This window comes from Puma concolor, chromosome E4, assembly GCF_028749965.1.
Source record: "Puma concolor isolate L17-30 chromosome E4, mPumCon1.1.hap2, whole genome shotgun sequence".
Taxonomy (NCBI): Eukaryota; Metazoa; Chordata; class Mammalia; order Carnivora; family Felidae; genus Puma; species Puma concolor.
Genome location: NC_141683.1, coordinates 6,139,728 through 6,200,675, shown reverse-complemented (window position 1 = coordinate 6,200,675; position 60,948 = coordinate 6,139,728). Strand labels below are relative to the sequence as shown.

Here is a 60,948-nt window from a genome sequence, read left to right as displayed (position 1 = left end):
ACAAGACTTTCACGTTCTGGTGCCCTTTTACTTCTTTATGTTCGTCTCCTGCCACCTTGCCCCTAAAATTCACCTCCCCGCACGGAAACACACACAATTCTCCAACCACTCTCAATGATTTGCAGTTCTACAAACACACTCGGGCCTTTCAAATCTCCATGCCTTTCCTTCCCCAGCCTACACGCCCACTCTCACTCTTTTTCCCATCTCCACTTGCATTCTCACTCTTCTTAAAGATTCAGCTTCCTTCTCTGGATTTCCATTGTGTTTCAGAGAGCACTTACCACATTGCATTGGAATGTGAGCCTGCCTGCCTCTCTCCCTGTATAATTTCAGTGACTTTGTAATAATACGGTGAAGAATAATACCAAGAAGAATATGAGGAAGCATGTTGGTTAATCACTCAAAAAGAAAGGAGAAATTGGGCTGTGGCAAGGTCAAGCAGAAGTAAGAGATGGGAGGGTAGAGTTGTTACCGGTCCTTAACCTTTGTCGGTGCCCCTTAAGTGTTGTGAGGTATGAACTCAATGACCTTCTGGGAAGAAGTCACATCAGCCCTGCAGAGAACGAATGACTCTAGCAGACAGGTGAAGGACTCAGGAAATGAGACTTATAGTGAACATATCCCTGAGATGATCATATGGTCTCTTGCTTTCTTCCTTCAAGTAACATAAAATCACCGTGCAGGGCGGGATCTAGATCTGGTCATGTGTGTCTAGATGTGTTAGGGTTGGAGCGGCTCTTAGGGGAGTTAAAAAAAAATGCTAAAAACTAAAATTCTGAGGGGCGCCTGGGTGGCGCAGTCGGTTAAGCGTCCGACTTCAGCCAGGTCACGATCTCGCGGTCCGTGAGTTCGAGCCCCGCGTCAGGCTCTGGGCTGATGGCTCAGAGCCTGGAGCCTGTTTCCGATTCTGTGTCTCCCTCTCTCTCTGCCCCTCCCCCGTTCATGCTCTGTCTCTCTCTGTCCCAAAAATAAATAAAAACGTTGAAAAAAAATTAAAAAAAAAAAACTAAAATTCTGCATTTTTAAGGATTTGTCTTAAACTTCCTCCAAAGAAATTTCTGGATGGTAGATTTACCATCTGGATGGTAAATAGTATCACTTGTTTAAGTTATGGCTAAAGCGAGCATGGCCTGCCTGCTGCTACCAAAGTCCATCAGTCTGTCCAGCTATACTGGGGCAGGGGGAGCATCTGGGTGAGTCTGCTAGAACTCTGACCCTTATAGCCTGGAATGAGGGCCACACAAGTACCATTCCCTGTAAAACCAAATAGAATTGGAGCACCTGGGTGGCTCACTCAGTTAAGCATCTGACTTCCGCCCAAGTCATGATCTCATGGTTGGTGAGTTCGAGCCTTGCCTCTGCGCTGTGCTGACAGCTCAGAGCCTGGAGCCTGCTTTGGATTCTGTGTCTGCCACTTTCTCTGTTCTTCCCTTCCTCATGTTCTAGCTCTCTGTCTCTCAAAAATAAGTAAACATTAAAACTAAATAGGTTCTGGGACTTTGGGGTGTACACTCGTCAGAAATGGGACTGAAAGCCTTTTTAAAAATCAACCTTAAAAATTCATTATGAATAATTACAACTTGACCCTAGAAGGTTCCAAAGGGCTCATTACCTCAATGACCTTAAGTACCAAAATAATATTGCTTGTGCTGAAATACGCACCGGGTGGGCATGTATGAAAAGCTGAGGGTGGGGCACCTGGATGGCTCAGTCGGTTAAGCGTCAGACTTCGGCTCAGGTCATGATCTCTGTCTGTGAGTTCAAGCCCCGCGTCGGGCTCTGTGCTGACAACTCAGAGCCTGGAGGCTGCTTCAGATTCTGTGTCTCCTTCTCTTTTCTGCCCCTACCCTGCTTGCACTCTGTCTCTCTATGTCTCTCAAAAAATAAATAAATGTAAAAAAAAAAAAAAAAGACTTTTTTTTAAAGAAAAGCTAAGTGTGACCTAATTCACTTCCAAACATCAACTCCGGGGTAGAGAGTAACAGGAGGGAGGTCTTGAGAGGGGAAGGAAGAGTTCAGAGGACTGGAGTGTGATGAGAAGGGCTCAGACATGCTGCGCGACACGGAAATGGTCAGCCACCACACTTTATGGCGCTTCTTGGAAACCACCGCCAAAGGACCGCAGGCAAGCAGAGGTGGTTTCGCCAGGTCTCTGCGGGTGACAAGCGGGAGAGGCTGCAGGTGAAGGAGCCCGGGGAGGGGACAGTGGCGCCCCGGCCCCCTCAGCTCTCCACGACAGCGGTGGCCTGCGTTGCCGGGCTCACAGCCAAGTGGGAAGTGGGGGGCCCGGGGGTGTCCCCGTGCTCTGGGAAGGCCTGTGGCTCCTTCAGTTCCAGCACCACCCGGCTCAGGAGGCCTTTGAGCAGCTGCATTTCCCGCAGCAGAAGGTCCACGTCGGGTTTCAGGGCTGCGGCGGCCGATGGCTCCCAGGGCGTCGGCGGGGCGCAGGCCGGGGGCCCAGCAGTGGGGGCTCTGCCCGCGGGGAACCGCAGCCCCGGAGAGGTGATGTTCGGGACGGAGGTGACCGGAGCGGCCGATCGGGACACAGGGGGCTTTCTGAAGGAAAGCGGCTGGTTGCCGGGCGCCAAGGCTGCGGCCTGTGGGACTGGGGCGGTGGTGGACGCCGAGTCCGGGGCGGCACCTGCGAACGCAACACACGAGAACCGCGCGGCTGCTCTCACCCTCCCGCGGCCTGGGCGCTCGCGTGGGCACGCGGGGTACGCGGGCCGGAGGGGAGTAAGGCGGGACGGCGTGGAGTGGAGGGAAGGGAGGAGGGGTGGGGAGGACGCAGAGGGTAGGGTGGAGAGAAGGGAGGGGAGGAGTGAGGAAGACGGGGTAGGGATGGGGAGGAGAGGAGGGGGAAGGGGAAGGGTTAGGAGGGCCGGGGGGAGGGGGGGACTGGGGTGGGAAGTGCGTTAGAGAGGGGAGCAGTGAAGAGGAGGGGTGAGGTGGAGAGGAGGGAGGGAGGGCGAGAACGGCGAGCTGGAGGGGTGGGGTGGCTCGAGGGAGACTCGGGGCGCGGAGGCGGCGGCGGGGCTGCGCGCCCGGGGTCGGGGGGCGTCCCCGGGGGTGCGGTCACTCACCGCGCCCGGGGAGCTGCAGCCAAGGGCTGCGTTTCCGGACGCTCCGCGTGGCGGTGGCGGCCTCGCACCAGTACGATTCGAGCTCCTCGACCTCGGGCTCGGGGACCGTGTACTCGGCGCCCCAGTCGAAGCGGCGCACGGGGCGGCTGTACTTGTAGAAGGCGAACTGCAGCGGCGTGTGGCGCTTCTGCGGGTGCAGGCGGGTGTCGCAGCGCACCGCCACCCCGCCGCGGGCCTCCGCCCGGCCGGTCACCCTGAGCACCGGCGCCGGGAACAGCTCTGCAGAGAGGGGTTCCAGGGGCTGAGCGTGCACGGCGGGCCGGCGCAGGGGCCCCAGGGGACGAGGTCCCCGCGTCCGCGGCCCCGCGGCCCCTCTGTGCTTCGCGTTTCCCGCGAGCGCTCCTCGCGGACGCGGAGAAGGGGTGGGAGGAGGCTGGGTGCGCGCCGAGGAGGGAGGAAGCCTCCCGAAGGGCGGGGCAGGGGGCTCGAGGGACGGGGAAAGCTTGCAAGGGGGCAGGACCCGGCCAGACGCTTCCTGTCACATCCCGATGACATCCAGTTGGGGTCCCGCGGCCTAGAGGGGTGGCTGCGCCTTCTGCCGGGGCTGTGGACTGAGCCGCCGCCTATTGGAGTCCCCACCCCGAGTGAGAAGCCAGAGCGTGCTGGAGGGAAGTGACACCCGCCCCCGCGCAGGCTGTGCCTCGATGTCGCCTTCACTGCGCAGGGGAGGAGAGGCCGAGAGCGTGCGTGGCCGGGGGGAGAAATCCGCTGCGTGGCAGCTACCTGACCCCCGCCCTCCCTGCCCGCCCGGTGCCCGTCCCCGAATTTCCCGGGACTCGCTCGCCTCCCTCCTGGGCCCCAGGTGTCCCCCACCTTGCACGGTCACGGCCACCTTGGCGGAGAACATGGGCGCGCTCTCCACCGGGATGCGCATGGTGCCCGAGCACTGGTAGCGGCCGCTGTCGCTGGCGCGCGCCTGTGGCACCGTGTAGTTGGCGCTGGAGTGGAAGTAGCGCACCGCCTTGCCGTCGTGGTAGTAGTGAAGCTTATACACCACCTTGTCGTACCAGCCGCGGCAGCGCACGACCAGCGGCTCGCCCTCGAACACCGCGGCGTAGGGCACTTGCAGGATCAGCCAGTCTACGACAGTCCGCACAGACAGGCCTGACTCCGAGAGAAATCCAACCCTGGGAGTCTCCCTTCTTCTCCGCCTCCCCGCCGCCCTCCCCGCACGGTTGCTCTCCTCGTTCTCGCCAGCTCCCTCCCTGCTCCAGAAGCAGCCGGCGCCCAAGAGGACTCCCCCACCCCCGCCCCCACCCCCAGACACACCCGTTTTAGTTGAAACCTACTTGTCCCCTAGATCTGGGTTTAGAGGTTTCCCCAACCCCCGCAGGACAGTTTTAGGTACCTCCCACCCTACCCTGTATTTATGGGTCACCGTCACCATCATCACCATCACAGCTAATGCTTATGCAGCCCTAACATGTTCTGGATGCCATTTTAGGAGTTTTACGTTGAGAAAGAATTCTGGAGTAACAGCCACAGTCCCTATGCTCCTCTGTTCCACAAGCAGTAATCACCTTCTCTCGTGGCCAGTATTTTGTCTGTATCACCAACTTCCAAAACACAGGGTATGGACACGAAATGTATGTAAATGGTAAATAATGATATTTGACTTCTGAATACAAGTTGTGGCCCGTCGAGCTAAGGGGACGTAATACTCCCTACAAAATATCCAATCCCGTGCCCTAAAGAAGGGGTTATTGCAATTTCTCATCCTGCTTCGGAAACCCTTTACTGTATCCCCAGGAAGTCAGCCTCCGAATTGGCCCCTTTGCGCACACGGGCACGTCCACAATAAGCTTTCAAGCGCTTTGTTCAACTGCTGCTTCTGCCGCCCCCTTAACAACAAGTCATCTTTCGTTTCTCGTCCGCGCAACAGCCAAAGGCACAGATACAATTATTTGACTGCTGGGAAGCACAGAGAAGCACCGAGTTGCTCAGCCGGGAGTGATTCTCCCAGCTGCTCGCAGCCAGCACAGGACTCTCACTTTCCGGGCTTGGCTCTGCCCTTTCCCTGGATGACCCCTCCCCCGAAGCTCCCCATCCAGTCCTCAGAGCCTCTCCCCTTCTGAGCTAGTCCCAGAAACAAACACAAATGTTTATTTGCCTCCCACTGCGGCAGAGGGGTGCGGGGACCTTTGGGGCCAGGCAAGCCCTACCACACGTCTCACGTCTTAGTGCCAGGCAGGGCCCTGCCTGCTCCAAAGACTCCAGACAGCCCCCATTTCCTGCCCCAATGGGAGTGGCCCAGTGTCCCCTCCCATAGGAGGGCCAGTACGGCCAGAGGAGATGTGCGCAGCCCCTGCCCTCGTGTTCAAACACTCACCATTGGAAACAGACAGGTGGATGGGGTCACTGACGGGCGCCCCCCGGGTCTGGCATCGATACACGCCTGGTGTCTGCACCTCGATGCTCTTCTTGTGAGAGGGCAGAAGCAGGTGGCCCAAATACCAGAGAGTGCTGATGGGCCGAAGCTCCAGGAGCGGAGGGTGGTACCCATCACATCGCAGGGTCACCCTCTCCCCCTTGAAGATTGTGGTCCAGGGCGGGTGTAGAGACAATACGGGCTTCTCCAGAGTAGCTGGGGAGGGATGCGGGAGGGGGCAAGGTGGAAAAGAGAATCAAGATGAGGTGCCCAAAATGTGGTCTGGGGTTGGCAAATCTGAGAAAACTCCAGCTCCCAGGACCCAACCCGCGTTACTAAACCAGTCCGATTGTGGAGACACCACACTGGGTTACAAACTACCAGTCCCTCGATCTGTAGCCGTTTCTCGGTGCTTGGAGGCAAACTGAGTCACAGGGACTGAGGAGGCGCGGGAAGCGACACTGTCCCACAGCCGCCAGGAAGTGGAGAGTACCCAGGGAGCTCCCTTAGGGGGAGTGGTGTGGCGGGTGTAGAAAATTGGGCTCAGGGATGTGGAGGACTCACCAGCTTGCCCGCCGCTTGGAACTGCGACACAGGAATTGAAGAAGAAGAAAAAGAACGTTGGAGGTGAGAGGAAAGCAAGGGCCCTCTTGACCGTAGGAAACCCCCCCCCCATGGGTCTCAAGACCTGTTTTGCTTCTGCTTTTAGTTTCCCCAGCCTCGAGAAAGCCCCCTCCTCTTTATCCTCCCGAAATAGACAATGAACTGCTGTTTGGAATAGAGGAATATTCCCCAACACACACACACACACACACACACACACACACACACACACGCACACACACACACACACGCACACACACACACACACACACACACCTTGGCCCATACCCTCCCCCACAGCCAAAGTGCTTGGGTCTCTGCTGACTCACTGAGGACTCACCGAGGAGCAGAAGGGCCGTCAGAGACCACATGACGGACCTGCCTCCAGAACGGTGCAGGTGCCCCGGCGTAGGGTGGGGGAGGAGGGAGAGAAGGTGGCCAGTGCTGCCGCCTGAGTCCTGGGAGGCATTGCGGCTTCGCTCACCCATTCCTGATTCCTGAAGATGGCGGACTGGAGACAGAGGGACGTGGGCTGGGTAAGCGCAGCCCTCCGGTGTCCCAGGCACCAGGCGCTGTCCCACCTGCCAGCCCTACAGCCACGGCACATCTCAGGCCAGCGCCAGCCTCTGTAGAGAAGGCGTGCTGAGCAGAACCCATGCCGTCTGTGGCCCGAGGAAGCCACAGAGAACCCCAGGCGGTGGCAGGCGACCCTGCCACCTTCGGGTTCCTGTTGACGTCCCCCTCCCATTCTCTCTCCTCCCCACCTTCCAGCTGGCCCTGTAAGCCTCAGTTGAGGAAATACCTCTTCATGTCCTCAGGGTCTACCCAGGGCCTTTATAATGCTGGCTCCCTGGTGACAGACATCGGTGTGAGGCCTAGTGAGGCTGACACTGGGTTCCCTGCACCCGGAGCTCACCGCTGCCCACAGATGAGTGGATGGAAAGGTCTGATTCGCCAACCACCTTCTATGTCGCTGTCTTCCAAAGTTCCAGTTAAGAATAGAAATGGGGGGGGGGTGGCGCCTGGGTGGCTCAGTCAGGGAAGCATCCGACTTCCTCTCAGGTCACGATCTCACAGTTCATGGGTTCGAGCCCCGCGTGGGGCTCTGTGCTGACAGCTCAGAGCCTGGAGCCTGCTTCGGATTCTGTGTCTCCCTCTCCCTCTGTCCCTCCTCCACCCCACTCTGTCTCTCTCTCAAAAATAAATACACATTAAAAACAGGTTTTTTTTTTTTTAATTAAAAAAAAAAAGAAATATGGGGCACCTAGGTGGCTCAATCAGTTAAGCAGCCAACTCTGGATCTTGGCTCAGGTTATGATCTCACGATTTGTGAGTTCGAGCCCTGTGTCAGGCTCTGCACTGAGTGTGGGGTTACTTGGGATTCTCTCTCTCCCTCTCTCTCTCTGTCCCTACCCCACTCATGCTCTCTCACTCTCTCAAAATGAGTAAATAAACTTAAAAAAAAAAAGAATAGAAATGCAATGTGTTTCCCCTTCTTCCTCCCTTCTGGAAAACTTAAACCCTCAGAAATGCGAATCTGGAAAACTTAAACCCTCAGAAATGAGAAAATTCTTTACTACCCACCCCAGTGATCTCGCCCTATGGCATCTCCACTCACTTGTGCCTTCCTTCCTTCTAACCATGCCTACATGCCTCCCCCAACCATTCCCCTGTTCCGGGACTCCTTACCTGTGTCCCCTGTTCCGGGACTCCTTACCTGTGGCAGAGAAGTCACCACATCAGCCCCTCGGAAGCTTCTCAGGTCCAACCTCCCAGCTCTACTTCTCGAGCTTTCCGAGCTATGTGATCATACCCTGAGCAAATGGGCACCTGAATTCTCATGTAAATACTTAATGAAGTTTCCAACCTGATTGTATGTCTCTTTGGACTGTCTCCTGTCCTCACCTGTAGTGCACTGGGGCACCTCCTTCTTCTGGAACCCTGGCAGGAAGGAAAAGGATTGTCAGATGCTGTCACCTCTTAAACACAGTGTCTCCCCTCTTGCTGGCTGACGGCCGGTCTGAGAATTCCCTCAAGTTTCTCTTAAGGTGTCAGTTTTTGTTAAAAATGCAAATGCCTCTTAGGGAAATGTGATTGGCCATTTAAGTTTTGATGGCCACTTTAGATCCTGTATGAGAGCAGGTTTTGATAAGACAGGTAGTCATATGGGTCTGAAAAAGAGGGAGGAACCTGATAAGGGCTCAGGGGTGAGGGAGGGAGAGAAGAATTCGATACTGGGAACAGAGATTATAAACTGCCTGCTTTAGGGGTGCCCCGGCTAGACAAGTCTCCCAAACACCCTGCCTGACTCCTCCTCTAGGGCCAGTGTGGGCCTCACCACATCCTGACTCAGGGGTCTGACTTCTGCACCAGGCCACCGCCCCCGTGGTCAGGATGTAATGCACCTGTCAGCTGTCTTTGCTCTATGCAAGCAGCCTCTCTTGGGGCTTCTTATCACTCAGAACACAGATCTCAGCCTTTTTACCAGATTCCACAAGAAACCTGATCACCCCACATATTCATGAGCTGTATCTTCTCCCTGAAAATCTCTAGACCTATCCATATGGTCCCCATCACACACTGCTCAGAATTGGACTTGAAGAATCTCCCACCCAACATTTCGTTTTTGTTGTGGTTCATTTATTTATTTATTTTGAGAGAGAGAAAGAGAGAGACAGTGCATGCGGGAGAGGGGCAGAGAGAGAGGGAGAGAGAAAGAATCCCAAGGAGCCTCCCCACTGTCAGTGCAGAGCCCGATGCAGGGCTCAAACTCATGAACCTAACCATGAGATCGTGACCAGAGCCGAAGTCAAGAGTCGGAAATCAAGAGTCAGATGCTTAACCGACTGAGCCACTTGGGGGCCCCCAACATTTCTTTACAGGAGGCTTTTTTTTTTTTTTTTGCATTTTCCCCAACTTGGATCTTTTTCTCCATGCCAGACTTTCCCCTGCAGAATTTCCAATTCTTCACCCCTTTGCTATATGGAGATATGTAGCAATTATCATTTTGTTACCTGAGCAATTCTTTGGAGCTTATCATGACCTAATTTCTGGGCAAGATATGCCACCTTCTGATAAGAATTCTGATGACTAAAATGCTTTCAATGACGATAATGACAAGGCTGCTGTTGCTGACAGTAAGGGCACCAGCCCGCTCTCAGGAAGCACTGAAGGGTGAGCATCCTGTCTGCGGCCGACACCGTATTACTGACACATTTCATTCAGAAAGGATCATTATTACCTCTATCCACACGACCCTTCTCTCCTCCCCACACGCATCCATTCATGCATATGTTTACCTGTGAGAAATATCTCGTTATTGATTTACATAAATGGTATTGTGTTTTAGGTATTATTTTCTCTTATTTTTAAACGGTTTATTATTTATTTTTGAGAAAGAGAGAGTGCGAGCAGGGGGAGGGGCAGAGAGAGGAGGGAGAATCTCCAACAGGATCTGCACTGTCAGTGCAGAACCCAACGTGGGGTTCGAAGTCACAAAACCGGGAGATCGTGACCTGAGTCGAAATCAAGGGTCCGCAGCTTATCCGTCTGAGGCACCCGGGTGCCCCATTCGAAGCAGGATCTGCACTGACAGCAGACGGGGCTGAACTCAGGAACCAGGAGATCGTGTCGGGTGCTTAACTCACTGAGCCACCCAGCCACCCCCCACCCCCATTTTCTCTTCTAGAACAAAAGTCAGAGTTAAGAGAAATTTGCCCCAACCACCATTTCCACCCCGCCCCCCGCCCCCTGCATCTATGATTGAGCTGGGAAATCTCATCCTCTCGTCTCTGGCCCTTGGACTGGGATTTACATCATCAGCTCTCTTGGTTCTCAGGCCTTCGGATTAGGACTGAATTATACTTTCCTGCGTCTCCAGCTTGCAGATGCCAGGTCATGGGACTTCTCAGCCTCCATGATCTCGCGAACTGATTCCTCATCCTCATTCCCTCTCTCTCTCTCTCTCTCCCTCCCTCTCTCTTTCCTAGCCTCTGACAGCCACCATTCTACTCGCTGCTTCTACGAGTTTGACGATTTCAGATTCCACACATAATGAGATCACACACGATTTGTCTTTCTGTCTCTGGCTTATTTCACTTAGCCTAACGTCTTCCAAGTTCATCCATGTTGTCGGGAATGGCAGGACTTTTTTTAAGGCTGGATACTATTCCATTGTGGGCGTGTGTATGTGTGTGTGTGAGTGTGTGTGAGTATGTACACATACACACATAAATCTCACACTTTCTTCATCCGTTCATCTTTCGATACACGTTGAGCACTATTTAGGTTGTTTCCATGCTTTGGCTATTGTGAGAAGGGCTGCAGTGAACACAGAAGAGCAGATATCTCTTTGACATACGGATTCTACTTCCTTTACACATATACCCGGAAGTGGGGTTCCTGTTCATAAGGAATATTTTTAATTTTTTTTTAATTTTTAAAAATTTAAAATTTTTTAATTTTTTTTTTTGAAGAACCCCACTGTTTTCCATAGTGGCTGCACCAGTTTACATTCCCACCAGCAGTGCACAGGGCTCTCTTTCCTCTACGTGCTCATCAATACTTGTCACTTGTCGTTTTTGTTGTTGTCTTGAGAGAGAGAGAGAGCAAGAGAGTGAGCGCATGGGCGCAAGCAGGAGAGAGGGGAAGAGAGAGAATCTTTTTTTTTTAATTTTTAAAAAATGTTTGTGCATTTATTTTGAGAGAGAGAGAGAGAGAGAGAGAAGGGAGGGGCAGAGAGGGAGGGAGAGAGAGAATTCCGAGCAGGCTCTGTGACATTAGCACAGAGCCCCACATGGAGCTCGAACCCATGAATCATGAGATCATGACCTCAGCTGAAGTCGGACACTCAACCGACTGAGCCACTCAGGCGCCTCTTAACTTCTTTTTTTTTAATGTCCATTTAGTTTTGAGAGAGAGAGACAGAGACAGAGCATGAGTGGGGGAGGGGCAGAGAGAGAGGGAGACACAGAATCCAAAGCGGGCTCCAGGCTCCGAGCTGTCAGCACAGAGCCCGACATGGGGCTCGAACCCACGAACCGTGAGATCATGACCTGAGCCTAAGTCGGACGCTCAACCAAGTAGCCTTTCAGGTGCTCCGAGAGAGAATCTTAAGCAGGCTCCATGCTCATCACAGAGCCCAACAGACTGATCCCACGACATTGGGATCATGAGCCCAAATCAAGAGTCAGTAGCTCAACCAACTGAAACACCCAGACAGACACCCCACTTCTTGTCTTTTTGATAGTGGCCATTCTAACAGGTGCGAGGGGATATCTCCTAGTGGGTTAGATTTGCATTTCTCTGGTGACCGGTGATGTTGAGCACCTCTTCAGATACCTGATGGCCATTTGTAGGTTTTATTTCGAGAAGTGTCTATTCAAGTCCTTTGCCCATTTTTAAATCAAGTTATTTGGTTTTTTGCTATTTAGTTGTATGAGTTCCTTATATATTTTGGATGTGAATGCCTTACGAGATACGTGGTTTGCAAATATTTTCTCCCACTTCAGAGGTTCCCCTTTCACTCTGTTTACTGTTTCCTGTGCAGAGGCTGTTGTTTTTTTCCCCACAGATGTATAAAGGAATAAAGTAACATATAGTGTGATCAACTTAGACTTTACAGACTTCAAGGGAACTCTTTTTTTTTAAGTTTATTTATTTATTTTGAGAAAGAGAGAGAGAGAGAGAGAGAGAGAGAGAGAAACCCAACGTGGGGCTCAACATGGAGTGCGAGATTATGACCGGAGCCCAAATCAAGAGTCGGTCACTTAACCAACTGAGCCATCCAGGTGCCCCAAGTAAATTCTTCTTTGAGAGCAGAGATCATGTTAAATTTATATTCTTTTCCCCTATATAGTGGCTTCTTTTTTTTTCTAAGAGCACAATACTCTGTACATAAATGTTAGATTAAGTGAAGTTTCTTCAGTACTGCAAAAAAAAAAAAAAAAAAAAAAAAAAGAGCTAGTTTGTCTGACTTGACTGAGGCTGGGGAAAATGTATGAAACATATATAGTCATGACTTTAAGGTCAACAAACAAACAAAGGTTCACCAAATCCAGCAATACGAGGGTACGTGGGACAGTCTTTAATAGGGTGGTATGGTTCCTTGAGGAGCGATAAAGGAAGGAACAACTCCACATTGTAAGAGGTAAACTTGGCTTCTTATCACCTCTAAGAAAAGCTAAAGGCAGAAAACACATAGGAATTTGAAGATGATGTGCGGAGAGATATAGATTTAAAGGAGACTTAAATTTCTACTCAGAGAAGATTTTTTTAAATCACTAATAATTTGTATTTACCTATGCATTTCTCCCTCATGATCTCCCCAGTCAACCCCTCAAAGGTAACTATTCTGATCTTGGTATTTTCATTTTCATGCCTTTTTAAAAGGTTTATCCTACGTATGTGTGAATGCCTAAACAATATATTCTTTTGTTTTACTTGTTCTTAAGCTTTGTATAAAGGGCATCACACTGTGTGGTATCTTCTGGGACTTGTTTTTTTCACTCAAAGTTATAGCCCCGATATTTTTTATGTTGCTTCATTTTAACTATGGTTTGTTAATTTTTACTGTCGTACTGTATTCCATTCTGTGAAAGTTGCATAATTTGTCCATTTTTCTATTGGTGGACAACTGAATTGATGCCAAAATTTTGCTTTTACTATCTGTAAGAATTATGAACATTATTATACCTGTCTTCTGATACACATATGCTGAAATCTATTTGGGGCATATACACCCGGGCATTGGATTCTGGGTTATAGTATATGCAAGTATTCAATTTTCCAGGATAATGGAGGTGCTTGTTACCTAATGTTGATTCCAGAGGCAGCTTCTAGCATAGCCGCATTGGGACCTCTGTGGGTTACAGAACCCTAAACTGCACATGCCGTAACCCAGACCCAGTGTAACAATTCCTCTTTTCCACCCCCTCCCAAACTCCCCAGGCTAGAAGGGCAGATGGAGACAGGTAAGAGCCCCTCGCCCCCATCCCTTTAGCTCTTGTCTTGCCTTCCTCATCCCTGATGATAGGAGATCCTCTCCCCGAGGCTTCCAACTTCCAAGTAGGCTGGGTCCCATGGGCAGAGTCTGGAGATTTTTCTGATGCCAGACAAACCACTCATTCCCATCTTCTTCAAGATATATTCCCTTGTGCTGGTTCAACTCAATTCAACTAAACAGAATTTTAGAGCTTAACTATGCCTCATTAAACTAGACAGCAAAGAGTCAATGAAGAACAAAGAGCTCCAGGAGCTCTCAAAGAGCTCACCCTCCAACGAATAGAAATAATAAGGATAATAACAAATTCAAATGCAGCGTGATGACAGAGGTGCACATAGACCCACGGTTGAGGAGCGTGACACCCATCTCAGCCAGCTGTATCCATTTCTTCCTTCTCCAATCTCTGATAGCTCTTATTATCTGTACATGAATCCCTTGTTTAGCATGAGAGCTTGCAGGATGCATTCATGAAAATGATACCATTAGCTGAGATAAACTCCAAGTAGGATGGTTATAACATAGTATCTTTGGAGGTACATCCAGCACCGTCCTTTGGCAATTGAACTTCCCTGTTTTCAAAGCCACCAAAGTCATGGAATATCTCTGGTCATCATTTCTTGCAACTCCCATTCACAGTTGTGAGTTGATCCTCCCACTGCAGAGATGTTTACGGGCTTTTACCAATTCCCAATTGCCTCCTGATCCTTCACCCTGAAGGTGTTAAGAACCACCAGAGAACATGAATTTTAGAGTACGAAGAACCACCATAAAACACGTATTTAAGAACCACCACAAAACTCAAGTTTTAATATCCAGCACGATTCTATTCCTTTGTTTCTTTGTGGCATGTCTGGAGAGATCACAAATCATTGTGGGTCAAAACTGCACAGAGTAAATGGCACAAAGAAAGAATAGAGCAGATAACATCATACCACATGATTTAGGATAACATGGGAAAATGCGTGCTGGCTGAGGTCGTTGTTAAATGGTGTGCTAACCCACCGACCAAAGGTTATCGTAAAAGCTGTCAAGCTATCTTTCATTGGCTGTGAATGCACAGTAGCAGTCCAAATGTAGAAAAAAAAAAGTCTTATTATGGTACCAAAATAGACATATGTATTTTTTTAAAGAAAAACATTTCAGACACAAGTGTATTAAAACCCACAATTACTGTTCTGGCAATGTTATGCTCAATGACATATTTCTGAGTCCAGTAAGATCCTGCAGGAAATTTTCCAATACCCTGCATTAATTGTTTGATGGGAAAGGGTATTACTGCTTCTCTATCCCAAAGTCTAAACCCTCTACAGGCAGGGACACTATCTTATGAGTATACTTAACAGAGAACAAACTTTGGTATGTGGTGGAGGCCAACATAATACCAGCATGTAATCAATATTTGCTGAACGATGCTGGAGGGGGGCAGCCAGCAAAGAGGTAAAGTCCCACCCCAGAGCCTAACACCTAGCTTCCACTAGGTTGAAGTTTCTCAATCTCAGCACTACTGACATTTTGAGCCAGATAATCCTTTGCTGTGGGGGCTTGTCCAGTGTGTGTTACCTGATGTGTAGCAGTATCCTTGGCTTCTACTCACTAGATGCCAGTAGCAACCCCCCCCCCCCCCCCCCGCAATGTGAAGACCAAAAATGTCTCCAGACATTGCCAAACATCCCCTTGGTTGGGGGTCGGGTTTGCCTCCGACTGAGACCGCTGCACTAAATCCATACCATTGATTTTCTTTCAATCACCAGATTCTGGTCTGGGCAGCAGAAGGCAACTCCTGGTTTAGAGACAACAGGATTATGTTGTCACATTGTGAGAGGATACACAATTCTAGTTAGACTCCAATGATCGCCTTGTGCAAATTTATGCCTACTCATCTGTCTCTGTTACTCTACCGTAACACTGGGCAATTTGTGAAGTTATTTGTGGGTATTCTGTGCATGTATAGGACAGAAAGAGGAAAGGAAAGGCAGAAAAAGTTGAGTTTGTCGGGAGTAGTTGGGCAAAAGTGGGAGGGGGTTGTTTACTCCTATTTGGCATGACCCTTTGTGGTCTCAAGCTTCAGGTGGCCAGATAAGTCCCTCAGCTCCATGACCAGGTGACCAAGGAGAGCTCTCATATCCTGCATTTGTTTGAGAAGAATGCCCATCTGGTGATTCAGATGGGGGTCTGGCACCCGCAGAGGAGAGGAGAAGCCTGGATTCTTAGAAGGAGTGGACAGTGGAGGGTGAGGTCCAGGCGACTCGGTTGTAGTAGATTCTGGAACAGTCGATTTCTGAGGAGCTGGACTCAAGGTGGGGGCTGCAGTAGAGCTGGAGGGTCCTGCATTATGGGGTAGGAGGCACATGTAAGAGTGAAGTCTGGCTGTGTCCCTAGACTCATATTCATGGTCAATCTTTCTTGTTTTCTGAAAGTGGCTTTCTTGTTTTGTGTGTGTGGGCGGGGGGGGGGAGGTCTAATGACAACAGAGGTTTGAGGACCCCCTCATGGTCAAAGTTTGAATCTGACACTTGGCTACCTCAGTTTGAAACTCTTCAGTGATGAGGCATCAACATTACGGGCACACGCATATCAGCCTACTCTCAGAACCTAATTCCCTACAGCATGGATGTGGTACCTGGTCCTAGGTCAACCTCTTCACTATATGTGACCTTAGTGCAACTCCTCATCTTTGTGCCAGCCTTCAGTGTTTTGAGGACACCTCTGCTGGCCACTTGGATCACATCCTCTTCAAGATGAACATCTTCCACCCCTCCCCATTATTTTTCTTATGACGTGGCTTTAAGCCCAGTCATTGCCCTTGCTACCTCCTCTGGGTATATTATATCAGGCCAAATGCAACCTTCTTAATTGGGGGTCCCAGAACTGAACACAAACCCCAGACGACCTCATCTTCATTCTAGATACTATGTTCCTGCTGATGCCCAGAGTTCAGGTAGGGAGCACAAGGCCTCTGAGGCAGCAGCTGTGGAGCTGGCTCAGGTCTTGGTTTGGTGAAGTGTGCACCATGGTCTGAGGGAGAGGTTCCCTGTCTGTGCTCTCTTCCATCTCTGTAAGACTCTGGATTATTGCTCCTGCCTCCTCTGTGTCCTTTCTTAACCTGCTCACACCAAACGCCGGCTCATGGGTCCAGTCTTCCTTTCCCTCACTTTTCACAAAGGCCAGACAAATACCTACTAACTTACCCTGCACCCGGATCTCCAGCTTGGAGCTCTGTTTCCAAACTTGGTTGTCCTCAGTGGCTGCTTCACACCAGTAGGACCCAGAGTGTGCCTCTGAAGCTCTGGGGATCTGGAATTCTGAGGAGAGACCCCTGCCGCGCACTGTCCTGCCGTCCTTGTAGAAGGAGAAGAAGAGGCGGGCAGTTGACCTATGCAGGGGCAGCTTTGTCTGACAGCTCAGGGTCACTGGACCCCCCTCTTGGGGCTCAGCTGAGGGGGTGGCTCTGAGAAGTGGGGTTGGAAACAGTTCTGGAGGAGAGATGGGGGGAAAGAAGCACTCAGCCATCTTGCATTCATGCTAGACAAAGAAAGAATACAGCAGATAACATTGTACCACATGATTTAGGATACCATGGTAGAATGCATGCTGGCTGAGGTCATTATTAAATGCTGTGCTAACCTACTAGCCAAAGGTTATTGTACACAAAGAACCCAGTCACATGTTCCTCTCCCTATTTCCATCAGCAATGAGCACTCTTAGAAAAGTTCCATTTGAACATTTGGAATCTTCTCTCTCTTCAAGTAGATGAGATTAGAAAAGACCCAGAGGTGGGCAAATCTGACAATGGTCCAGATGCCCAAACAGTGAACACTGGGGAACATGGATCTGTAGGATAGAGCTGCAGGAAGTGGGTGGAGCTTGGAGAGTGCTGGATGACTTGCGAACACAATGCTGAGATGATGCCCCTCCTGACGCCTAACAGGTTGCATTTGCCAGCAACCTGTTCCTTAGCCTCCAGTAATCTCGCCACATCCAATGAAAGACAGTCTTGGTCCCTCTGTGTCTCCCTACCTGCCTCTGCTACAATATTATTCCCTCCAGGTCTCACCTTGGACCTTGATAGCCACGGAAGATGCTGTTTCTGGGCTCCCGGGACCAGGACTCCTGAAGATCCCACTGCAGTGATAGTGCCCGCTGTCAGTCTGTTGTACCACGGCGATGGAGAATTCCTTATTAGGTCCAGGGGGTCCCAGAGCTGAGCCATCTCGGTAGAAGGTGATCTGGGTCAGTGGCCAGTCTTGCCAGGCCTGGCAGCGTAGAATTAGTGGGTCTCCTTCAAATATAGGGCTGACTGGACCTTGGAGAATCAGCCAGTCTGCGACCCAAAGCAAGAGCTGAGTGTGACCCCCTGCCTTCCTTGGGATTTCCCCCAGTGCTGCCCACACAGACCGCCCCCCGACCCCGTCTAAAGTTTCTCAGGGACCCAACCCCTGGTTGGGATTGTGGAACAACTTCTCTAGGAGCTAAGACTGAGGAAACCCTCACTTTTGTGGGCTGAATATGGGGAAGAAGGTAGAGTAGTCTCCCCTTAACCACAGTTTGGCTTTCCATAGTCAACTGCAGTCCAGAAGCAAATGATTGTCCTTCTGACATGTCATCAGAAGGTCAATAGTAGCCTAACGCTATATCACAATGCTCATGTCATTCACTCTCTTCATCTCATCACATAGGCGCTTTATCATCTCACATCATCATGAGAAGGATGAGTATTAGTACTATAAGATATTTTGAGAGAGGGAGAAGCCACATTCACATAACTCTTATCACAGTATATTGTTATAACTATTCTATATTATTAGCTATTGTCATTAATCTCTTATTGGTCCCTTACTGTGCCTAGTTTACACTTTATCACAGATATGTATGTATAGAGAAAACATAGTGTGTTTAGGTACTATCCCCAGTTCCAGGCACCCACTGGGGGTTTTGGGACATATCTCCCATGGATAAGGGCGAGGGGTACTCTATCCCATCCCATGGCCAATTTCCTGGGGGCACCCTCCTGAGCGGGCCGTCAGGCTGAAAGGACAGGGTTGGAAAATGGGAGAAAGAACAGGTCTGCACTGGTCAGTCCCTCCCAAGACCTCACCGTAGGACACAATCAGATGGAAGGGTTTACTGAAAGTGTAGCCTTTGAACTGGAAGTCAACTTCCCTTGGGCTCCTCAAGTCCTCCTCAGTATCGCAGCTGCTGTCCTGGGTGCTGACAGGTCCTTCACACTGCAGTGTCTCAAAACTGGCAGCTGGGGAGAGCATGGTTTGAGACCAGAAAACAATGCTGTGACTTGGAAGAAGAAGACAGAAAACTGCCCTCCACAAGGAGCCCTCCCTCTCTGGGGGAATCGTCCTCTTCACAGTGAGAAGGGGGAGACGCCAAAACCCATATGTGTCTCTTGACCCATACTTCTGACTTGATTCACTGGCTTCCAGGTGCTCTTAGTGAACGGACTGTGGTTTGGGGAAGAGGGTGGGGAGGGGATGGAGGCATGTGAACTCACCAGCAGGACATCCAGCCGCTGGTGCATGAAACCAGAAGCCAAAGACAACTATGACCCCAGAGCAGGCAGATGCAAGACAAAAGGGAAAGGGAGATGGTCAGATTCTGACACTTACTGGGTGCCGGACACTGCTGGGCACTTTTACACATTATTTTACTTAATCTTCACAAGATTTGTAGGTATGTGATTTCACTCTCATTTTATAACTCAAAAAGAAATAGGCTTAGAATAGTTAACTAACTTATTCAAAATTTCGAAAAAGAGAATGGAGCAAGAAAGTAAGGTATACCTGAGTCCAAAATCAGTGTTCTTTTTACTTCACTGTTTAGACTTGATCTACTGCAATCCTCGGACCTTCCTTGGGGGGGTGGGGGTTCTTCCATATTTTCATTTTCTTAACATTCCCTTGGCTCTTCATCCTTGAATATATCATCTACCCAAGAGCTTTCAGTACCTAGCTGTGTCTCCTTCTTCCTTGCTCTTCCTTTTGGGAGAGCTCTCCCATCTCTACCTTGATGTCCTCTGGACTTGAACTTTCCATGGCAACTCTAGAGCCCTCCCTATGTCCTTCTCTCTATCCCAAGCCTCTCCTCCCAGGCTGTACTGGTGACTATGGAACAATTCTTTCTTTACTTTCAGGTTAACACAGTTAAGGATTTCTCACTGCATCTCTTCAACCATGGTTGACTCAGGCAAAGTAAATTCCATTTTCCCCATGTTCATGACTGCTTCTTGTCCCTTAATCCCTCTCCCTTTCTTCTGCCTCCACGACCGTTCACATATATCCAAGTCTTCAATCTGTTCTTTCCTGACCCACTTGCCTTTGCTCCCTTCCACTCCCAGAGTCCCAGTACTCTTCTTTGACCCTGTAACTTCTCCTAGCAAGGCCCTCTCCACTTCCTAATTCTCATTACATCGGTACCAGGTGTTTTCTTTAGCTCCGCTCTCAGGTCCCTTCACCACCCTGATGCTACCTTTTTCAGTTCCTCTGCTGTCACTCAACTGGACTCCACCGCCATTCCTTTTTGAAAATGAACTTGTGGGCTGCCAGTCACTTTCACTCAAAAAACTGTGGTAGGTATTCGTCTCATTTTATGCATAAGAAAATGGAATTCAGAGATACAAAAAGTGAATTTTCCAAGGCGACATAGAGCTAGTAAGAACAGCTTGAAACCAGAATGTCTGGAGTTCTCGCCATAAGGCCGGCGTTGTATCGTCATATGGTCACCCAGTCCTGTTTCTATGAATTTAATAAAATGATTCAGGGGAGCCTGGGTGGCGCAGTCGGTTAAGCGTCCGACTTCAGCCAGGTCACGATCTCGCGGTCCGTGAGTTCGAGCCCCGCGTCAGGCTCTGGGCTGATGGCTCAGAGCCTGGAGCCTGTTTCCGATTCTGTGTCTCCCTCTCTCTCTGCCCCTCCCCCGTTCATGCTCTGTCTCTCTCTATCCCAAAAATAAATAAACGTTGAAAAAAAAAATAAAATGATTCAACAAAATTGTTGTGCAGGGACAGTGTAGATGTTAAAAATTCAAGCATGAACACAACAAGGTTAAAAAACAAAACCAATAAAGCATTGTCCCTATGTACAAATAACTCAGTTTGGTGGACGGCACAGGCACATGAAGAGATTCTTTCAGCATGAGGAGGAAATTAATGACAAAGAGGTATGACAGGCAGCAACTGGGGCAGAAAGGAGGGTTCAAAGAAGGTTCCCTGGTGAAGATGTCACCTAGGCTGAATCTTTAGGGATACCAGGAAGTTTGTGAGTGAAGGGAAGAGACCATTTCAGGCAGTATAAGTAAAGCTTGGAGATAGGTAAGAGTCCAGTGTGTGAATGAATTAATATAAGCAGGTTGGGGTTTATTACAGCATAATTTACAGGGCTCACAGGTAAGGGTAGAGGCTGAAGAGGTGAAATGGGGGCCGGCTATGGTGGGCCTTGTGTGCATTGGTTGCAGAGTGCAAAATCCATTTTAAGGACACAAGGCTGAGACACAGGGATTACTTAGGAAGTTATTGGACTATCCAAAGTCAGAAATGATGACGGCTTGTCCTAGGATACTATTAGTTCTGTTTCAAGGAAGGCACTGGCCCTAAGAACAGTTTAGAAGGTTCATTTTGCCAAACTTGCTGATGGATCCTATGCAGAGGACGGAGAGGAAGGTGTCTAGGTTGTCTCCCCAATTTTTGGCCTGGATGTCTGGACGGATGCCATGAGCCAAGGTCAGAAATAACGAAAGACGCAATCAGGAGAGGTGGGAGCCAAGAAAACAGGTGAGTTTGGCTCTGGTCATATTGTGCTGAGATGCCTGTGCAACATGCAGGTAGATATGTCTCGTGCAAAATTTGATCTTGGACTGTGCAACTCAGAAGCACAATTAGGGGTGGAGATCGGGCTGTGGACTCTTAAATAGATAGTTGTAGTGGTAAAAACTATAGAGATAAATGAGCTCACTAGGGGGATTGTGAGAAGAGAGAGGAGTAGGGTGGCAGGAATGCAACCGTAGAAAACACCAGTCTATAAGGGGAAGAGAGGAGAAGACACCAAAGGGACAAAGACAGGTACATGGAGTACAAGGAGAAAATGGTGAGTAGAACCCAGCTGAGTAGAGAATGCCAAGAAAGAATAAGTGACCAACACTGCCCAATGCGGCAGAGAAGTCCAGCAGGATAAGAGCTAAAAAATGGAAAATGGTGCAGTCAACACAGAAGTCACTGCACCCTGGGCAAAGCTGATTCCAGTGGAAGCCAGACTGGGAGCACTGAGGCATGAGTGAATGAAAAGTGAGGAAGTGGAGAAAGCAAGTGCAAACTACTCTTTCAAGAAATCTTTGAGAAAAAGAAGGAAAAGAATTGAGATGATAGCTAAATAGAGAGCATCATAGTCAAGGGGACTTTTGGAATGGGAAAGGCTTGCAGATTTTTATATTCAGAAAGAGCCATTCAAGCCAGCACACCGGACTTTGTAACGTCTATCCTTCACGTCCCACCTGAACATTGCTTCTTTGGGCCAAAGTCAGTCCATGTTTCTTTCCCTTGATCAAACTCAGGCATATCTCTGTTCCCACACCAGCATTCAAACATTTCACTTACCCAGCAGCATCGGGCCTGCCCAGAGCATAGTAGGAGAAAAGTGGAAGGCCCCAGCCGTGCAGACACAGCCCAGCTTCATGGTGACTGTGTTTAGGTCTCCTGCAGCCTCTAACGCACTGATTTTCTTCAACATGAAACCTCTCAAATTAGAAAAGAGGAAGTTAATCTAACTGTCTCATCGCCTTGCATCTGGGGTCTATTTTCAACTTTGTGATTGGCTTTCATCATTCAGATTCGGCTAGGTTGGCTCCAGCATCATTTACAACCAAAGGGTTATGGATGAAATAGTAACACTCTCAGTTGTTCAAGAATTCCCCCATAGAGCTCAGAGACCTTCCAAAGCACCTGTCTGATCTCCTTTTGGCCTTCGTGGCACTCTGGCAAGGGTCAGTGCACTAACCCTTCATCTCACTAGTGAAACAACAGGCAAGAAGCAGGAAATTGCTTGAAGGCAACACAGACATTCACTGGGAGAGCAATGATGAGAATTCACATGTCCTGCCCTATCCTGCCGCAAGCCTTACGTGTTTCTAGTGACCAGAGTGACAGAGCGGGAAGATCAGTAATGGCACCCAATCAGATATCAGGTTAGTCCCTTGTAGGCTCCAACCATCCAAAGCCCACACAGATTTGTGCACAAATTTCTCTAGTCTCATGTCTCTGCTGGCTTTTTCTGTGGCACGATTAAAGCTGGATATTCAGGGGCACTTGGGTGGCTGAGTCGGTTGAGCGTCTGACTTCAGCTCAGGTCGCGATCTCACAGCTTGTGAGTTCGAGCCCCGCGTCGGGCTCTGTGCTGACAGCTCGGAGGTTGGAGTTGCTTCGGATTCTGTGTCCCCCTCTCTCTCTGCCCCTCCCCTGCTCATGCTCTGTCTCTCTCTCTCTGTGTGTCAAAAATAAATAAACATTAAAAAAAATTTTTTTAACTGAATATCCAGTCTCAGAGGAAATCTGAGTATGCAGCAGAGAGAACCCCCTGGGAAAGAGGAGAGGAAAGAAGGACATTGACTTCTAGAAGACACAGCAGTAAGCCCAGGGCGCAGGCCCAGGGCCAAAGCTTGAGCCACTGATCCTGAGGAAATCAGAGATAGGAGGCATCTGATAGCTTGAGAAACCTAAGGAGACGCAGGAATAAGGGCAATAGGGAGGCCCTAGCATCTCTCTTCAGCTCCAGGTGGCCTTATGGGAACCATTGTCCTTGCCTCCGAATGTTTGCTGTTTGTTCAAGGCCTACTTAATGGCAGGGCCCAGGCCTCTGGTCACAGGGACCACATTCCTCACCCCTCCCCAGCATAACACCCACGTTGAGATGAAACAAATCATCAGAAATGGGAGAATGCAGTCCTGCTTGAAGTCAGAGGGAGGGCCAGCGTGCCCCTTCAGCTGTGCAAAAACCACAGATCAGAGCAGACCTGTTGGCAACATGGCCATGAGAGAACGGATACTTCTCAATCTAAAATAAGCATTTAGAATAGATTTTCCATTATCTGAGAGACATGTATTTTTGTGCAGGTGGCCCCAGGGACTCCAGTGGGGGTTGAAAATATGGGCGTGGGGAGAGTCAGTGAGGCAGTGAGCCCTGCAGCTGAGGTGATGTGAAAGACTCTGAAGCCTCAGAAGAGGAAGAAAATTCTTGGCCGGATCTAATAAAAATTAAGAAAATGAAATGTGTTTAGATGGACCTCCACTCCTAACACTCCCTAAAACAGAGTCCCGGGGTTAGATAGGTCTTTAAGGGGCTTCTAAACCAACCACAAAGATCTTTCCCTCTCTTTGGCATCCTTTCAACTTAACTGCCCTTGCCACAGTGCCCTTGCCACTGCCATGACTGGATAGAGACCCTCCTCTGTACCGTCTGCAACAACTCACGAGATCTCAATATGTGAGACGAAATGGCCTCTGAAGATGTGGGGCGAAGCTATCGTATTCTCCGCACTTAAATTCCTACGACGGTCTCTGGGAAATTTTACTCCCTTGAAGCCTAATCAATGAACTAGTTAGTGGGGAAAAGCCACCTCGGGCCTTGCGATGTGCTTATGAAGACTGAAATCCAGTTCACGGAGGGAGCCCTGCCACCAAGATCATCCCAGAACCCTCATGGGGAACTGGGACAAGTCCCTGCCTTCACCCCATCCCAACACCAGTTGGGATGCCATTCCCAGCTGCACCTGGCTTGTCACTAGTGGGCTGGTGCTTCTTTTTTCTTTCTTTTTTTTTTTTTTTTATTGAGTAGATAAAAATATTTATAAAGATGTGAAGGTCTAAAGACTAATGATGCAATATGCAGTTTTGTGCCCTCACCCAGTGGAAGAAATAGAATATTGCCATTATCCATGAAGTACGGTGTGGGTCCCTTCTGATGACACTTCCTGCCCCATGATCATCACCCACAATCCTGATGGTGTATCTGTCACTCCCTTTATTTTATAGTTGCAATAACTTTGTACTTTTGAACCTTTAATAAATAGAATCACATTATGTTGATTGTTCTGAGACTTGCTTTCTTCTTTTTTTTTTTTCTTGTGTATTTCTTTTATTAGCCTTTTGCTGGGCTTGGACAAGAGGTCCTTAATTCCTTATCTGCCATCCTTCAGGTCAGGTGTGTGTGTGTGTGTGTGTGTGTGTGTGTGTGTGTGAGTGAGTGTATGTGTATAGCATGTTAAACAGGATTTTTAAAGAGTAGTTTTAGATTCACAACAAAATTGAGGGGAAGGTGCAGAGGGTACCCCTGTGTCCCCGGCCCATGCACAGACTCCCTCATTAGCAACATTCTCCCAAGAGTGGTACATTAGTTACAGTTGATGAACCTACATTGATATATTACCATCACTCAAAATCCATAGTTGACATTAGGGTTTACTCTTGGGGTTATCCATTCTATGGGTTTGGACATGACTTATATCCATTATTATAGTATCATACAGAGTATTTTCACTGCTCTAACCACCTTCTGTGTTCTGTCTATTCATCCTAAACCCTGGTAACCACTGGTCTTTTTATACTGTCTCCATAATTTTGCCTTTTCCAGAATGTCAGAGTTGGACTTCTACAGTGTGTAACCTTTCAGATTGGCTTCTTTCACTTAGCATTGTGCTTTTGGGTCTCCTCCATATCTCTTTCTGGCTGGATAGTGCAAATATTTTTAGCCCCAAATAAAATAAATAAAACTGTTATGGACATTCATGTACAGGTTGTCACATGCACACTGGCTTTCTTAATTACTTAATTAATCAATTATTTATAGTGAGATATCATTGACATATAGCATATTAGTTTCAGGTGTACAACACAATAATTAAATATTTGCATATATCACAGAATAATCACCACCTTAAGTCTCATTAACATCCATCACCACACATAGTTACAAATTTTTTCTTCTGGTGACGAGAACTTTTAAGATCTACTCTCTTAGCCACTTTCAAATATACAATCCAGCATTATTAGCTCTAGTCACCATGCTGTAGTTCTTTTTTTTTAATTTTTTTTTATTTTTGAGAGAGAGAGAGAGACAAACAGAGCGTGAGTGGGGGAGGGGCAGAGAGAGACGGAGACACAGAATCCAAAACAGGCTCCAGGCTCTGAGTTGTCAGCACAGAGCCACAGAGCCCGACGCGGGGCTCAAACTCACAAACTGTGAGATCATGACCTGAGCCCAAATCAGACATTTAACCAACTGAGCCACCCAGGCGCCCCCACCATGCTGTCGTTCTATCCCCAGGATTTAGTAGCTTTCGTTTGTATTGAGTAATTAGGAGTAGACTGGCTGGCTCATGAGGTGTAGGTGTATGTTTAACATTTTTATTTCTAAATTTTTACTCTTTTATGTAAGTAAAAGGTAAAAAAGCGTGTATTTGTATAATTTGCATAATTTTTTTATTGTCGTAAAATACGCCATCTTGATAAAATCGACCAACTTAACTATTTTTAAGTACACAGTTCAGTGGTATTAAATACGTTCATCCATCCCCGTAAGACTTTCATCTTGTGAAGCTGAAACTGTCCCCATTAAACAAGAACTCTTCATCTTCCCAGTAGAAGGGCAATCACCTTTCGACCTTCTGTCTCTGTAATCCTGACTACTCTAAGTGCCTCACATCAGTAGAATCACTTATTTTCTGTTGGTTTTTCTGAGAGTAGCCATCCTAATGGGTGGGAGGCAGTATCTTATTATAGTTTTGATTTGCATTTCCCTAATGATTAGTGATATTGAGCATCTTTTTATGTGCTTATTGCCCATTTGTTTATCTTCTTTAGAAAAATGTCTATTCAGGGGCTCTTGTGGGGGGGGGGGGGTTGAGCATCCAACTTCAGCTCAGGCTATCATCTCACAGTTTGAGAGTTCCAGCCCTGCATTGGGCTCGCTGCTGTCAGCTCAAAGCCCAATTCGGATCCTTTGTCCCCCACCCCCACCCCCTGCCCCTGCCCCTCCCCACTTACACGAGCTCTCTCTCTCTCAAAAATAAATAAGCATAAAAAAATAAAAAGAAATGTCTATTCAAATTCTGTGCCTATTTTAAAATCTGATTTTTCTTTGTTGAGTTTTAGGAGTTCTCTGTATGTTCTGGACACTAACCCCTCATCAGATTTATGACTTGCAAATGTTTTCACTCACTCTGGGGGTTGTCTTTTCATCATGTGGATATTTTTTGATGCACAAAATTTTTAACTTTTAGAAAGTCCAATTTGTCTATTTTTCTTTTGTTGCTGGTAACTTTGGTGTCACACCCAAGAAATCAATGCTAAATTCAATGCCATAAAACTTCTGCCCTATGTTTTTTTCTAAGCGTTTTATAATTTCAAGTCCATATGTTTAACTATTTGAGAAACCGTCAAACTGTTTTCTCAAAGTCACCGAGCCATTTTACAATCCTACCAGCAGTGTAGGAGAATTCATTTCTTATAAAAGAAAGACAGAAGAAATAAAGGGAGGGAGGGAGAGGAGGAGGGGGAAAGGGAAGGAAGGAGGAAAAAGAGGAGGAAGGGAGAAAAGGAGGGAGGCAGGGGGAGGGGAGAAAAAGAATACTCTCAGGTCTATTTCAGGTTGTGCAGGTAGAAGCTGGAAGTGTCCGGATAAGCCAGACATCAACTGACATGCCCCAGATGCGTGTTTTTTTGTTTGTGTTTTTTTAATGTTTCTTTATTTATTTTAAGAGAGTGAGAGGCAGGGGGGGGGGAGGGAGAGAGAATCCCAAGCAGGGTCCATGCTCAGCCCCACAAGGGACTCGATCTCACAACCGTGAGATCATGACCTGAGCCGAAATCAAGAGTCAGACGCTCAACCGACTGAGCCACCCATGCACCCCACAGGCATAGAGTTTAGAACATACATTCAGAAACCAAGCCCAAGGATGCTCTGAGTCTCCCATGCACCAAGCCTCTCGCTCGATTGTTTCCCTCTCAGGGAGTGGTTCCAGTTCCTCAAGCAAGCCGATCCCTTGTCCCCAGGACACTAGAAGTATGAGAAATTCATTCTGCTGCCAGGTGGGCCTCAGTTTCATGAGGAAAACACACATCTTCCTGGAAGATCGTGTCCTGAGCTTTTCCTTTAACTTGACTGCCGGCAGCAAATGAAAGAATTAAGGCTATTTCATGGAGGATAGTGCCCTGAGCTTTTTTCTCCTGGAGAAATTAATACTGGTTGAGGTTCTTGGGCCACAGAGGATTAAAAATACGTATGCGTGTATTTTTTTCTTACTCCTTTTGTGATGGGTCTGCGGGCTGATCCAGCAAGACAGAGGAATTCTGAGCTGACTCCTTTCATGATGGGTCTGAAGACTCATCCAACAAAACAGAGGAAATCTGAGCTGCCTAGAGGTGCATCACAGAGGCAGGCAGGCTTCTGCTGGGGCCCAAGATGACAGTCTGCCTCCCTTCTCTTGGATGCTTTATTTGGGCCTGTCTTCAGTTCTCAGTTGCCTTGTGTATTGGTTAATGAAATTTGTTAGTTGAAATACATCTCTCAATTTCTTTGTTGAAGTAATAGTTCTAGCAGAACCACAGGCTTTCCCCCCACAACACACACACACATGAAAAAAACTCAAGGGTCAATAGAGCAATTTTACAAGTATTTATTCTGTGCAGGAATACAGAGATGTCAATTACCACATTACTGCCCAGGCAACAAAGTAAAAAATAAGATAACCAGATAGAATTATGGGTTTCCTTTTGAAGGGTCATTTTTGCCGAACGTGGCCATCTTTCAAGAAGTTCTTCCACAAGCCCCCCCTTAGTCACATTTTACTTCCATAACTAGAATTTAAATACAAATTTGCAAAAGAAAAAAAAATTAAAGGGGCGCCTGGGTGGCGCAGTCGGTTAAGGGTCCGACTTCAGCCAGGTCACGATCTCGCGGTCCGGGAGTTTGAGCCCCACGTCAGGCTCTGGGCTGATGGCTCAGAGCCTGGAGCCTGTTTCCGATTCTGTGTCTCCCTCTCTCTCTGCCCCTGCCCCGTTCATGCTCTGTCTCTCTCTGTCCCAAAAATAAATAAACGTTGAAAAAAAAAAATTTTTTAAAAAATAAAAAAAAAAAAAATTAAAAACTTGATTAAAAGAAAAAGCAAAAAAAAAAAAAGTTTTACTTCCAAAGACAGGTTGATATTAACAGAAGAAGTTAGTAAACAATTAGGAGTATTCACACAAGTCTCTTTTCCCGCTCAAGATAACGGGATTGATATTCCCATAAGAAGTCTCTACTTCGACACCTTCTCGAGTTGGATTCTTTGGGCCAGGTTTATGATACAGAAGGATCATGCTCCCTCTATTGATTCAGAAGAGAAGGGACATTTATTTCATTTCTTTTAAGGCTCCTTTTAATAGTTATGAAACCTTGCATTTTTTTTTTTAAGGTTAAAGCCTGCAATTTTTTTGGTTATCACTGTAAGCAAAAAGAAGGCTTACAAAACTCTGTTTTACTGGCAGAAATGATGTAGAAATGATTAAGATTTTTCTTCACCCAGCTAGTAATCTTATTATTGTGACTCTAAATTCTGGTTCAGACATCTCACTTGTATCTGTGTTGACCAAATCTCTGGCTGTCATTCCTTCCTGTTCTTACTTTTGGGGTGAATTGTTTCGTTTCATCATTTTGAAGGAGGAAAAGGAATGAATAAAGTAAAAAAAATTTTTTTAAGAATTAAAAGCAACACAAAAAATCAAATAAAAGATGCTAGATCCTAGATGTCTTTTGGTCTGGTTGTTGAAAGAAGCTTGATAGAGAAAAAAGGGAAAGAAAAGAAAAGGGGGAAATAAAGGGGAAAAAAAGGAAAATGATTGAAAATTGGAAAAAAATGAATACAATCAAATGAAATGGAAATAAAATTGAATTTTAAAAAATCACAATAAAGTAAAAAATATAGTTGAAAAAATTAAAGGAAGTTTTTTTATAAAGACGGAAAATAAAAATAAAATTTTTCCCTTTCTGCTAAGTTCTGTAGTACAAGTTGTGCAGATTGCTGTGTTAATCCCCAGATCAGTTTTCTAGGTGTGCAAGATGGTTTGGTGTTGATCTGGCCACATTTCAGGGATGAGAGATTAAAAAAAAAAAAAAAAAAAAAAACCCCTTCCATGCTAGTCAAGATCTTTCTTAATCATATAACAGCATAAGGCACATAGGACATCAAGCTTCCAAATGTTATTTGCAATGATACATGCTAATTGTAGAAAGTGAAGAAAATACAGAAAAATAAAATAAAGAAATAAAAATCATCAGTATTTCTTTTACCTAGAGACTTTTCCTATTGATAGTTTGGTTAATTTTCTTCTTAGGTGTTCCCCCCACCCAACAAGCTCAGGAATATAGACCATGATTAATCTTATGTACTGGTAAAAAACATAAGATTAAAAATGTATATTAAAAATATAAAGCTCTAATATATATATGTATGTGTGTGTGTGTGTATATATATATATATATATATGCACACACACACACACACACACATATATAGCTCTAGATGTCTAAAGTAGGGAATATAGAATACAGGCACTCTTCCTTATTCTCCTACTAAATACAACTAAAACTTGTGCACATTACATATAAAAATAAGATCTTTAAAACCTTTAAAAAGAAGGGGAGCCTGGGCGGCTCAGTCTGTGAAGTGTCTGACTCTTGATTTCAGCTCAGGTCATGATCCCAGGATGGTGGCATCGAGCCCTGTGTCAGGCTTCATGTTCTGTGAGCTCTGTGGGATTCTCTCTCTCTCTCCTTTCTGCCCCTCCCTCCCCCTTCTCTCTCTAAAATAAATACATAAATAAATAAATAAATAAATAAGTAGAAGAAAGCAAACCAGCTAGGGATCTTGGAACCCAAGGAACAGACGAAGGTAAGTTCCCTGGATTTTTTTTTTTTTTTTTGCTTAAATTTTTTTTTTACATTTATTTATTTCTGAGAGAGAGTGGTAGAGTGCAAGCAGGGGAGGGGCAGAGAGGGAGACACAGAATCCCAAGCAGGCTCCAGGCTCTGAGCTGTCAGCACAGAGCCTGACGTGGGACTTGAACTCACCAACTACAGGATCATGATCTGAGCCGAAGTTGGGCGCTTTTAACTGAGACACCCAGGCCCCCTTCTTTTTGCTTTATATATGCCAGACTTGGAGCTGAAAAAGCCAGCAACCCAGAAATGTAATGGCACAGTGTGGGGGGGAGGCGGGAGCCCCAGCAAAAGTCTGCTCTCTTTAGCCAAAGGACTGGGAGAGAAACAGTTTAACATGACAGAAAACATTTAGACAATAAATGTTCCACTTCAGCAACATCACAGGAAAAAACTATGGCCCCACCACTACCCACAAAAGCATTAGAAAACTGGGACCCCTGGCCGGTTCAGCCGGAAGAGCATGTGACTCTTCCTCTCAGGGTCGTGAGCTTGAACCCCAGGTTAGGTGTAGAGATTACAAAACACAAACTTAAAGAACAAAAGCAAAAGCGTTGGAGAAAGCATCAGTAGACTTCGGAGCAGAGGAAATTACCACAGACCGAGAGGGACATTATGTATTAATAAAATGATTGATCCATAAAAGACATCTCACATGTATATGGACCAAACAACAGAGCTGCAAAACCCGTGGAACAAAAACGATAGACTAGAAAAGTTGACAGATCCACAGTTACAGGTGGAGTCTTCACCAGTCCTCTCAACAACTGTAAAAGCAACTGGATAGAAAATCAACAAAGATATGAAAGAAGGTACCACACCATCAACCAACAAGACCTAACCGATGCTTGTAGAATACTCCACTCAGTAAGAGGAGAACACACATTCTCTGTAAGTGTCCACAGAGTATATACTAAAATAGACCATAGCCTGGGCCAAAAAAACTACTCAACAAATTTTCAAATTTAAAACCATACAGGGGCACCTGGGTGGCTCAGCTCGTTGATCGTCTGACTCAGGTCATGATCCCAAGGTCGTGGGATCAAGCTCCGCATCGGGTTCTGCGGTGAGCATAGAGCCTGCTCGGGATTCTCTCTCTTTCCCTCTGTCCGTCTCCACTGCTCGTGTGATCTCTCTCTCTCTTTAAAATAAAATTAACAACAAAGTTAAAAACATACAGAATGTGTTTTCCAGCCACAATGGAATCAAACTAGAAATCAATAACAGAAAGAGAACAGAAAAATCTCTACACAGTTGGAAACGAAGCAACATACTTCCAAATAGTCCATGAGTCGACAAAATTTTAAAAAAGATACACTGAACTGAATGAAAATGAAGATAGAATATATCAAAATTTGTGGGACATGGCTAAAGCAGAGTTGAGAGGGAAATGTAAAATTTTATTAACATTTATTTATTTTTTGAGAGAGAGAAACAGAGCATGAGCAGAGGAGGGGCAGAGAGAGAGAGGGAGTCACAGAATCCGAAGCAGGCTCCAGGCTCTGAGCTGTCAGCACAGAGCCCAATGTGGGGCTCAAACCCACAAACCACAAGACCATGACCTGAGCCAAAGTCAGAAGCTTAACTGACTGAGCCCCCCAGGCACCCCTGACAAGGAAATATATAGCGATAACTGCATGTATTAGAAAACAGAAAAATCTTTTTTTTTTAATTTTTTTTTCAACGTTTATTTTTATTTTTGGGACAGAGAGAGACAGAGCATGAATGGGGGAGGGGCAGAGAGAGAGGGAGACACAGAATCGGAAACAGGCTCCAGGCTCTGAGCCATCAGCCCAGGGCCTGACGCGGGGCTCGAACTCACAGACCGCGAGATCGTGACCTGGTTGAAGTCGGACGCTTAACCGACTGCGCCACCCAGGCGCCCAGAAAACAGAAAAATCTTAAACCAATAGTCTAAGCTCCCTAAAAAAAGAATAGTAAAATAGTAAAATAAATCCAAACAAGAAGAAAAAAGGAAGCACAAAGATAAGAGCAGAAAAACAATAAAACTGAAAATGGAAAAGCAATAGAGAAAATCAATGAAGTTAAGAAATGAGAAAATCAATCTTTCTTGAAAAGATTAGTACAATTGACAAACCTCTAGCAAGACTGGAAAAGAAAAACCAGAGAAAGAAGACATACATTACCAATATCTAGGTGCAACTGAGGATATCACTACAGAAACTGCAGATATCAAGAAGACAATAAGGAAAAACTATAAATAATTTAATACATATAAATGTGACAACTTAGGTAAAATGGGCCAATTCCTTGAAAAGTCCGCCCTATAATTATAAAGGAAATTGAATTCATAATTTTAAAACTTCCCCAAAAGAAATCTCTAGGCCCAGATAGTTTTCTTGGAGACTTCTACCAAAAATTTAAAAAATTAACCTCAGGGGCACCTGGGTGGCTCAGTTGGTTGAGCGTCCAACTTTGGCTCAGGTCATGATCTGACTTTCATTGGGTATGTGGAAATCATAAATTGATGGGTTTAATTTATTTGACTCACATAGTTACAGAAATGTATGTAACAAGGTGTTTGATGAAGTCCTAAGCCATCTCGTTGTATAAACCATAGTATAAACATAATTTATAGCATAAGTTATATGTATATTATGTATAGTATAAACTATAAACTCTGTCAAAATTATGCTTTTTGCAAAAATAAAAGATGAGAAATAAGGAATTTTTAATTCAAGTGGACACAGGAGTACAGTAAACAGAGACTACATTAGTGGGGTAAATATCTTAGATGATTTCAAAAATATATATATTCCTTGGTATTTAAAAATATAAAAGTATTAGAAATAAGAAAGGGGATATTATTAAGACTAAAAATTCAGACTAAAAAAGAAGAGACTATAGTATGCAAGGTAGAAGAAACAAGACAGAAGACTTGATCAAAATATCAAAAGTTAATTCTGCGAAAGCCATAGGCCTTTGACTAGTCTGATTAAGATTAACTGAAGTATGAGGATGTCTAGGGGCACCTGGGTGACTCGGTGAAGCATCTGACTTCGGCTCAAGTCATGATCTCATGGTTTGTTCAGTTCGAGGCCTGCTGTGCTGACAGCTCAGAGCCTGCAGCCTGCTTCGGATTCTGTGTCTCCCTCTCTCTCTGCCCCACCCCTGCTTGCACTTTGTCTCTCTCTCTCTCAAAAAAAAAAAAAAAAAAAAAAAAACTGAATAAATGTTAAAAAAAAGTTTTTTTAAGTATGAAGATATCTCTAATATTCAACCATTAAACAACAATATTTTGTTTAATATCTATGAAGTAAAGTGATGACCACTAATCTTGGTCCTGTTGTTATAGAAAATTGGGTTATAGGGAATCGAGTTTATTTCCCTAATGAGGAAAATACCAATGAGAAGCAAGATGATTTTCCTGAAAGGTTCAGGAATAGGAGGAATTAGGTACAACACAATATATAGATCAGGAATGATTTTGAAAATGAAAGGCTAGCTGGAAAGTCTACACAAGGAGAAATTAGACGCTTAGAGCCTCTCTTCCATCCAAGGAGGGGTGGGTGTTTCCAGGAGACTAATTTTTCCCCCACCGAAGTTAAACGCTCAAGAGAAATTAAACCCAGTAGCAAGTGCAGATGAACTCAGGTGAGCTCAATAGGTCGACAGCTGGGGCATCACTGGCACCTGGCATACCACCCAGACGCTCTTTTTCTTTGCCCTGGCGAAGGTGCTTCAGCCAAGCAAGGAAGTAAATGAAAAAAAAAGGAAGACATAAGATTCAGGAAAAAAAGAGGTTTAACACAAAAGACAGATGCAGGGAAGTCCCAGGACAGCAGCATGGCAGGGGGCCTAGAGATGCGACAATCCAAATTAGTGCCAAAGACCCGTGGATCTCAGGGGACACTTTTTGCTGATGAAAATCAAATAAATAAATAAATAAATAAGAAAAAGAAACCGAAAAACTTCTTGGTGCTTTTACCCATGTGGGAAATAGTATTAAGTGGCTTCAGAATGTTTTTCAAAATCTTAGGGAAAAGCTAATAATAGGCACATAGAAAACTAACCAAATGACAAAAATGAAGCAGCTATTATCTCTAGAGAGGAAAAGATTGTTCGGGAAAGGAAACGTAATCAGCGAACACTGTGTGTCTCAGTAACGAGCAGCAGTCATAAATTGTGATAAAGCTACATCGGAGCGGTGGCTAAGGAAAGAGGGAAGTTGCTAATGATGGTCTGATAAGAGCAATCTTCATATTCTATGGTAGGAGTTCAAATGGATAATATCTAATGTTGAAAAAAATCAAGAAATAGCAGCATATTACATACCGAGGTAAAGTAACAGAAGACATAGCTAAAATTGTTGAAAATTATTATTATTTAACTGCCTCTGGGGAACAGGGCTGAGGGGTGTGAGGAAAGGGCCAATAAACAGCTATCTTCTTACATGCGTTGCATTCTATTATACAATTCAAATCGTGTGTGTGTTCCTTTAACTGAAAAAAAAAATCATTTAAAAATGAAAGAAAGCAAAAAAGAAAAAATAGAAAATAAAGAAAGATGAAAGAAAGCGTTGTCTTCCCACATACATTTAAAGATATTTCCATGGGAAAAAAATCACACAGGCCACATCACTGTGCAGCGAAAGTGGAAAATAACAACAAAGGAGATAATGCTTATTCCTCTTGGAAAGAAAACCACGAAGAAAATAAAACAGGCTTCTATATCAACCGTGAGTTAAGAAGGGAGTGAAACTGAAGTTATAGATTATTTAAAAATAAGGAACAAAGACAGGAATACATACAAAAGTCTAATGAATGTGGCCAAGATAACAATAAGAGGAAAAGTGATAGCCTTTGTGAGTTTGTGTAAAAACATAAGCTTAGGGGCACCGGGGTGGCTCAGTAGGTTAAACATCTGACTTCGGCTCAGGTCATGACTTCATTTGTGAGTTGGAGCCCTGAATCGAGCTCTCTGCTGTCAGCACAGGGGTTGCTTGAGATTCCCTTGCCCCCCACCCCCTCCGCCCCTGCACTGCACTCTCTCTCTCTGAAAAACAAATAGACATTAAAAAAAAGAGAAGTTTAGAAATAAATGAATAATGAGGTAAATCTAAAGTGGAGGAAGGAAATAATGCATGAGGAAATAAAAGGCAAAGACCTGATCAATAAGACGAAATCTATGACAGGACTAAGAAGACAGACAAACCTTTGGCAAGTCTGATTAAAACAGATAGAGTGGTCAAGGGGGTTGCCTCCCCACCAGTCATTCCACCTCAGAATGGGTAAGCTGAGGAAGTTATGGTGGCCAATCTCATTCCCCTTTCTAGTGATTGACTTAGAAATGGGCAGGTTACCCCGTCCTGACCAATATGAGATGGCAAGATTGCTGGAGAAAGTTTCGACACTCAAGAAAGAGACATGTAGAAGAGGTACTTGGTCCCTTTCTTTCTCTATATTTTTGGGTCTGATGCTTGGAGCTGCTAGAATCATCTTGCTGCTAGCACAAAGGCCATGCCCAGAGAATTGCAGAAAACTGGGTCCAGAGTCCTGATGTACTGGAGACATCCTGTCTCTAGACTTTTTGTTGTGTGAGATAATGCATTTCCTCACTGTTTAAGCCAATTTGAATCATGCTTTCCTGTTATTTCCAGCTGAAATCATCTTGCTGATAAAAGAAAGAGAGCTCCAAAGCGAGGTATGAGGGGGGGAACGATTTATGTGGACAGACACATAAATTATTACCAAAAAAATAGAAGAAAACGTGTACAGCCGCATACCAATAAAATGGATGATTCTTCAAACTTGACTCCAAAGGAGATAGACAAGCCTGATGAGACCAGTAATAACAGGGAACAAAAGTTTGTCAAAGATGTATCCCAAAAAAGGGTATCGAGTCCATGTGATATCATAGGAGAAATCTATCAAACCTAAATTGCCTATCCTAAGGGGAAGATGACTGACCTTAGAAAGTACAAGAAACAGGGCAGGTTCGAGGATGTAGGAAGTTGGTCTCATCCAGGCAGCGTCACTGGGATGAATGAACCTCACCTGCCTTCCGTCATGGTCTAATCTGTTCCAAATTTAATTTTTTTTGATGTTTATTTATTTTGAGAGAAAGAGAGAGAGAGAGAGGAGAGAGAGAGAGAGAGAGAGAGAGAGAGAGAGAGAGAGAATCCCAAGCAGTCTCCAAGCTCTAAGCTGTCAGCACAGAGCCCAACGAGGGGCTCAAACCCACAAACCGTGAGATCATGACCTGAGCCAAAGTCGGGTGCTTCACCGACTGAGCCACCCAGGCACCCCTAATCTCCAGATTTAACTTCCAGGGAGACGGCACCTGCTCGACCTGCTGGGGTGCATGCTGTCCTCTGGGATCTGATAGGTATACAGTGAGCCTACCTACCCACATGGACTGACAGAGGCAGCAGAATCGTGCCAAAGCAAAATCAGTCTGTTACGAAAATTGGGGGGAAATTCATGCTGGGTCGGGAACAGTAACATAGTCCATTATAATCAGATTGGCACAAATGTAAAACTTTAAATGCCCACCATGGACAAGGGCGTCAGGAATTGGGCACCCTAATATACTCCGGGGGGTGGGGTGGGGCACGGAGGCTGCTTTCTTAGAGACAATATGAAAGTATCTTTGAGCCAATGATGCTACATTTAGGACTTTATCTTTCAGAAACAGTCACACGTGCAGTCAAAAATATCCCCCCCACAAGCATTGTTTATTGCAGCATTGTATGTAACAATGAAAAATTGGTAACATTTAAAGTGTTGGCTAAACAAAATGTAGTATAGTACTTGCACTGTGGAACACTATATAATCCTTAAAAAGAAAAAAGTTCCATGGAAAGAACTCCATAATATGCGGTCAATCGAAATAAACCAGCTGCATAAGCATTTGTAAAATATGGTCCCACTTCCGGTCTTAAAAAGACCATAAATATGTGTTAGATGCATACCAAACAATTCAGAAATACACACATGGTCAAGAGCAGTTACCCACAGAAAGGGGAACAATATGGGGATGGTTAAAGGGAGCATTTGCTTTTACCTGATATATTCCTGTATTATTTGAGCTACGTACTTACAGTGAGCATGAATTTCTGTCTATGTGCACTTATGCACATGTGACAATACGATGTGATCCGATTTTTAAAATACACATACCTATTGCTACAGATGGGAACACGGATTGGCACCCTTTGAATGTCGGCATTGACTGTTTCCGGTTACTAGGCGTATAGGTGATTTTAATGATCTCTTTTGCTTACCTGTATTTTAATTTTATGCAAAGAATATTAGTGTAGTAAAATAATTTACATAGAAATCTTGATTTCCTTTTGGAAACAAGTTGCTACCAGGAAATCTATAAATAGATATACATTATTCCCATAAAAATGAGCATGTGAACAGGAAGAAGAAATGTGAATGGCTAATGCCCTGAAACTCTCTAATTCTAAAGCACCTAGTCTGGGATAAAGTAAGCCCTCAATAACCTAGTAATTAGGTTATTGCATTACTATTCCTTATTATTATAACACTATGTGCGTGTGAAATCTGATTGTGGGACTATAAGATGTATCCTAGAAAGCTATGGAAACTATACTGAGAAGGAAGCTGCTAAATCCCAAATGCAAGGATGCTGTTCAAGGAGGCTGTGTTAGCGTCCCAGGAAAATGAGGCCGCTCCAAGGGCACCCACCAAACCCTCAGGGGAGCTGTCAGTCGTGTTTCGAACCTGCCAGGATGGCTTCTCTGAGAGGGTCACGTCCTGCTGGTAAATATAGGAGGACCTCAGCAGCAGGAAGTCAGCAATCTCTCCTGAGGATTCATCTGAAGCTTGGCTTCCTGAGAACAAGTGTTACAAAACAAAGCGATTGTTTTCTTTGCCATCGGAGGAAAAGAAAGAAGACATGGAAACCAGAAGACGTGTTTGCTGAGAGTAGTCAGTTTTTTTTTTTTATTTTTTTTTTAATGTTTATTTATTTTTGAGAGAGACAGAGACAGAATGCAAGTGGGTTAGGGGCAGGGAGGGAGACACAGAATCAGAAGCAGGCTCCAGGCTCTGAGCTGTCAGCACAGAGCCCGATGCGGGGCTCGAACTCACGAGCCGTGAGATCATGACCTGAGCCGAAGTCGGACGCTCAACCGACTGAGCCACCCAGGCGCCCCAAGAGTAGTCAGTTTTAAGTGGGACATTCACCCTATACTCCAAATCTTCCCTCTCCTCCACCTCCTACCCATCACCACCTGCCCAAGATTTGTATCGCTGGAAAGAAATAGATCTGTCTACACTCCAACCAATACGGCCTTTAAAAGGTAAAGGGAAAGTTGTTTTTATAGTATTTTATTATAAAAGGAACACACGGTCCGTGTAGAAAAATAAGGAAGGAACATGGAAAGCACCCATAATTAACGCCATGACCCTGAAACAACCACTTTTAATGTGTGGGCCAATGTTAGTCTGTTTCATCATTTCTGAAATTGTACATACTTCCGTAATGTTTCTCATGTGCCCTGTGACATAAATATTTCCCATGTTGCTACAATCTCTTAATAAATGTAATTTTTTATCTGCCGTGTGGATGTATGCAGAAGAGTCTCGATGGTGAGAAGGACAGAGACGCAGAAGGACTCACTACAGTCAGTTATCTGGGGCCGTATTGTCTTTGAGGACAGGGAGCTTCAGGATTCACACAGGTCGCTCTGGAAGAGTCCTTCTCCTTCTTTGGAACCGCAGCATCCTCTTGTCCTCCCCAAGGGGAGTTCAGGCCAGGCAAGAATTCTGATTCTCTGATTCTGGCCCCTCTGATTCTCCTCCCCCGGTCTCAGGCAAGACAATGGAGATTAAATGTGGTTCTGGTAATCCGGGTCCTCTGCTTCTTCCTCTATGGCTTCCGGGTGCAAGAGAAGTGAATAGGTGATGGCATTCTCAGCCTAGAGAAAGCAGAAAGGAGAGTCACAGGGATGGAGGCAGCAGAAGAGCGGGGACAAGGAGATGGCTGGGACGGCTCACCTCAACTTTGGCTGCATCTTCAGCATCCGTGAGATTGGCTGTGGGCAACAAGAACAGAGATCAGCCAGGGCACTGTTGCAGAAGAGGACCTACCACACTGCCGCAGAGGCTGCAAAGACAAAGCCCGAACCAGACCTGCAAGAAGGACCTGTAGGCCAAGAGCTCCGTTCACCACCCAGGCTCCCCACCCTGGCCAAGCTGGCAGAAGGAGGCAGTCTGTGCTGCGTGCGTTTCAGAGAGTGGCTGACTTTTTCTAGAGGCAAACTAGCCGGCTTGGGGGATCTGAGAACCGGGGAAGAGCTGGGAGCTGTTCAGTATCACAGGGAAGTCAAGTCCAGATTTTTGCCAACCCCAGGAGACCCGGGGTGGGGGTGGGGGGCGTCTGGGCATCGGCCAGATGCCCTGCATCTTGCTGGGAACTCTCAGAAGAAGGTGATGCTCCCTGACGTTAAAAGGAAAGAAAGCACAACGGTGAAAGCGAGGGAGGGAAAGAGGGAAGCAAGCAAATCAGGCCAATCGACTCCCTGGTAAATCGCTAAAACACACCAAATTCCCACGTGTGTTTTGCCAAAAAGCTCACTTCGCCAGGGCGGGAAGTAGCCTCAGTATCTGCGAAGCAGCATTCCTCAGGAAGGGGCTGGAGGGTCTGGGACAATACGTTTAGTGTCTCCACTCCCCCTCTGAACACAAAGAGTCTCTGTTCGCCATGCTGCAAATTCTGGAGCAAACCTCTTCCCCAATTCTCCTTCCAATACATTTCTCAATCATCCCAGCAACCTCGCCAGCTGATGGGAAACAACCAGCCCCAGTGCCTGGCTGTGAAATAAATACTTGTGGAATATATTTATGCCAGTATGGACGGAGCCAAACCTCCAGGTGGCTCTTCCCAGTTGTGCTGGGGCTTTACTCTACATCTGCTTTGGCCTGGTGTGGGCTCAGGCCCCGCGTCCCCGCGTGACCTGGCCAAGAACGCAAGGGCCTTGCTCAAAGCGCAGCGGGACGAACGCCATTTTGCTCAAGCTCTCGAATCTGTTGGTCCTTTTCTGAGTCACACTCCTGCCGTCTGACCCAGAGTCCTCGAGGGCCTCCTGTTCTTCTCTTGTTGCTGCTGGGGAGCCCCTCGAGAATGTCTTGGGTTCCCTCGTGCTCCAGCTAAACTACAGTCAGGAGGTCGCCTGGAATACTCCTGTTCCTACCTCAGCCGGGGGTTGAATGGTCACTGACTCTCAGAGTGTCAGGCCTGGAAGGGCTTCAAGGTCATCCAGGCCACTCCACTCCTGTCCTCAGGGAGGTCCCTGCACCCCCATGGTGGGGAACATTCAAGATTCCACCTGATGATGATGACAGAGCTAGGACCACGTCCATGTTTAATAAACTTACTCAAGTGGGCATCAGAACCAAGCTTTGCCCACAAGTGAAGCTCACTGATGAATGCACCCAGTCCTCTAGAACTTTCTCAAGCCCAGATCTCCTCCTGATGCCCCACCCTTACCCCATCACTCCCAGAGACTCCTCACCGTGTCCTGGGAGTATTCCCTAGGTCTCCCCCTCGTTTCCTCTCAATCCTGTTCGTCTCAGTCTTACCACTTCGAACCTCTGTCCCGTGCCAGCTTGGCCAACCCCCACAGAGAGGCCCAGATGTCTCTTATTTCCTGCTCTGGAAACGTTCCCAGCGTTCCTGGCTCCGAAATTCGGACACGGCCCTCCCCTCTCTATCTGGGACAGGTGGTCTTCTGCCCCTCATCCCCAGTGAGGTCCTCTTGAGGCCCAGGAGTTAGTCTCAGAACTGACCAAGCGATTTGAGCCCCTGTCCTCCTCCCACCGCCCCCTCCCTCTCCTGCGCTCCCAGCTGAACTCACACAAGCCGCTTCCTGCTGACTCCAATCCACCTGGCAGCCCCAGGCAGGGCACCTCAGGCCCCCAGGCGGGGAGCTGCACTCACCTGGTTCCTCAGGGAGGGTCTCTCCCATTTCCCTGTGCTCAGGGTATCCTAGGAGAGCCATGGGGGAGGGGGGGTGCACATAGAAGGTTAGTAGGACTGTGGGCTGGGGCCTGAGTCCTGGGACAAGGACCCAGGGCGGGAATGGATTAGAACCAACACAGACCCCTCCCCCACAGAGACTCCTCCCCACGCCCTGGCTCTCCTGCCCAGGCCCTGCCTGTAAGAGGGCTGGTCCAGAGAGACAGGTTGGGCGCTTGGGTTAACCGTGGCGTCTCCTGGGACCACCAGAAAGGCCCCTCCGAGGCATCTTTCTCAGGCTCGTTCTGCCTTTTAAAAAAGCACTACTTTCTCCCACTCAGTGTCTCTCTCTGCACCTCCGCACTTGCTTGTCATCAGTGACTGAGGTGCAGGCTTGCAAAGTGCTTTCCGAGGTATCAGTAACAGTCTTTCCTCCTCTCAAGGGCTCTGAGTCATTTTCCGCCTTCTTCCCCTGGGTGTCTTCGGACTTCCTCTCCAGCAAGCTGGCTTTTCCACGTGAGGAACAGCGACGATTTGCCTATTAGATCTCTATGGCACCTGCCCTCCTGTCTCAGCTCCTTTGCATTAGTGCTAAGCGGGAAGGAACTGGTTTCCAAGGGCCCAGAATCTTCAGCGCGCCCATCAGTGAACGGAAGGCTGCCTGGCAAACTGTGCTGGGTGGTGCAGAGGGGAAGTGAGCGAGGAGTTACGGTTACTTCCCTCCTGTGGTCTTGCCATCCTCTTTGGAACACAGTTTCGTTCTTTAATGTGGCCTCCGCGGTCTGCGTGACCCGGCCCTTGTCCATTTGCCTGCCTGACTCACGCCTCCTTCCCTCGTGCCTTGCAATTCATGGCCTCAATGCCTCCAACTGCCTCCAGCGCCCTCCTTGCTCTTCCCTTAAGTCCCAGCCCAGCTGCAGCGTTCCCCATTTCCATGTCTAGAATGCTCTTCCGGCCCACTTGGCCTGGCTAACTGCTCCCCTCACGTACGGCCTCCTCCATAATGACAACGGCTCTTACTTGCGTGCTGTTGGCTAGGTACTCGGCACTGTCGTGCGAGCTCAGCCTCGTTTATCCTCCTACAATCCTGCGAGGTGGGTTCGATTAGCGTCGAAGACACGGAGGCCCAGAGATGGTGAATAACTCACCCAAGCTCACAAAGCGGGGGAGCCGTGGAGCCGAGATCTAAACTCGGGTGGTCTGGCCCCACCACGTGTGCGTGGGTCACTACATGCGCCACAGTGTCGCGAAAAAGCTTCTCTGATGGCTCGCCGCGTGCTGCATCGTGTGGGCTCTCGTGTCCTCTGAACCCATAGCCTTTGCAACTCTCCACCATTGCTGTCATCCCACCCAGTTATAACGATTTACTTGGACTTCTGCCGTTCCCACATCTGTCGTTCCCACTGCACCGTGAGCTCCTTGAGAGAGGAGATCGGACTTAGCCTCCGCTGCCTAGCACAGTGCTGTGACGTACACAAGTTTGTTCGAGCCTTGTTGAATGAATGAATGAATGAATGAATAAAACGTGGGTTGTGGGGGCACCTGGGTGGCTCAGGAGGTTAAGCATCTGACTCTTGATTTCAGCGCTCATCATCTCACGGTTCGTGGGATCGAGCTCCGCATTGGGCTCTGCACTGACAGCAAGGAACCTGCTTGGGATCCTCTCTCTCCCTCTCTCTCTGCCCCCTCTCTCTCTCTTCCTCTCCCTCTCTCTCAAAATAAATAAATAAACTAAAAACAAAAACAAAACAAAACAAGGGGCTGTGTCTGAATTATAAGGATTCTCTTAGCCCCAAGAGAAGGGTTCTGGAAATGTTTGGGGTTAGGGCGTTGGCCAAGTAGGAACTGATAACAAGAGGAACCAAGAGAAGCCACAAACCTGAAGTCTGCTTTTGCCTGTGGCGGAACCAGGCCACGACAGCAGCAAGGATGGCCACAGCAGCGATGCCGGCGACCGCGACCGCAATCATCACCGTCACTGAGGAGTCGCTCCAACTGGACCCTGAAGAGGAGAGACTTCAGGACAGGCGGTACCCTCCCACCTCCCACAGTGCTCAGTGCTTCTCCCCGGGAGCTGCTTTGTGTCTGGGTCCCTTGCAGATGCTACACTCACTTCCTCCCCCACCTCCCCTGAATGGGGTTGCTGTGGCTGGATGTGTGCCTCCCCCACACCAGGTGCCTCCTAGAGGCACACGAGGGCCTGTGTGGGGGCAGAGGGAAGGGCTCCTGTCAGCTTCAGGGAGAGAAGGGAGGGGGGCCTGAAGCCTTCCTTGGTGGAAAGCACCACCACTGGACCCAGCAAGACCTTGAACTGTCGGGAACACGCCATGCCTTGGGGAGCAAGCCAATGTACATGTCACGAGAACTAAGAAGAACCGAAACCCTCAGTTCTTGGGGACATCCAGGAGCTCAAGGAACATCTGCACCAATGAAGGAGCTCTGTGCCATTGCTGTCCTTAGTAGGCGCCTGCATTTTCAGCGGCACACAGCCTTTTCAGCTGGGACCTGAGGCTGAGGGCTCTGAACCATAGCCCCTACTGCTGCCCCTTGGCCAATATTTATCAAGCCCCCCCCCCGTTCCTCCCCCTTTTGCCTCAGCGCCCAACTGTTTCGGCTGTGGCATTTCTCAGGCCTCCAAATAGACCCTTAGGACCTCGGCCATAACTGTCCAGCCCCCAGTCCTCTCTCCATCCTGATGGGGTTCCCACCTTGGACGGTGATGGCCACGGGCTGTGACGCCTGCAGACTCTTCCCTATCAGTCCTGTGCAATGGTACTCGCCGCTGTGACTGAGGTTTGCCCGTGGGATGGAGAAGGTAGAATTCATGGGGGAAAACTGCTTGGATTTTCCATTCTGGAAGAACGTGATCTTGTACAGAGGCTTGTTCTTCCAGCTGTGGCACCTCAGCACGATGGGCTCCCCCTTCTGGAACACCAGGCTAGGGGTCTGGAGCACCAGCCAGTCTGAAAGACACAAAGGGACCCCAGGACCCAGCAGGTCTTGACTCAACTCTGAGACCCACCCTGTCCTTACTGGTGGGACACAGTGTGTGGAGGGAAGAGCTTGAGATCGCAATCCAGCGGCCTTGGTCTCCAAATCTGGCTCCATCATTTGGGAGCTCGGCAATCTTGGGCCTCTTCTGGGCCGTGGATTCCTCAGCTGTGAAAATGGATGACGTAATACCACGCATCTACAATAGTTTCTGGCACATAGTAGGTGTTCAGGATACGCCCGTCTTCTCTTTCCTGTCCTGAGAGAGGGCAGCTACAGCCCTGTCCTGCCCAGGAGGCCCTTGTGAGAAGGATACAAGAGACCGCACCCAAAAAAGGGGGGGCGCCTGGGTGGCTCAGTCAGGTAAGCTGTCGACTGCGGCTCAGGTCATGATCCCACAGTCTGTGAGTTTGAGCCCTGCGTTGGGCTCTGTGCTGACAGCTCAGAGCCTGAAGCCTGCTTCAGAGTCTGTGTCTCCCTCTCTCTCTGCCCCTTTCCTGCTCACGCTCTGTCTCTCTCTCTCAAAATAAATAAACATTAAAAAAAGAAAAAAAAAAACACCAAAAAAAAGACCCCAGGATGCGGTCCCTTCCTTGGGGGAGCGATGGGAGAGATCCAGTCTGACCTAGGAGGTAACATGTGAGGGGACACGGCAGCGACATGCGTCTTCCGGGAGAGTACGAAATCATGGACATGAAACAAATATTAGTTTATTTGAAGTATGTTGGTAACGTGGAGTTTTACTTCAGTGGGGTCTTTGCCTGAAGGCAGCAGTGTCATGGGCGGGGCACTAGCCTGCTGCGTACCCCTTCCCCCCCAATTTTCATCCTTTTACCGAGGAAGAAAAAAATATCTAGTAATTTTGTTGTATAGGGAACAGAGCCTATGAGGGATATTTGTACTCCTGGCCTCAGCCCAGGTATTCCTTTTCTTTTCTTTTCTTTTCTTTTCTTTTCTTTTCTTTTCTTTTCTTTTCTTTTCTTTTTTTTCTTTAATTTTTATTTTTGAGAGGGAGAGAGAGAAAGAGAGACAGAGACAGAGCATGAGCAGGGGAGGGGCAGAGCGAGACGGAGACACAGACTCCCAAGCAGGCTCCAGGCTCCAAGCTGTCAGCACAGAGGCCGACACGGGGCTTCAACCCACGAAGATCATGACCTGAGCTGAAGTCGGATGCTCAACCAACTGAGCCACCAGGCACCCCACTCCTTTTCTCTAAAGCCGGAGGACAGAGCTGAGCACGAATTGGAAAGAGAGGTGGAAGAAGAGAGCAGAATTAGAGGGAGGTAGGGGTGGAGGGGGGGCAGAGGGGGTGGGAAGAATGACAACAGCCAGGCGCGGGCTGGCCCCAACCAGAATGAGGCCAACCAAGTCTCTACACTGGCTGGTGACCCTGCCGCGGTTACAGGAAGAGATACTCAGTACCCAGGATACTGTGCCCCAGCTACAGCGGGAAATCTGGGTGCAGAGGATGACACCACATCCTGCCACTTGGGTCCCACCAGCTAGAAAAGCCTACCCCTCCTGCTGGGGAGACACGTTCCGCCCACTTCCTCCCCTTTCCCTTCTGCAGATTCCTCCTCTCGGAGAACCGGGACCCCAGCTGGACACTGCACTCCAAGGTGAGGCCAAGTGGCCCTGGTCCCCTGGACTGACTGCCTCTTTCAGAAGATGGGACGAGGGTAGGCAGGAATGCTGAGACTGTCAAGCTTTTAAAAACTAAAGTAGAGGGGCGCCCGGGGGGCTCAGTCTGTGGAGCATCCAATTCTTGGTTTCAGCTCAGGTCACGGTCTCGCGGTTTGTGGGATCCTGCCCCGCGTCGAGTCGGGTTCTGCGCTGACAGCTCAGAACCGGCTTGGGATTCTCTCCCTACTACGTCTCTCTCTGCCCCTCTCCTGCTCACGTGCTCTGTTTCTCTCTCTCTCTCTCAAAATAAATAAACTTAAAAAAGTAATAATAATAAAGTAGAGCCCAGAGAAAAAGCCAAAGCTGCTGCCACGTGGCCCCAGCAACGGATTCCTGCACATCTCTTCCCTGTCTGGGTGACTGGCCCTTCCTTCCCTGCCAAGTCTGTGCTCGCACCAGGTTTGGACCTGAATACTGGGGAGTGTCCGCCTCAGGCTGGGTTGCGAGCGGGCCACCTGAGGTCTCCTTGAGCCCATGGGTCTTGGGGCAGATCTTGAGAGCAGGGCCCAGTTTCGTGTTCGCGGCCCCCATATGTTCTTCGGGTAATCCAAGGGCCTTTCTGTCAATCTGGGAACGAAAGTCCTCTGCAATCTTCTGGAAGCCTCGCAGAGAAGGCGCACACAGCCCCTCCCTGCTCCAATGGCTGGCTGCGGATGCACTCGGGGGGGGGGGGGGGGGCGGCTGGGGGGGCTTGGTTGAGGGGGACGTTCTCACCTCCTTCCCTTCCTGGAGGGACAGGGACACACAGGTCAAGGCCCTGCCGGTCCTCAGAGCTTTCCCTCCAGGCCTGTCACTTCCTGCTGGGCTGAGAGTGGGCCGTGGGGGTGGGGTGGGCAGCAGGCCCCGTGCTTTTGAGGAAAAATCGGGAATCAGGTGAGGGAAAGGGACGACAGGAAGAATGACAGTGACGGGTATGCATCTCAATTGCCTGGTGGCTTTTCTTCGGGGAGAAACTACTGTTTTGCCCGGAGCTTTGTATAACCGGTCCTCTGTTTAGCAAACATCCTTTAAGGCCTGCCCTCTTCAGGGGCTGGAAACGCAAAGATAGTTAAAACACAATTTTCAGGTCAAGTTGCCTGGAGAGCAGGGGGCAGGGAAATGCTGGTACCACCAGGACCTGGGGAAGGAGGCATAATTAGCCCCCAGGAGCAGATGAGGAAACAGGCCCGAGGGCAGACCGTAGCTCGGAGTTTACACGGCTGGTAATGTCCAGGCCAGGGACGCAGCTGTGGTCCGTCTGCGCTCCGTGACCGCTACAAAAATGGGTTTCTATGCAGTCAGAATTTCCTTCTGCTTCTCTCACACCCCGGGGCTGCTTGTTTGTAGCCCTCGTAAGGTTCTCGCTCAATCAGGAATCTCTTAGGAACACACACCGAGCAAAGGGGGTGGGCGAAAAGGGAAACCAGTGGAGAAAACAACTTCAAACAGCTCACTGGCGATGCTTCCCAGTAAACAGGCCACCTCGCTTCCCTAAAAAAACCTCTGTAAGCAGATTCCGTCTCTCCTCGCCCTCCCGGACCGTCCCCGGGGCCTTCCTCCACTGACCGGAAAACACATCCAGATACACGGGGTCACTGAGGCTGGTCTGGTCCGTCTGGCACGCGTACTCCCCTCTATCCTTCTCGGTGGCCTTAAAGCTGTAGTTGGGCCGGACCTGCGTGGGGATGGAGCTCCCATTATGGAACCACCGGATGGAGTGGTCCCCGGCTGTGTGGGCCCCCTGGCACTTCAGAGTCACGTCGTCCTCCCGGAGCACGAGGATCCACGGGGGCTCCAGGTCCACCACAGCCTTCGGGAGACCTGCTCCGGGGCAGAGAGAAGGGGAAGCATGAGGAAAAGGGGCCCCGAGAGCCTCAGCGGGCCCCAAATTTCAAGCACCTGAGGTCCCGCTGGGGCCATCAAGCGTGGAACCCGGCCCAGAACCGTGTTCTGCAAATGTAGGCAGCTCCTTTTACTCGTACACCCCACCGCAGGGGCCCCTGGGAAGCCAGGTCCCCTCAGAGAGTGTCGCCGTTCCTCAGAAAGACAGGGCAAGAGGTAAGAGAAAGGGAGAAGGGGCAAGGCAAACATTCCGGAAGTATATCTCACCGGGGGCCATCCGAAGCAGGTCTTTCCTTCTTTCTTTCTTTCTTTCTTTCTTTCTTTCTTTCTTTCTTTCTTTCTTTCTTTCTTTCCTCTTTCTTTTCTTTCTGTCTTTCTTTCCTTTCTTTCCTCTTTCTTTCCTTCTTTTCTTTCTTTCTTTTTTTCTTTCTTTCTTTCTTTCCTCTCTTTCTTTCATCTCTTTCTTTCTTTCCTCTCTTTCTTTCTTTCTTTCTTTCTTTCCTCTTTCTTTTCTTTCTTTCTTTCCTTTCTTTCCTCTTTCTTTCCTTCTTTCTTTCTTTCTTTCTTTCTTTCCTCTCTTTCCTCTCTTTCTTTCATCTCTTTCTTTCTTTCCTCTCTTTCTTTCTTCTCTTTCTTTCTCTTCCTTGTTTCTTTCTTTCTTTCTTTCTTTCTTTCCTCTCTTTCTTTCTTTCTTTCTTTCCTCTTTCTTTTCTTTCTTTCTTTCCTTTCTTTCCTCTTTCTTTCCTTCTTTTCTTTCTTTCTTTCTTTCTTTCTTTCCTCTCTTTCCTCTCTTTCTTTCATCTCTTTCTTTCTTTCCTCTCTTTCTTTCTTCTCTTTCTTTCTCTTCCTTGTTTCTTTCTTTCTTTCTTTCTTTCTTTCTTTCTTTCTTTTCTTTCTTTCCTCTCTTTTTCTTTCTTTCTTTCCTCTTTCTTTCCTCTTTCTTCCTTTCCTCTCTTTCTTCTTTCTTTCTTTTTCTTTCTTTCCTTTCTTTTCTTTCTTTTCTCTCTTTCTTTCCTTTCTTTCCTCTTTCTTTCCTTCTTTTCTTTCTTTCTTCCCTCTTTCTTTTCTTTCTGTCTTTCTTTCCTTCTTTTCTTTCTTTCTTTATTCCTTTTCTCTCTTTCTTTCTTTCCTCACTTTCTTTCTTTCCTCTCTTTCTTTCTTCTCTTTCTTTCTCTTCTTTGTTTCTTTCTTTGTTTTTCCTTCCTTCCTTCCTTCCTTCCTTCCTTCCTTCCTCTCTCTCTCTTTCACACACACACACACACACACACACACACACACACACACTACACATGCATGCCCTTTTGGAACTCACTTTCCTCCCCTGTAACCTGAGGCATGTGAACACTGTGGATAAACTCTCTGCAGAGCTGGATGAAGACAGTGGGAGCATCTGGTGAAAGTGTCAGGCATGAGACAGACATCAGGTTTCCGTTCTGACCTGATGTCAATCTTTATCCCTTAGACTAGACCTATCCTCACCCAAGTACAGTGGAGGCTCCGTGGCCTCAAAAGGATAAAGAAAGAGAGAGAAAGGCTGGGGTGGGGGGGGCAGTCTAGGGATCCTGGGTTCAGTGCCCCAGGGAGAACCTCCGCCTCCCCCCCTGGGGGGCCTGGGACCTGGGGAGCTTAGTGGCAGAGAGAAAGAAGGCCCTGCAGAGTTTGCTTCAGCAAGCTGCACCCAGGGGTCTCTCCTCCTATTTCTATCCAGGGAAACAGGCCCCGAAGCCCTCAGATACACCCAAAGTGGAAAATTTATCAACACACGGAGACATCCCAGGCAGATGATGGGATTTTGTGTGCAGCTGAAACTAAGATTGTCTGGGCTCTTGATTTTACTTGGGGAGAGGAAGGTGCGAGAGAGACGACGAGTTATGTTCTGTGACAGCTCACCAGCAGGGAACCGGAAGGGCTGAAGCCACCTATGTCCCCAAGGCTCCCCTGCTTCCCTGGGAGAAGGGGAAAGAGAAAGGAGGGGAGGGGGCGGGGCATCTTCCGGGAGACTCCACTTCAGTGTGGGGTTACTGGTGCATTCAGGGCACCTCCAGATGGGGTGCTGGGAGTAGAGGAAGAAGGTGGCTGGGGGAGGGAGAGGATGTGGGGGGAGCACTTACCAGGTGTCCCAACGACTGGACCTGTAAGAGAGAAAAGCAAAGATCAGCCTGGAGTTTAGATCTGATGATTCATCATTACAAAGCATCCCCTCAAAAAAACAAAAAAAAAAAGCCCCCTATGCAAATCCCCTGAACTTCCTTACCCTTGGCTGTCTCTGTATTGTCCCTGTCTTTACTGGTTCAGCTGTGTTGTTACTAAAATCACCTACACAAGCAGGCAGATGGATGTTTCTATAAATTTGCGGTCATCATATTCAAAAGGACACTGAACTGTCATTCTGAAAAATTTTTTTTAATTTTCTTTTTTAATGTTTATTTATTTTTGAGAGAGACAGAGACAGAGACAGAGACAGAGCCTGCGCAGGGGAGGGGCACAGAGAGAGAGACACAGAACTGAAGCAGGCTCCAGGCTCTGAGCTGTCGGCACAGAGCCCAACGCAGGGCTCAAACCCATGAACCCCATGAACCGCGAGATCACCACCTGAGCCAAAGTAGGGCGCTTAACCAACTGAGCCACCCAGGCGCCCCTCTGACAATTTTCTCCAGTAAATTTGCTCTGCTGCCCGGTAACACTCATCTTTTCTCGCTGCCAAAACTTCCCTGCCCTCTGCCTTGGAACCCTTCTCTCCTAAAGCCCGACTCCTTCCTCCGTAATTCACAGAAAACACAAGCTGGTAGGAAACCTCACGCCTTCCCCCAGCTCAGTCTGCACCTCTGTCCAACTTCCTTTCTCCCTGTTCTCTGGGCAAAGCCTCCCTGCGTCTCTCCCTGGTCCATCTCCAGGCTGTGTTGTCATCTCTGTCACCCTGGCGAGCATTTCCCTCTCTCTGTTACTCCTATCCTCTTTCTGCATCATCAATTTCTCCTTCTCAGCCGGGTCTGGCCCGTCAACGTAAACATATGCCAGGATTTTTCAATAAAAGAAAAAAAAAAAGCTTCTCGCTTGATCCCACATGCAATCCTAAAAGCGTTGCTCTGCTCCCTTTCAGAGCCAGATTTCTCAACAATGCTTTTTTCCCCCCGTGGGCCACCCTCGTTTCTATTCCTTCCATTCACTGTTTCGTTCGCCGCAGTTGGGACTCTGCCGTTGCCGGTTCGCTCTAACGTCTCTCTCCCGTTCTTCCCCCGCGAAAGTGTACGTCTTCACTATCTACCCAGTTAGCCAAGCCTGGAAACTGCAACTCACCTCTATTCCCCTCCTCCCAAGCCCCCCACCCCCTTTCACATCACTGAATCTTGTTGATTCTGCTTCCCGCTTAGGCCTGGAGTCTGTCAGCTTCACTCCGTGCCCGTGACTGCCGTGCAGGTTTAGGTCACCACCAGCTTTTTTCCACCTCCTAACTCCTCTCCTCACTCCTGTGTCCCCCTACAATCCACTTCCCACAGAAAGGCCGGAGTTCTTTTTAAAATATCACATCAGGGGCGCCTGGGTGGCTCAGTGGGTTAAGCGTCCGACTTCGGCTCAGGTCACGCCCTCGCGGTCCGTGGGTTCGAGCCCCGCGTCGGGCTCTGTGCTGATGGCTCGGAGCCTGGAGCCTGCTTCCGATTCTGTGTCTCCCTCCTTCCCTGCCCCTCCCCAACTCATACTCTGTCCCTCTCTCTCTCCCTCAAGAATAAACAAACATTAAGAAAAATTTTTAATATCAGATCAGAGGGGCGCCTGAGTGGCTCAGTTGGTTGAGCATCTGGCTTTGGCTCAGGTCATGATCTTACGGTTTATGAGTTCAAGCCCCATACTGGGCTCTCCACAGACAGCTCGGAGCCCGGAGCCTACTTCGGATTCTGTGTCTCCCTCTCTCTCTGCCCCTCCCTTGCTCGTGCTCTCTTTCTCTCTCTCAAAAATAAACATTAAAAAAAAAATAATAAAAGTATCAGATCGTATAACATCACTCCCCTGCTTGCAAGCCTTCAAGGGCCTTTCTTTGCTCTTGAAATAAAGTGTACATCTTTATGAGGCCACACAGGGCGAGGGCTCTGCTCCCCTCTCCCCTCCCATCTTGAGGCTCTCTTCCCCTACTCACTGAGCTCCTTTTTAGATTCCTGACACTTGGGGGTTTTGTGTAAGCTCATCCCTCTTCTCTAAACCTACTTCCTTTTTCTCTTCCAATGGCTAGATCCTTGCTATGCTCAAAGTCTCAGCTCAAGGTCACCTCCTCAGAAAATACTTTTCCTATCATCTTGTTTAAGTGGGCCGCCCTCTCTTCTTCCCCACAAGGATTTCTCTTATAAGAGTCTCCTGTTTACATCTTCATGGCCCTTTCCAATTTATATTTACGCCTCTGTGTTTGCTTACTTGTTGTTTATATCCCCCAGGAGAATGTAAGCTCAAAGAGGGCAGTAGCCATATCAATTGTCTTGGCCAAGGCTCTGGAAATCGCGTATTGAATGAGTCTAGGTGGGCAATAAGAGGGGCCACGGTCGTACTGACAATGGGAAGTGAAGAAGATACACACACGAGAGAAATTTAAGAGGCAGAACCGGGGACGGTGGTAATGTAAGCGGATGGCTAGGAGAAAGTTACTCCCGCTCGCACAGGTCTATGTGTTAGGAGGAGGTGTTCATTCGTAAGGCGAAGATGTTAAGTTGAGTGTATGTTTTGTTTCTGAGCTGGCGTATCAACGTGGAGGCGTCCAACCGGCAGGTGGAAATACGCAATTGCAGTTGATGGAAACAAGAGGGATAGGTTTGGAAGCTGTTGATGTAGAGGTGAGAGCTAAAAACCAGCGTGGGACTGGCGAGAGGGACAGTGCGGGACAGGAGAGCAGATAAAAAAGTAGAGCCTACGAGGAGGGGAAGAGGAGAAACAAGAAAAAGATGAGAAGAGCAGAGAGAAGTCATCAGCCATTTATTCATTCCACACTCAACAAATGGTAGGGAACACACCCTCGGTAGAATCATTGTAAGGGAGACAAAGACCGCGTGCTTTAGGTCAGGAAGGCCGTCTGTCTTATTCATTGGTAAATCCCCAAGTCGTAGAACAGGGCCTGTACATAGCATTTATTTAATGTTTCAACAGGGCAGTTTGTGGAATCTGCAGAAATTCTGCAGGAAACGCAACGTACACATTGCCTGGCAATGGGAACATGGTTAAGAAGGTAGAATTGGGGCTTTACTGGCGCGCCTGGGTGGCTCAGTCGGTTGGGCGTCCGACTTGGGCTCAGGTCATGATCTCACCGTTGGTGGGTTTGAGCCCCGCGTCAGGCGCTGTGCTGACAGCCTAGAGACTGGGGCCTGCTTCGGATTCATGTCTCTCTCTCTCTCTCTCTCTGCCCCTCCCCTGCTGGGTGCTCTGTCTCTATCTCTCTCAAAAATAAATACACATTAAAAAAACAAAGAAAAAAAAAAGAAGGGAGGCTTTATTCAGCAGAGCAGCACTGGAGGCGTTTCTGAAGTGCCGTGACTCAGCTGTGGCTGTACTTGAAGAGGTCATGGCCTCAGTGTAAAGCATGGATTCAGAGTAGAGGAGACAAGAGATTCGAGGTGGGGTCAGAGGCCGTTCTAAAAGTTGAGTTATCGAGTGACGAAGACCTAAATGTGGTGGCCCAAGGAAGAACGGGAAAAATGGACCAAACCCTAGGTGACTTAGCAAAAGGGCAAACGGGAGAAAACATCAAGTGTCGCCCAGGTGACCTGCACGTCAGTAGCACTGTCAGCAGAGAAGCATAGCCCCTCTCCAGGCCTGAGCTTCCCCTTGTGAAAAAGGAGACCACCCAGCACCCTTTTAACATGCTATGCCCCTTCAGTCCGTTTTATCCTGCTCCTGAGGGAACACTCTCTCTTGCTCACCTCCACCCCCTATCCCAGTATCATTCAGCACTGAGGGCCGAGGGCTCCCAGAGATGCCCAGATTTCATTATCAGTCAGAGTCCCTGACTTGCGGGGTCTGGGGCCATCCTGAGGTGTATTTGAGGCTGGAAACTCTAGCAGTTGAGCTTGGAGAGACAATCCCGGCAATAGAGCTCCCCTAGTTGGTCTCCCCCGACTTCTGCCCAGCCGGCACCATCAGTCTTCGGCTCTCCATCTTGGCCTAGGACTCTGGCTTTCTCCACGATCAGACCCAGGACCTAGCCCCGCGCGTGTGTGCAGTACAAAGAGGCATGCGTGGTTTCTCTGGTCCTACGACGGGCGATTCCAGAATTGTCCAGGTCGGGTGTTCTCTGAGCCCCTGTTCCCTGGATAACCCAGACCCTCTTGTGCTCCTTCCCAGGGAAATCTGACACATGAACAGAAGAGGCTTCTGCTGCCTGAAGTGGTTTCAGGGGCACAGAGAATGGCTATTTTTTCCTCCCTACCCCTTGTCTCAGACAGCCTTAGCCCTCCCGCCTGAGATCTGGTCCCTGGGAAACACAAATTTCTAAGGAAGGGAAACGTGCTGGCCACTCATTAGTCACTCAAATCTAGGTCACTGGACTTTTCGGGTGTAGTGAGTGGCAGAGCACCAGTGACCTGACTGCCCCGGGATCCTGGGCAAAAGACACTAAAAACACCCACCAAAACTGCCAGTGTTCTCGTCTGCCAAGGCCAGCCGGGTTGTCCGAGTTTGCTCTTCATCAGTGGGCCTTCACCCTCCTCGTTTCCTTGATGTGCTTCCCATGCCACCCCTCATCCTCGCCCGACCTCTGCCCAACCAGGGTGGCAGCAGCTGAGGTAAGAAAGTGCACCTGCCTCTGGGGACCCAGACTCACCCAAGAAGAGCAGAGCTGTCCACAGTAGCATGTCGCCCAAAGGGGGGCAGGGCACACGCTCGGCTCAGTCACTACAGGCAGCACGGAGGGGGCGGGTTGAAGGGATCTGCATCAATTCCTGGCACACGGTGGCCCTGGCGGCACCGGCGTGGCAGTCGCAGACTTCTCTCGAGGCCTGACCGATTCCACCCCGGGGGAGGACAGACCAATTCTGAAGTCCCAAAGAGGAAGTGAAAAGAAATGTTGTTTTACCATAGGCCCCTCCCCTTCCACCCTTTTTCCTCTCAACTGTTCCCTCCCAGAAGATTCGGAGCTTCCCAGAATGGATCTGGCCCAGCCCAATTCCAAATTCACAGAAATTTCAGCAACTGGGAAACAACTTCTGTGTCTTTTGGGACACAGCCGGGCTCAGCCTCTGGGAGCAAGAGGGGAATGGCCACCCAAGCTCAGCTCAGACCCTCCTATCTGTTCCCAGGTCTTTAGAAAAAGCAGTGGAAAAGAATGTGGAGTCAGTCTTCTCTGACTTCTAGTTCCATTTGGAGGCCCAGGCGCCCACCATCATTCGATTTTCTTTATTATCCCTGACTCACTCCTGAATGGTGAAACAAGAACAAAGAGGTGTGTCAGGTGGAATCAGGATGATGATCCCCGTCCCCTTATTCCCCTTGGACATGCGTTCTTTTGCTCGTTCCTTCAACAGGGATCTTTTGAGCACCAAGCTGTGCCCTGGTTCTTTATCTTCGCCACCCTCGTTCCCATCCCTGTCCCTGTCACTATGGCGAAGCAGCACGGGCCTTGGAGCTAGATAAGTCTAGTTTTGAGTGCTAGGTAGCTTCTCAGAACCTCAGATAGCTCGTCTGTAAAAACGAAGGTAATCAGGGACACCCGGGTGGCTCAGTCGGTTAAGCGTCCGACTTCGGCTCAGGTCACGATCTCCCGGTTCGTGAGTTCGAGCCCCACATCAGGCCCTGTGCTCACAGCTCAGAGCCTGGAGCCTGTTTCGGATTCTGTGTCTCCCTCTCACTCTCTGCCCCTCCCCTGCTTGCACTGTCTCTCTCAAAAATAATAAATAAACATTAAAAAAAGAAGAAGAAGGTAATCAGGACTACCCTTCAAGCAGAATTTCCCAGCCTCAGTACTTTTGATATTTGGAGCCAAACGGTTCTCACGGGGAGGGCCTGTCCTATACATTGTAGAACAATTAAGAGCACCTCTGGCCTCTACCAGCGAGATGCCAGGGGCCACCCTAGTTGTGAAAATCAAAATGTCTCTAGACTTGGCCAAATGTTCTCTCAGAGGCAGAGTTGCCCTGGGTTGAGAACCACTGCATCCAAGGTTCTTTTGGAAGAGAAATGAAAATTGGAGGGCTAGCCAAGTGCCTGGTACATCATGGGTACCCAATGAAGGCTAGTTTCCTTTTCTTGCTTTCTATCACCATCCTCATCATCGTTTCATCCCCAGAACATAAGATTCTCTTCTCAGGGCCCTTTCCTGGGGCCTCTTTCCCAAATGCCCTCACAGGAAGCAAGCTTTAATACTCAAGGAAATAACACCGTCACACCTCTTCTCACACCCGTAATTTTCAGAAACCTCAACAGCCTCAGCCCATCAGCTGCAGGCTTTTACTACTGGCTTCATTCAATGCTCCTAACCCCAATCTATTTCCAGCCCTTATCTGATTTTCAGGTGAATTTCTTCCCCGGTGACAAGACACCAATGATCGGACATCAATACTTGAAACATATCATTAGAAACCAATCAGGTTAATTTGTATCTCGAGACTCACAAAATGGAAGCCCCCCTGCCAGTGGCCTGGCCCACATCGCAAAATCTAAATCTAAGTCAGCCTGTGCTTACAGGAAACACCTGTCAAGGAAACCTCATGTACACCAATCACAATCTATCTACGTGGCTTTGGCTAGCTTTCCATATCCCAGAAAAGAGGGAACTGCCAGCCTTATAGGGAAATCTCCAACCTTCCAGCTGATCAGGCCATTTCCTAGTTGCCTCTTCCAATGATCTATATAAAACTCACTGTTCCCCCAAATCCCTCAGGAAGAGTGCCCTACTGCTTGTGAGGTCCTGTACTCCCCCAACCCATGGAATGTTTTCCCTTAAATAAAGGACATTGAACTTGTTATTAATTGTTTTAGTTTTGTCATTTGGCAGTCTTGCCGATGAGGATAGGAGCCCAAGACCGTTACTAAGAATCTGGGGTTGGTGCCTAGATGCAGGCGAAGGTCTCCACAGAGCCGTTTTCATTCCCTGCCTCTTTGGCTGCTTTCTGGGATCTCCGGCAAACTTCCTTCCAGTTGAGCTCTGCCTGTTTCATACGCTGAGTTCTTCAAGTGTCTTTGTTCTACTCCTTCTAGGAGGAAAATCAGGGTGTGAGAGACCGGATTTTTCACGGTGAGACATAGTGAGCCACCATATTTGGGTTTGGAGTCCACCTCATCTCCAAGGGAAGTGTCTTTCGGAGGTGCTGATAGGTCTCAGGGACGGTGCTCAGGCAGCCTGAGACAGCAAGTCTGGTTGAATTAAGGAGGATTATTTCAACAAGGGAAAATAGTGGGTCTTCTTCAATCAAAGAAAAGTGTGATGGGAGCCATTAGGGGGACGCGCAAAGCCTCAAGGCAAGTCCACAGCATAAAGAGTTGGAGGACTTAAGGAAATAAACAAAGACCCAAAATGTGGACCTTTCTGGTGGACAGCACATCAAAATCTAAGAAGACACAAGCAGACCACTGAAATTCACTAGAGGGGCACCTGGCTGACTCAGTGGGTAGAACATGTGACTTTTGATCTTGGGGTTGTAAGTTCGAGTCCCCCATTGGGTGTAGAGATCACTTAAAAATAAAATTAAAAAAAAATCCAGGGGCGCCTGGGTGGCACAGTCGGTTAAGCGTCCGACTTCAGCCAGGTCACGATCTCGCGGTCCGTGAGTTCGAGCCCCGCGTCGGGCTCTGGGCTGATGGCTCAGAGCCTGGAGCCTGTTTCCGATTCTGTGTCTCCCTCTCTCTCTGCCCCTCGCCCGTTCATGCTCTGTCTCTCTCTGTCCCAAAAATAAATAAACGTTGGAAAAAAAAAATCCATTTGAGTGTCTGCCACTATAAAGAAATATTCTCGGGGGTGAAGGTGGGGGGATAATCTTTGTAAAAAGGATAAGAGATCTATTGCTAATGAGAATCTTTGAAGCCAAAGCCACAAAATTAGTAGGCATGGGTCAAGGTCTTAAAATCCACTTACCACCCAAATCTAAGGTTCCCATGCTAGCAGAAGTTTGGCCATGGAACAGTTTGGACCAACACTAGGTCACCTGCTAACCCAAGAAAATTCCCAAGCACTGATGTCTGCTGGACAACACTACACAGCCCTCAACCCAGTGGCACATCCCTCTCGGTTATTAATTTGGCTCCGAGAGACCCACGCCTTGGCTAACGAAATGGGATCCTCAATTTGCAAAGAATCAAGCATTGTCGCCTGCCAGCACACCTGCGTCTTTGATGTCTGAGAACCACAGTCCTAGAAGCTGTAGACATCTATAAATAATGGCAAAATCTTACTAAAACACACGAGAAGGACCACAGCTATTCCGGGAAACATTCTAATAAGGCAAGAGCATTCATTTAAGAAGTGCACTTGGGGGGCACCTGGGTGGCTCCGTCAGTTAAGCGTCGGACTTCAGCTCAGGTCATGATCTCACGGTTCATGGGTTTGAGCCTGGAGCCTGCTTCGGATTCTGAGTCTCCCTCTCTCTCTGCCCCTCCCCAGCTCCCCCTGGGTGTGTGTCTCTCTCTCAAAAATAAATAAACATTGGGGCGCCTGGGTGGCGCAGTCGGTTAAGCGTCCGACTTCAGCCAGGTCACGATCTCGCGGTCCGTGAGTTCGAGCCCCGCATCGGGCTCTGGGCTGATGGCTCAGAGCCTGGAGCCTGTTTCTGATTCTGTGTCTCCCTCTCTCTCTGCTCCTCCCCCGTTCATGCTCTGTCTCTCTCTGTCCCAAAAATAAATAAACGTTGAAAAAAAAATTAAAAAATAAATAAATAAATAAATAAACATTAAAAAAAAAAAAGAAAAAAAGAAAGAAAACAAGAAGTGCACTTAAAAGTAAGGTTTCCAACTCAAACAGAGTGAGCTACCTATTTTTTAATTAATCAATTTATTTATTTATTTATTTACTGAAAACTAGATGTTACAGTTCATTCCATCTTCATAATTACAGACCTTACAAGGCAAATAAAGCAAACTCTTCTCCCGTTTAACCAGGTGCAGCATTTGGGCACTTTTCTGATAACACAGGTTGGCCTAATTAATCAGCCTGGGTTGAAAGCTGGCAACCACAAATCTTTGCAACGTAGGATGTTCCTCCACAGTGACTCCACGGATCTTAACTCCTCAGCTACACTGTGAGCTCTGAAATGGTTTTCACTGCAACATTTTTCAAGCTTTCACATCTTAACCTGAAATCTGACCCCTCGTCTTACGGCAGGGAACTCTGTTCAAGCGGTCTTCCTGTTGGCCAACCCAGTCCGCCAGCGATCTTAACAGTTATTATGTACAAATACAGCCGTGCTCCCGAGCGCTGATTAAAACTTGTGCTGGGATCCCATTTCAGAGCATCAGCTCCCTGAGGGAAAAGAGAGATCCAACCAATTGCTTCCATGAGTCATAACCCCAGTACCGTGTACCTAATGTCCTTTGCAGCAAAACTCAAGAGGTCAGGCAATCTTCATCATCCTGACAAGTTTATCAGTGTTTCCATACAAAGGACATTCGGAGCTGATCCCAGACCAAGCACTGCAACCACAATCCCAAGAAATCATTCCATTTTAGCACAAAGAGTGCCTGCAAGATGCCAGAGTACGCGAGAAATCATCTCGAAGCAAAGAGTGATGGTTCCTCCTCTTACAAGCGAGAGGAAATCCAGGAGGAAAGAAACCTCCTCCCTCCTAACCTCCTCATTCACACTGATGGCTACTTTCACAGCCTTAACTGACGAAACCCAGTGCCCTCTACTTCCTGATTCAAGGAGTCCATTTTTAAGGTGACCGTCAAGGTCAAGAAGAACTGTGATCTATGAATTCTAGTTCTTCAATGGGAAGCTCCTTCTCCATTATCGCTTTCTGAACACATTGCTGGTGGCGCTTGAAGAGGTCGGTGCGCGGGTCCCCAGAGCCGTCCCCGTTGAGGAACCTCTCGGCAAACCAGTGATTAAAGCACTTATCTTACGGGTGCTTCCTGTCCGTGCAGGCCTCCCCTGCGCTGTTCATGGTCATGGCGACGGAAGTGCTGGGCTACCTATTTTAATTGGCGTGAAGAAGCTTCCAAAAGTCTTCAAGATTCGAAAATAACTTCGTTGAGAGATTCACTGCAAAAGGCCAATGAAAAGTTAGGGACATAAGAGGCACCTAAAACAAAAGACTGTGAGACTAGCATGACTCCCCTTTTTCACTCGAGTATTCACACCCTACTCATTCCTTATCTGAATTGCCTTCCACTCTGAAAAGACTACAGGGCCATAAACACGAGCCTGACAAGGTAGTGACCTTATGGACACCTCCCGTATCTACCCTCAGAAGAATTCTCCAGTAAATTGCTATCAGTTATTCCCTTAAATAGCCGAGGGGAAACTAAAATTAAAATTAGGGGTGTCTGGGTGGCTCAGTAGGTTAAGCATCTGACTTTGGCTCAGGTCATGATCTCAGGGTTTGTGAGTTCGAGCCCCGCGTCGGGCTCTGTGCTGACAGCTCGGAGCCTGGAGCCTGCTTCCGATTCGGTGTCTCCCTCTCTCTCTGCCCCTGCCCTGCTCACACTCGCTCTTTCTCTCTCTCTCTCTCTCAAAATAGTAAGTAAACATTAAAAAAAATTTTCTTTAAGCTATTTTTAAAAAATTAGTGGAGGGGTACCTGGGTGGCTTAGTCAGTTGAGAGTCTGACTCTTGGTTTTGGCTCAGGTCATGATCTCATGGTTCATAGGATCGAGCCCTATGTCAGACCCTGTGCAGACAGCTCAGAACCTCCTTGGGATTCTCTCTCATTCTCTCTCTCTCTCTGCCAAAATAAACAAACTTTTTTTTTTTAATTAGTGGAAAACCTTTCCAAATTCAGATAGATAATGGAGCTACCCTTGACTTTAGATCCCTCTCAGTCTAGAATCTGCAGATGGGATCTTGGGGAAACTGGCAAAAACTGGCCAAGAGTAAGAATTTTTTTTTTTTTTTTTTTTTTTTTTTTTTTTTTTTTAGAGAGAGAGAGATGCAGGGGCTTGATCCCACGACCCTGGGACCATGACCTGAGCCAAAATCAAAAGCCAGATGCTCAACTGATGGAGCTACCCAGGCGCCCCGAAGAGTGAGAATTCTTATCCGAGTCAGCTCTCCTCCATCTCTGTAGTGCCTGGCCAAGAGAAGAAAATACAATTTCGCATTGTCTTTTCCTTTCTAAATTCAGGCTCCTGTGACTTTGGTTTGGGGGTATCCATTACTTCCCAAATCTTTCTTTCTCAGGAGCATCTACTGCCTTCTTGTTTGTTTTGTGTCCTGAGAACTTCATGTGGCAACTGTGAGGTTGGAGGCCCCCAAAATATGGCTAGACAGAAACATGGGTTGCCCCTGTCTCTAGC

At 47.9% G+C, this 60,948-nt stretch overlaps 3 protein-coding genes across 6 annotated transcripts; all 3 read right to left on the bottom strand.

Annotated features, from left to right (window-relative positions):
- Window positions 1-2,078: 2,078 nt before the first annotated feature.
- FCRLB (Fc receptor like B) lies at window positions 2,079-8,136 on the bottom strand. The gene is made up of 7 exons (XM_086693283.1): window positions 7,835-8,136; window positions 6,458-6,628; window positions 6,079-6,099; window positions 5,476-5,730; window positions 3,960-4,226; window positions 3,087-3,365; window positions 2,079-2,644 (listed from the first exon to the last, which is right to left on the bottom strand). Exons 2-7 carry the CDS (start codon window positions 6,603-6,605, stop codon window positions 2,226-2,228), a joined length of 1,389 nt encoding a protein of 462 aa, XP_086549409.1. The 5' UTR covers window positions 6,606-6,628; window positions 7,835-8,136; the 3' UTR covers window positions 2,079-2,225.
- Window positions 8,137-13,898: 5,762 nt separating this feature from the next.
- FCRLA (Fc receptor like A) lies at window positions 13,899-21,864 on the bottom strand. The gene is made up of 6 exons (XM_025927836.2): window positions 21,717-21,864; window positions 18,624-18,671; window positions 18,216-18,368; window positions 17,175-17,441; window positions 16,309-16,593; window positions 13,899-15,445 (listed from the first exon to the last, which is right to left on the bottom strand). Exons 1-6 carry the CDS (start codon window positions 21,847-21,849, stop codon window positions 15,153-15,155), a joined length of 1,179 nt encoding a protein of 392 aa, XP_025783621.2. The 5' UTR covers window positions 21,850-21,864; the 3' UTR covers window positions 13,899-15,152.
- A 16,528-nt stretch (window positions 21,865-38,392) lies between these two features.
- FCGR2B (Fc gamma receptor IIb) lies at window positions 38,393-54,564 on the bottom strand. 4 transcript variants are annotated; one of them, XM_086694619.1, is made up of 7 exons: window positions 54,305-54,564; window positions 47,257-47,511; window positions 43,746-44,000; window positions 42,917-43,039; window positions 40,937-41,067; window positions 39,078-39,115; window positions 38,393-38,998 (listed from the first exon to the last, which is right to left on the bottom strand). In XM_086694619.1, exons 1-7 carry the CDS (start codon window positions 54,357-54,359, stop codon window positions 38,950-38,952), a joined length of 906 nt encoding a protein of 301 aa, XP_086550745.1. In that variant the 5' UTR covers window positions 54,360-54,564; the 3' UTR covers window positions 38,393-38,949. The 4 variants fall into 4 exon arrangements, with proteins under 4 accessions (XP_086550745.1, XP_086550746.1, XP_086550747.1 ...); XM_086694620.1 differs by having other exon boundaries at window positions 41,020-41,067; XM_086694621.1 differs by lacking the exon at window positions 40,937-41,067.
- Between the last annotated feature and the right edge of the window lie 6,384 nt (window positions 54,565-60,948).

Excerpts from the sequence above, each read along its gene's own strand:
- FCRLB (XM_086693283.1), bottom strand. The coding sequence starts at position 6,605 with ATGGGTGAGCGAAGCCGCAATGCCTCCCAGGACTCAGGCGGCAGCACT. Across the intron at positions 5,731-6,078 it reads TCCAAGCGGCGGGCAAGCTG|CTACTCTGGAGAAGCCCGTA; the intron begins GTGAGTCCTCCA and ends ATCCCTCCCCAG. Across the intron at positions 4,227-5,475 it reads CCACCTGTCTGTTTCCAATG|ACTGGCTGATCCTGCAAGTG; the intron begins GTGAGTGTTTGA and ends GGACTGTCGTAG.
- FCGR2B (XM_086694618.1), bottom strand. The coding sequence starts at position 54,359 with ATGCTACTGTGGACAGCTCTGCTCTTCTTGGGTGAGTCTGGGTCCCCA. Across the intron at positions 47,512-54,304 it reads GTCTGGGTCCCCAGAGGCAG|GTCTCCCGAAGGCTGTGGTG; the intron begins GTGCACTTTCTT and ends GCCCCGGAGCAG. Across the intron at positions 46,560-47,256 it reads GTATCTGGATGTGTTTTCCG|CACGGGGCCTGCTGCCCACC; the intron begins GTCAGTGGAGGA and ends TTTCCTCAAAAG.
- FCRLA (XM_025927836.2), bottom strand. The coding sequence starts at position 21,849 with ATGTTGAAGAAAATCAGTGCGTTAGAGGCTGCAGGAGACCTAAACACA. Across the intron at positions 18,369-18,623 it reads AGCGGCTGGATGTCCTGCTG|CTGCCAGTTTTGAGACACTG; the intron begins GTGAGTTCACAT and ends TGCTCTCCCCAG. Across the intron at positions 16,594-17,174 it reads CGTGGCTATCAAGGTCCAAG|AACTGTTTCCAACCCCACTT; the intron begins GTGAGACCTGGA and ends TCTCTCCTCCAG.